The sequence below is a fragment of the Ovis aries genome, chromosome 1 (genome assembly GCF_016772045.2).
Source record: "Ovis aries strain OAR_USU_Benz2616 breed Rambouillet chromosome 1, ARS-UI_Ramb_v3.0, whole genome shotgun sequence".
Taxonomy (NCBI): Eukaryota; Metazoa; Chordata; class Mammalia; order Artiodactyla; family Bovidae; genus Ovis; species Ovis aries.
In genome coordinates, this window is record NC_056054.1 from 111,587,086 (window position 1) to 111,648,415 (window position 61,330).

Consider the following 61,330-nt stretch of genomic DNA (forward strand, 5'->3'; position numbering starts at 1 on the left):
ATGGGACGGATTGAGAAAGTAGCATTGACGTATATACACTATCATATGTAAAAGAGGTAATTAGTGGGAAGTTGCTGTATAACACAGGGATCCCAGTTGGAGCTCCATGATGACCTGGAGGAGTGTGATAGGTAAAGGGGAGGGAGGCTTAAAAGGGAAAGGATGTATATAATTATGACTGACTCATGTTGCTGCGTGGGAGAAACCAAAACAACATTGTAAAGCAATTTTCTACCAGTTAAAATGTAAAGATTCTGTTCCACTGAAAGAATACTTTGATTTTATAGACCTGTTGGTCATAATATAGCTTATGTGGAAAGATGTGAAGGGGAAAATAAGATCACATTCATATTACAGAAGGATAATCTGAGAACTGATTGGGAATGGGTTGAGTAGCTTATGCCTTCATAAATCAGAAGATTCATAGGAAAGAACCAAACACGGTGTTCATGAGTCCCAAAAGTCACTTGAATAATTTCTGTGCACCTAGGTTTGTTCTCCTGGGAAGACCTAAGTGCTGGGGTCCAGCCTCGGTGGATCCAGGGAATTCGAAGTGGGGACGGTGTCAGCGAAGAGAGATTAATTAGAAATTTAAAGAGAGATTAGAAGAGAATAATGTAGTGAAAAAATAGAGGAGAAAAGAGACTGATATTCCTTGGTTTACATGGAAAGCTAATAAAGTCTCAAGACAAGAAACTTGCACCGTCTACATTAGGCCACAGACACCCTCTTGAATAGCGGAGGGTGCCCCGCCTTGGGCTCCCTCTCGCGTGGGTCTTAGAAGCCCGGGCAAATAAGTAGACACAGAGAGCCTCTGCGTTCCAAGGGATCAGCCTGAAAAAGAGAGGGAGGGAGAGGGAGAGAGAGAGAGAGAGAGAGAGAGAGAGAGAGAGAGAGTCAGTCGACACGGGGGAGGCCAAGCTTGTGCAAAAACCCCATAACTTTATTTTCAAAAGGTGCTTATATACCCTAAGTTTTACATAATGGAGGATACAGAGTCATGCAGGGGCAGCAGTCCTGACCCTTATCGATACCAGGCTTTCTTTCTGCATATCTTTCCATATACAAAAGGTCTCAGGTGATTTACATTATCTTCTGGCCAAGAGGCCTGTTAACACTTTATGGCTCTCTTCCTTAATGAATGTTAATCTCATTTTCCCTGAAGTGTTTTTCTTTAATCTGCATCACCATCAAAGCACTAAATAAAGTTACATTCCTGTAGAACAAAGGTGCAATGGGTTATAACAAAGAAGGTACTTAACTCAAAGATCTACATTGCTACTTGTTTTTTCTATATACTAACTATATCAACAAATAAAAGATATGCAAACTTGGCAGCAAGTATTGGCTCAACAATGAAACCCTTAATCAGTCCTATTCTAATGATTTCGACTCCTCAGAAGCCCCTACATTCCTAGGATGTTTTAAGCTTCCTGTGCCTCTCACGTTGGGGAGGCTGTGAGCAATCACATGCGCAGTTGTAAAAGGTCCGGCCAGACCTGTCAGGCAAATTAGAAAGCTACCAGAGGGGTTTGAGCTGAGACACTCCTTTTATATGCAGGAGACTGTTAGCTGGAGCTCTAAGCTAACTTTTTCCAGAAAAAGGTGGTGGGGAATAGCCCCCTGTTAATGTCAGAGGAATTGGTGAAAGGCATAATATAGTAAAGCAGACAGATTTTGGTTCTGGGGGTAGATGCTTGAGAAAATCCGGGGCAGGGGGGCGGGCTGAGGCCTGATCCTGCCTTTGCATTTTGTCAGGCCCCCTTCCTCATGATCTTTGCCATGCGCGGGATTCCCCATGCTGGCTCCTGGCACCTAAGGAACTCTTATTTCTAGTTCTTTCATTTCTTCCTTCCTCCCTTCATCTTTCTTTCTTCCTTTCTTTCCCCTTCATTCCTTCTTTCCTTTCTCCCTCAACCCTTACTTTCTACTGGGGATTTAGAATACTAAGAACATGGCTGAGTAAGCACACCAGGGAGAGGCAGGGGCAGCAGTTACAGAATGAATATGTTCATGAGTGATCTGTCAACTCACATAAAGACGTACTTTTATTTTAGGAAAAATATCTTATTCAGTGTGACTTTGGAACTTCTCCAGCCTTTAGGACTACGTCTCATTTCTTCTTCCATACCCTTCCCTAGGGTGACTGCCTTACACCTGGTTCATTGTTTTACTTGATGTCTTAGAAGATCTGTCTAACTCTGAAAATCTTTTCCCTCCAAATGCCCCTGTACTGGGAATAGCCTCTGATGTTTTCATGCTGATATTTAGTGCTTGCTGTGATTTGATTTCACTATGCTTACTGGTTTCTATCCATCAGTACTTCCAATATATACACTTTTTTCAAGCTAGCTGATCACTTTAAATTCTATTCAACAGCATTTATAGCTCATTAAGTAAGGTACAAGGCACCATGTTGGCAGATGATAGATGCAGAGATGAATAAAGCTAATATGTCTCATGATCACCTCTTCATCATCATGAAGTCGTGGGCCTTGCCTTTAAGTAATGAACAATACATAAAGAAACAAACAATTATCTATATTGTAAGGTAGAATGAAATGAAATGAGTTTTAGTGACAGAAAGACCATAGGGGTGGGGAAAGGAGTGCAAAAGGAACCATAGTTAATTTGACTAGGGAAAGCTTCATAGATAAGGTGATATTTGAGCTGGGTATTGAAGGATGTATAAATGAATAAGGGATGGGGCCATACATTCCAGCTGAGCACTATGCCACACATAGGCAAGGGACTGCAATCATACATGGTGTATCTGGGGAGGTACCCAAAATACATGACACAGATCCTGTTGTTTTCTTTCTCTATGCCTTCCTCACTTGGATGCCTTCTGCCTTCTTCATTCTCTGTCAAATCCCATCCATACCTTGAGGTCCAACTTCAGCTTCATTTCCTCTATGAGGTCTCTTCTGACTGTGTTAGGTGACGCCACCCCCTGTAGCATGTAGTTCAGGATTTAACTGTAGTGTTTCTGCTGTAGTTAGACCAAGTCAGACATCATGTTCATCTTACACTTTGGAGATCTTGAAGCCCCCAATACAGTGATGATGACAGTCAGGGCTAGATGATTCTATGGGCCCATTAATGGGGACTAACACCTTCATTCTGCCTAAAAGCAGTTCCTTTCTGCTATTGAGACTGGGATTGTTCATGGTGGTTTAGGATCTGGCTGGTTATTCTTGTTAATACATGAGGGAAACAATTTTTCAAATGCTTACCTGAAAGTTCCACTTAGGGGAAGAGGGAGGGTCACTAACCATAGCTTGAACTCCACCACTCTCTGGGCTAAGCCTTAGTAACTGGGATGGACACAGTTTCATAATGTATATCATCATCTCCCAAGTTCCCTCTGGAGAATGACTGCTTCCTTCAATGTCTTTTGTTTTGATGTCTGGGTTTCCCTAAAATGCCAGAAATATAGCTGAGTAGTTAGAAGAAGAACTAAAGAACCTCTTGATGAAAGTGAAAGAGAAGAGTGAAAAAGTTGACTTAAAGCTCAACATTCAGAAAACTAAGATCATGGCATCTGGTCCCATTGCTGCTGCTGCTGCTGCTAAGTCGTTTCAGTCGTGTCCAACTCTGTGCGACCCCATAGACGGCAGCCCACCAGGCTCCCCTGTCCCTGGGATTCTCCAGGCAAGAATACTGGAATGGGTTGCCATTTCCTTCTCCAATGCATGAAAGTGAAAAGTGAAAGTGAATTCGCTCAGTCGTGTCTGACTCTTAGCGACCCCATGGACTGCAGCCTACCAGGCTCCTCCATCCATGGGATTTTCCAAGCAAGAGTACCAGAGTGGGGTGCCATTGCCGTCTCTCATTACTTCATGGCAAATAGATGGGGAAACAGTGAAAACAGTGGCTGACTATTTTTCTAGGATCCAAAATCACTGCAGATGGTGATTGCAGCCATGAAATTAAAAGATACTTACTCCTTGGAAGGAAAGTTATGACCAACCTAGACAGCATATTAAAAAGCAGAGACATTACTTTACCAACAAAGGTCCGTCTAGTCAAGGCTATGGTTTTTTCAGTAGTTACGTATGGATGTGAGAGTTGGACTGTGAAGTAGGCTGAGTGCCAAAGACTTGATGCTTTTGAACTGTGGTGTTGGAGAAGACTCTTGAGAGTCCCTTGGACTGCAAGGAGATCCAACCAGTCCATTCTAAAAGAGATTAGCCCTGAGTGTTCTTTGGAAGGAATGATGCTAAAGCTGAAACTCCAGTACTTTGGCCACCTCATGCGAAGAGTTGACTCATTGGAAAAGACTCTGATGCTGGGAGGAATTGGGGGCAGGAGGAGAAGGGGATGACAGAGGATGAGATAGTTGGATGGCATCACCAACTCAGTGGAGATGCATTTGAGTAAACTCTGGAAGTTAGTGATGGACAGGGAGGCCTGGCGCATTGTGGTCCATGGGATTGCGAAGAGTTGGACACGACTGAGTGACTGAACTGAACTGAATTCCTTTTGGAGAATGGCTTTATTGGAGATGCCTTCTTTTTCATGATGAGGCAGTTTGGAGTGTATCTTAGTTTGGTTTTGTAGAGAAACAGAACTATAGGAAATAGCTATAAAGGAATTGACTCATGTGGTTACAGAGATTGAGAAATTCTAAGATCTGTAAGCAAGCTGAAGAGGTCTGAGTTGAAAGGCCTGAGAACCAGGAAAGCTGATGGTGGAAGTTCCAGTCCAAATGCAAGGCAGAAGGCTAATGTCTCAGATCAAAGACAGTCAGGCAGTGAGAGAGAATAGATTCTCCCTTACTCTGCCTTTTTTTATATTCAGATTTTCAATTGATTTGATGATGCCCCCCACGTGGAGGGGAGGATTAATCTGCTTTACAAGGTGTATCAATTCAAATGCTTATCTCATCCTTCACACTCACGTCCTGAATAATGCTTAACCAAATATCTGGGCAACCCATGTCCCAGTTAAGTTGACACACAAAATGAACCATTACAGAGGGATACAGAAGGAAAACTTAGCCATAAAAAAAATATGTGGTTCCTGAAGTGGAGTCTAAAGAAAAATGCCCCAGAAGTCTAGTCCTTACAGAAAGAACATGTTCCAACACTCCATTGGAAGAGTGTGTCTGCACAGCTGAGACCCACGGCTCTGACATCTTTCCATGCCACACAGTGATATAGGGTTGGGCTGGTCCAGCCAGGTATACCCTGAACAAATGTTTGCAGGCAAAGGGACAAACAGAGCCTGAAATGCAGTCCACACTCTATATATCAAGTCATGCACTTGAATGAGAGGCTTATCTGCCCAAGGTGTAGGGGTCTGGGTGAGGCCATGCACCAGGGCTTCTCCCATATATTGAGTGTGAACAGAGGCTCTTAAGTGGTGTGTCATGGCAGGTTACAGGTGTGTAAATATTGATCCTCCACATATGAGGTTGCTGGGAAGAGTCATCTCCTCCAGTCATATACAGCCTCCAGCCATGAGCAATCTTGATTGTTTATTCCATTTTATCATAAAAATTATTTTCTCCATGTGTTGCAGTGTGAAGAAGGATGAGAAGCACTGTGCCAAGGGATCTGCCTTGCTATTTGTTAGGAAGTGAGGCATCTTAGAAAGGGCATGATGCATTTGTCTATTTCAGTACAAGTTATGCCCAGCAACAGAGTGTCTCCTTCTTTGCTTACATTTGGAATCTGGTGATCTGTAATCTCTGGGTAAGATCTGGGCAGAGCAAGTCTAGGTCTGGATCATCTGCCAGTATGTGTGGTTGCAGCTCAGTTTCTGTGGGGAGAATTCCATCTGGAAACCTAGATCACAATTTCATAGCATGAAGTCCCAAGCGGTTTGCTGTTCTGAATGCTGGTTTTCTCCATCTGTACAAAAGGGAGAAGAGGGAAATGCTGACTTAAAGGCACTGCTTGGGATTTCCAGTCCCACAGGGAGCCTTTAGAAAGACATCTTAGATTTCCCTGGTTCTGGGGTACTCTGTGGGTAGCAGGATCTTGCCCTTTGCTGAGTCCCTCACCTCTGTTCCAGTCACTCCATTTGGAAGCGCTCTTAACTCAGAAAAAACCGCAGGTGGGGATGTGGGTATCTCCATTGATTTTGATTATAAGCTTGAAGCGACATTCAGGCTCATGTGACCTGCCTTCCTTGTTCCTAGTTAAGTCTTCATTTCTCCTTTACCCCAATAACTTCACCTTGGCTTATATGTAGTGGTGAGTCACTTTCACTAATTCTAAGTATTTACTTAGAATACTGCAGACAACTCTTCAACTGGCTCAGGGAGTCCTAGGTTTTAAATTACGTACTAACCAAACTAGTAATTGCCAACCAACTTGGGTAGAGAGTTTACTATGAGATGTCTCAATCCAGGAGTCCCTGATTAATCCCTCAAATCTACTACTTTCCAGTGTATTTTCTTCTGTTTCCTCCTACTCTCCTTCTAATCCTGGTGCAGACATGCTGGCGCCCTGCTTTTCACTTGCTTCTCTTTCCCCTCCCACCCCACCCCCCTCTCCCTGCCCTTTCCTCACTCATTTTCTTCCTTTTCTTCTTTCTCCTTCCATCTTTGGTCCTTGAGGAAGTCAAAGTCCTTCTGTCTTATTCTCCAGGGCACTTGGTTTATCTTGACATTCAAACTGACCTGTACATTGAGTTCCCTTATGACCTTCCGACTTGTCTAGCTTACAGATGACTCATAGAATCAACTTTTAATTCTTATTCATGAATTCATTTGCATTCCATTTTGACATCCCAATATTTCATCCCACTCGTTGCTTGTTATCATTATCATCCCTTTCTCCCCAGGAATCTGGGTTCAAATTTATCTTTCATGGTTAGCTTCCTGCCTATTAGCTCAGCTATTCGACAGAAACACTTCCAAAATGTTTGATTCACCCAGAGACCCCAAAGCTGTCCTAATTGTGGTGGAAACAAAGACTTTCAGATAATAACAACACCGAAGCAGGTTCCCCAAGCTGAAAGTCCTGTCAAAGGCCAGGACCTGCCTTCCCTCTTTGCTTATTTGAGAGAAGGATGCTGGGGCACAGGGAACATGAGTATCACTAGAGCACTACAAATGCTTGCACAGGTGGCACAGTGTGAAGGTCTGCTGAGGGAACCAGTGGGAACTGGGATCCAACCTGTGTTCTACCTGCCTATCTGTGCATCTGGTGTGGCCCTGTGTCTGCCTGGGGCATGGCAGACCTGCCTTCCAATTTATACACTGTGAGCTAGCAATGGCCCTGGATGTTATTAGAGGCTGAAGTTTCCCCACTGCAGTTCAGAGACCTAGGTGCTCCTTCATAGAAAAGCTGGGAACAGCAATCAAGGAAGCCAGCTTGTAAATGGCCTTGGACCTGGGAAGCAGAGCTGTGTGCATGTGTGGAAGGAGATCAAGGCTCTCAGCAATTAATCTTGAGAAGCACAGGGTCCCAAGGGAACCAGTTTACTCCTGTTTGGTTAGATAAGATGCCAAAGAAAAGTTGGAACAGACAGGACAACAGTGATAAAAATCAGAAAGACTTTACCTTATCAGAGTACTGCATCATGGAGTAAATTGTGTTCACTGGCTCCTCCTTGGTGGGGAGCACCTGTAAAACACCCATCTTGCCCTCAGTGAGGGAGCCCAGGCAAATCTCTTACTTCTGCCTCTGTCCATCAGCCCTCCCTGCTCTCACTTTCACTAAGTGGTTTCCTCTCCCAGCTTCACCTTTGGTTCCATCCAGGTGGAGAGCATCCGGGTCAAGTTGGGGTGGGTATAGGTAGCAATTGGACAAGAACCTCAGAAGCCAAGAAGAACAGTCTGGTTGTTCAGACTGAGTCTTGCTTAATCAGAATTTTAGCTTTTCATAGGCTCTATGAACCCAGCTGAACTATTGGTCCAAGTACAGGGCTGGATTGACCAGGCAGACCTCAATTTCCCTTTCTCTCCTTGGAGACTTCAGAAGAGCAGGCTGGTAGAAGCACAGAGGAAGGTGATGCCATGAGGAAGCCTGGTTCTGGGTGGAGGTGAGGGAGGGGCAGGCAGGTAAAAGGAAGGTGGGAGGGCAGGCTGTGGGACAGAGTGAATCAGCCTATGGAAAATAAGCTGCTGCTGCAGCCAGACCAAGAAGTCAAGTTCAAGTGGACCTCTCTCAGTTTTGTGTCCTTGAAACTCCCTTAGCAACTTATTTACCGGTCAGTGGCCACATAAAAGCTCTCACCTCATATCAGAGGCTCCCCTGGTATGAGTCCCCTGTGGAATGTGCTTTACTCTTAGTCATGACATCTAACCTGGAACCAGGCCCAATTAGAAGCATGAGGTCTCAAGTCTGGGAGGCTACCAGGGGGTGATACGTGGCCACTTTCTTGTCCTCATAGAGAGGCTCAAAGGATCATTTCCCTGACATGGTATTTCTTGGTTGGATCCCACACCCCCAGCCCCTGGCCTGTGGCTGCTACCCATGACCCCCTGTCTGGGGTGGTGGTGGAGACCAGTGAGTAGCACCACCTTACCTTGGACTGGGGGATCTCATCATAGATCCTGGACTCTGCTGCCTGGGTTTTTCTTGAAACTGTGATGTATGTGTATATTGTTTTCTTTGAGGAAGCATCTGAGTCATAAACAAGCATAGAACCACAGTACATGAAAATGTGGATGAATTTTTAGAGATGATTTACTCTAATGTTCTTTTTTTCAAATGAAGAAATGAAACCCCAAGAGGTTAAATGACTCCTGTCCTCTTGAGATGGATGTTTGAATCCTTGCTTGTCTCTTTCTTAGGGATGCCATGTGGTACAGGAGACACCTGGGTGAGGTCTCACCCAGAGCACAGTGGGAATTCTTTTCAGTCCACATTAGGACAAAGAGATTCTCCCCAATCTCTGTGTGGGCACTGAAGGTAGCTTTTCCACCCAGGGTCTTCCTTAGTGTCTCCAGCATTTAGCACTGACTGCCTTATATGGCTAGTCTTTTCACGTGACAGTCTTAGTTTTTCGATTAGATTGATTCTCTCTAGTTACACACTGTTGGTTTCTTCTGGTACATATCTTTCTTTTACCACCTCAGTGTTAGACATGTAAGAGGTACCCCGCACACATTTGTTACTTGACTGATCGATTCAGAGTCAAACATTTGTTAAACTCTCTACCTGCCAAGCTCTGTGTGAGGAATTTAAGAATTCCTACTTTTAAGAATTCAAGGTTCACCTAGTGACTCAGATAATAAAGAATCTGCCTGCAGTGTGGGAACTGTGCTGGGCTTAGTCATGTCTGACTCTTTGTGACCCCATGAACTGTAGCCTGCCAGGCTCCTGTGTCCTTGGAATTCTCCAGGCAAAAATACTGGAGTGGGTTGCCATGCCCTTGTCCAAAGGATCTTCCAAACCCAGGAATCAAACCCAAGTCTACCACATTGCAAGCAGATTCTTTACCATCTGAGCCACCAGGGAAGCCCAAGAATACTGGAGTGGGTAGCTTATCCCTTCTCCAGGGGATTTTCCCAATCCAGGTATACAACCGGAATCTCCTGCATTTCAGGCGGATTCTTTACCAGCTGAGCTACAAGGGGAGACCAGGGTTCAGTTTCTGGTTTGGGAAGATCCCCTGGAGAAGGGAATGGCTATCCATTCCAGTATTCTAGCCTGAAGAATTCCATGGACAGAAGAATCTGGTGGCTGCAGGCCACAGGATCAAAAAACGTCAGACACAACTGAATGTTTTAAGAATTCATGGACTAATAGATGCATTTCTCCCACTGTACTGCTTTTCTTTGCTCCTAATGCAGAATATTTGAGGGTCAAGTTGAAAACAGATAGCCAGAATTCGGGGCCTTCATATTCCAAAGCACCAACGTATCTGCAGACAACAGGTCTGGGCTGAGTGCTATTATTACAGGGATCCAGTGTTTCCGAGTTTAGTCCTGTCCCAGTCCCTGCCTCAGACTTGGTGAGTGAACCAGATTCAGTGCTCTCTCTTATTTCATTTGCAGATGAAAACTTAGGCCTTCATCCCTCCAACAAGGCTGTGAGGGATTGAGGACAAATACCTCTTTGAGGAGCCCTGAAGATTACCTATGGCCTGAGGAGGTGATGTGACTTCTCCCCATCAAGAGACTATTTGAGCTACAGTTCATGTTACAGACTCTCTTCCCCCGGGATGCCTCCTTCTGTGCCAAGCCCAGGTGTGTCAATTGTAAAGATAGTATCTAACACTAAGTACTCACAATGTACCAGACACTGGGCCAAGTACTTTATATGTGTAATTCATTAAATCTGTTTCATAAGAATATGCTGCACATCCTGGTTTTATGTGTATTTTACAATGGAGAAAACCAAGACAGTGATAAAGTAGTTGGTAGCAGATAAATGGTCAAGCTGGGACCTTCACCCCAGACTGTCTGCAAAGTACAAGCTTAGGCTTCACCACTCTGCTGTGAACTCATCTCTTCCAATTATCATCCAGGGAAACTAGTGTTGAGAACTTACCAGGGTTCTTACTGAAGTTGTTCAAGAAGGAACCTGAGGAATCAGACCCAAAAGAGAGTCAGGAACATGGAATCAGAGGTAGAGCCTCTCTACATCCAGGGTTGCTATTATGATGGGTGGGTAAAGAAGATTTTGAGTGGACACAGAGTTAAGAGGAATGGGAGGGTGGACTCCCCTAGGGCCCAAGATCAGGTTTTCTGAGTTTAGAATGGTTACAATTACAGAATGATCCAGAGGGACCCAAAGGGATCTAGTGACAACTAATACTTGTCCCTCAATGACAAGCTTCAAAGGTCACAGTTTTGGTGGAATTGGAAGTGACCTTGGAAGTGACCTTGGAGACTTAGTCCAAATCTCATTTCATGTGTGAGAACACTGAGTCAGAGAGGTAAATACATGTGCCCCATGGAGCACAGTTTGTTAATGGCAGTGCTAAACTTGAACCCAGGGGCTCTCTTTGACTTGAGGTGTCCAATTCTAGTTTCCCCTACAGGAGACCTGGAGAAGGAAATGGCAACTCACTCCGTTATTCTTGCCTGGAGAATTTCATGGACAGACAAGCCTGGCAGGCTTCATGGGATTGCAAAGAGTCAAACATGACTAAGCAACTAACAGTTACTTACTCACGCAAACTTGGACCCAAGTTCTGGACCCATGGCATCCTGCTGATCCCAGAAACATGTTTGGAAGACCATTCAGAATATAGTAATCGGGGCCGTCTTTCTGGGAGATGGTAAGATGGAGCACTGAGGAGTATAGAAAGACTAAATCCCTGGAACAAAGGACATTTCCACCCCACCTTGGATAACTGACTTCAATCCCAGGAAAAACAAAGGTACATTTCTACATTTACCTCGTGAGAAAATCCTACCTTCTTTCTTGCACAAAAGGAACAAAACCACTGAAAGAATGATTATAAGCAGAGAAAGCACAGCCAGCCCACTCATCAGTCCAGTGCGGTGAATATGGGGGCTCATTGTGATGTCTGAAAACAGAAGATGCAATGAGACTTGACTCTCAGGAAATGGGCCAGAGAAGTTAGGCAAGCTTGTCCACATTCAAGAACACTATCCATACTAGGTGCCCTCCAGAGGAGTGCCAAAGCTACAAGGAAAATTGTACTGGCCGCTATTAAAGGTCAAGATCAGAAACTGAATCAGACAGCTGAGTGGGGACTGCCTCAGAATACCCTGAAATGCCTGGCATCTCCCAGAAGGCTTTGGACTCTTTTCTGGGGCTTACTGGGAGGAGAAGGACATTGGGTCCAGCCATGGCATAAAGAAAGCACCTCCTCTGGAGAACTTGGACCAGATTCAGGCCTTGCAGCAGGTCAGAGTGAATTTTGAGACTTCAGGAGAGATGGACAGAGATGCTTGGTTACCTGTACAGAGCTGCTGGGCAGAGATGGAGTCAGAATTGTTGCTGACAGGATTCCATGCTGTACATGTGTAAGTCTCCTCTTGGTTGTCAGGGGTCTGGAAGATTTGAAGAACATTGCCCGCTTCCCCTCGTGGACTCCAACTGTATGTCACATTCTTTTCTTCTTTATCCACAGAGCACATCAGTGTGGCATTACAGGTGCTGTTCACAGATGTCACGAAACTCTGAGTAATTTTTGGCTTCCCAAGACGACCTGTGAGGAGAAAACACATGAGCCACTGGTAAGCTGGAGATGACCTATATCAGCCTGAGGGAGTCAACTATTAAATTTTCTGTCATTTTCATGAGGGTTGTTAAAAACTTACACTGAAGTACATTTTATTAATAACAAAGCTAGTCAATCCTCAAAACTCATCACTTTCTAATGTTTTTGGAAAATTTACTTTTTTATTTTTTATTTTTATTTTTATTTTTTTTTGGCAGTGCCATGAGGGATCTTAGTGTCCCAGCCAGGGATCAAACCCATGCCCCCTGCGGTAAAAGAGTGGCGTCTTAACTGTTAGACCAATAGGGAAGTCCCAATTTACTCTTATCTATGCTCTAGGAGTTGTTTATACCTATCATATTTATCCCTTGTAATGATGTAAAACGTCTTCCCAACTCTGCATGACTTAAAATCAGCCATAGATGGAGTATTTACATCAAAGGAACTGGCAAATGCTGCAAACTAGGGCTTGATTTATTGCTTTCCCGATTGTCGCTCCAGACTTAAAGCAACGGAGGAGAAGGTTCTAAAGCAGATTAAACAAACAAAATTGAAGACTTTACATTGTGAATAGCACAGAAAAAGTCAGAAATATTCTTCCAGAATTTGAGAACCATTATCCAGTTCAGCAAAGAAGTTGCTCACATCATTGATGAACAAATGAAGTTCCAATACATGTGTCTTTGCTGAATCACTTTTTTCTTATTAGTAAGCTTAAATTAAAATATCAACCAATATTTATGTTGATTGTGTTCATCCATTTTCACGTTGGTTCATTCATCAGTTGCAACCACATGTTGGCTAGGGATATAAATGCTCAGCGAAAACCAGTGAAAGCATATTCTGTGAGAACAACTGGCTATATGGAATTTACAATAAAGACTATTGTATATTATCACTTATACAGTTGTGCGCCACATCTCCTTTATGTCAATACAGTTTATAGTGTGTGCATACAGACACACACATCATTAACAACTAGTTGAAAATTTATCAGCACGCTACTGTATGAAACAATCTTTAAACATTTTTGTTCGGCTCTGTTTTCTGGTGAATGTGTATTTTCTTTTTTTTTCATTTATTTGTTTTAAAGTGCTTATGATGAAAAAGTTCAAACCTCTTTAAAAGTTCATTTCAAAAAATGTTTTTACTAAAGCAATCAAAAGGTAAATGATAAAAGTTTTAGGTGTAAAGGATTATGAAAAAACCAATTATATGTAAGTTGATGCAATAACTAGATCTGGAGCTGGAAGAAGTACAGGAAAGATTCTTTGCCAGGAGATAAGAAAAGGACCATATTCAGAGTTTATAAGTTTAGTTCATTCTTGGCAAATCTGCTGTGATGTCGTTTGTCCCTGCACTATTGCCATGTGAGGGAGGGAATAGAGGAAGGAACTGGCACATAACTTTCTAATTAACGTAGAGTCTGTAAAAGCAATAAATTTGGCAGTGTAGAGACAGAAACCATTTGTTTGTACCTGTGAGGATGTACAAAATGGGAAGTAAGAGCTGTAAAGTCTTTGATTCCAACCTAATCAGAAATTCTGGTTCTAAGAGTCTCTTGTGCATGCTTGTACTCTTTGTGACTCTGAGGACTGTAGCCCAGCAGGTTTCTCTGTCCATGGGACTCTCCAGGCAAGAATACTGGAGTACGTTGCCATGCCTTCTTCCAGGAAGAGTCTCTTAGAGGGGAACATTCCAGATCAGAATTAGTGACGAGGCAAAAAAGCTTCAAATATGTTTGGAGTAAAGACCTTGATTAGCTGTAACAGTGATAGATACAGATATGCATAGAGAAAAAGGAACCAAATTGTGTGTTTCCTTAGAAACTTGATTGACAACAGTGTTTCAAGTCTCTGCTTGTTGTTCACTTGTTTTCAGAAAGACTTTTTTTTTTTTTTTTTTTTAGTGAATGTTAAGGTGGTGGATAGTGGTGAAAATAAGATTCCATCTCATTTTTCTCAGCAGGCAAAGAGATGTTACTGTTAGGTAGTTAGAATAGGAAAAAGAAGTCCAAAATGGCGGTGGCTAAAAGACAAAGAAAGGAAAAAGCCCACAGAAATGGAATAAAAGAAAATCTGAGGACCAGACTGAGAACCTCAGGTGAAACAAACAGCCTTCTGGGCTAGCCCAATTTTCATATGGCAGGCTCAGGGGGAGGAGACAAAACATATAAAAAGAGGAGCCAAGATTGAGACTCTGTCCTTTTGGGTCAGCCTGCCCTCACGCCTCGAGGGTGTACCATCTTTTGTTTGCCAAATAAAACTGAGCTGTAACCGAGCTATAACACTGGTCCACCATTTCAAATCTTTGCTGCAGTAAGAGAATCTAGGAAATTACACACTCCCCTGATGACATATCTGGTGCCATAACTCGGATGTAACCTGGCTGAAACAACCTCAGCTCAGCCCCATGAGGCAGAGACCAAGCACAGAAGAAGCCCAACTTGGCAGAAGCTCATGTGGTGGAAGCTGAATGCCAAGGAAACCCAGCCCAGTGGAAGCGACAAGAAGCCTAGCATGCTGAAAACATGGACAGCAAAAACAAACTCAGCAGAAAGTTCACACGGCTCAGTCTCAGATTCCAGAAGACCTCCAGTTAAGCTAAGAGGTCCTTGCCCCAGTGGCTGGAAGGACATATGGCTAACAAATCTTAATTCCTTTACAATCTCTAGTTTCTTGTTTCCTTGAACACCCTGTGAACAGGTGAGCAGCAGTGGGTGCAGTTGAGGGTCTCTGGCGTGGGCTACTTCCCAGCGTGTCCTGAAGGCTCCACTATCTGCTATGCCTTAGTAGCTGTTGCCCAAGTGGGTAAGGGTTATTCTGTCCTTAATCTTCTTTGTGCCAAGGATCAGGCCAATGAAAACTATGGGTACAGGTCAGGCATTTAGCAGTTTTTCTGACAGGCTATGAAGGCGGTTCCTCGGCATGTGTTTCCCACTGCTTTTTCTCCCATTCTTCAGCTCCTCTCTCCATCTGTGCCACTGTTTACAAAATATTGGGCAGGTCATCATCTTTCCATCTCCAAAAGTTGTGCTTGAAACTGTTTACCTAAATTGGGACTCAAACCCACATGGCAGGACCTAATGAAGCTCAGGTTCTTGATGTCTCATTGCAAAAAAATTCAGTGAGAGACACAGCAATAGGTAAGAGGTAGATTTGTTTGGATTCAGAGAGAAGCACAGGCCTCAGAGTGTGTGCCATCACAGAGGGTAAATGTGTCGGCCATGAACTGTGTGGTTAGTTTTTGTGAGCTGGGTGATGTCATATGCGAATGGGTGGGAGGGTTATTCCAACAATTGGGGAACAATCCACTCCTTGGTCTTTTGATAGTGTTTTGGAACTGTCATGGAGCCTCACAGTGTGTCATTTAGCTTGCAGACTGAGGATCAAGGTCTAGTTGAATTTGACTTGTCTGCCATCTTGGACCCATTTGATTTTAATCAGTTTATGTTAGGCCTATGCCCTTGGGCTGTGTCATTCTTTCAAAAGTTGTGCCTTAGACCCTTCCCTCCTGTTTCATGCTCTTTTTCTGAGCCTTTTTTACAGGCCTACAGTGTTGCCTCTACAGTCTTTTGGAGGGACAACCAGAAAATAGCTGGCTCTTGGGAGGAAGTTCTATATAATATCCAATCCCTCTAGAGATTCAGACCTTCATCTTCCATGTTTCCTACAACATGTGTATCAACAGCACCTCTCAGCGAACCTGCTAGGGCAGGTGACAGGCCCACAGTGCCTGCTAGAGGTCCATCATGTTGGTGGCATCCCTTCAAGAGCAATTGGGCTTCCAGGGACAATGTTTTCCACTTTGGGAGTGAACCCTGCAGCCTGTTTGGGCCCAAACCCTTACCACCCTTCTCCTAAAGTTACAAACATAACCCCGGATCAAATCTCCACTCCACTTTTATGGAACATCTGGTCTGTTGCCTCTTATCGATTTGTTCTTAAGTCATTTACCAACTCCTGCAACCAGGACCCTGCCCCCTTGTAGGCAACATCATTCCACCCAGCTTATTATTAAATACTCTTAATGCTCCTAACAGGACCAGATAACCCTCTCCTTTGCCATTACTTCTGTTGTTACCTAAAGTGGGTCTATGACAATGAAATGTTGATCTCTAGGAGACTGTCAAGCCTCAAACTCCCTGGGGATCTGCACCTTGACCCTTGGCTCTCAGGTTGCAACAGTACTGGGTAGGATAATCTTCAGAAAGACTCACCCCTAAGGAAGTCCACCCATAAAAATAGAAGACAGTCTATTAGTTTTTTCTCCTTTTTTCTTTTCCTCCTTGTCATCACTGTCTTTTAGATGGGAAATAACCAATCAACTTCCTGACAGGTGCCCTTCAGATGCATCCTTGATAACTGAAATTTGTTTGATCCTCTAAGGAAAAGTTGCTTAAAATTCTTTTGTGCCACTGCATGGCCACAGTGTCCTCTGGGGGATAAGGAACACTGGCCTGAGGATAGGAGTTTAAATTACAATACCATCCTGCAGTTAGACATATTCTGCAAAAGATAAGGGAAATGGACAGAGATCCCCTATGTCCAAATTTTCTTCCACCTAAGAGATATGAAGGAGCTCTGTCTTAAATATGGGATTGTCGTATGCCCTAAAAGTGAGCCTACTAGGCAAATGGTGTGAGGCACAGACAACCAAGAGAAGGAAGCCTCCCATGAAGGCTCACCTCCCATGGCTCCCGAGGTGCCTGGTGCTGTCTCCTTGTATCCAAATGTGCCCGCGGGAGCACCCCATCCACAAAAACTAACTCAAGTATGTCCCTTAGTTGAAACTGGAGGAGAATTTGGACCAACCTGGGTCCATAAGTTCTTCTCCCACTTATAACTAAGACAGATAAAACAAGACCTGAAAAGCTATACAGATGACCCAGGCAAATATATAGATACATTCCAACACACTACCTTGGCCTTTGACTTGACATGGAAGGACATAATGGTCATATTGAGTCAAACTTTATCTGACCTTGAGTATGCTAGGGTCATAAAGGAAGCCTGAGGGTATACTACAGGGCTCAACAAGTCAAGCAATAAATATCCAGTGGGGGAAACTGCAGTCCCCTCCTCAGATCCTAACTGAAATTATAATAACCCTGAGCACATCTGGGAAAGGGATCATTTTCTGATCTGTGTAAAGGTAGGACTAAAAGCAGCCCAGCAAAAAATAATCAACTATGCCTGGGTCTTAGCAATAACTCAGCAGTCCAGCGAGACCCTCATTGCCTTTTTGGAAAGACTAAAAGAGGCCCTCCAAAAGTTTACCAATCTGGATTTAGACTCTTACAAGGAACAGGTGATTTTAAAGGAAAAATTCCTGTCCCAGTGTGCATCAGATATTAGGATAAAGTTACAACAGCTATAGCAGCAGGACCCTTCTGCTTCCTTAGATGGGATGGTCCAGACAGCCACCAGTACCTTTTATAACAGAGAACAGGAGAGGAACGCCAAGACCGAGGAAAGGAAGAAAAGGAAAGAGACAAGGCATACCCAGATGCTGGTCGTCCTCCAGGGAAGCACTATGGCAAACCCTGAGTCCTTGAAGGATAAGGCACAAGGCAAATGCCTAATCTGTAGACAGGTGGGACATTGGGCCAAAGAGGGTCCAAACAATGACAAGTCTCCTAAATGGCTTGCTACAAATGCCATCTATTGGGGCACTGGGTGGCTCTCTGCCCTTGGGACCCAAAAGCCTCAAGGTCAAGTGCTAAGCCTTCCGTCACGATGGTTCAACAGGACTGAGGAGGCCAGCTCCAGCCAGCCTGCCTGTCACAGATAATCATCACATGGCTGGAGTCAAGGGTGCAACTGGATGTGGCAGGCAGGTCTGAGAATTTCTTGGTTGACACAGGGGCTAACTACTCTGTCCTGTCCTATTCTGGAGGCTTCTCCTCCCAAACCTGTACTAGAAAATCCCATGGACAGAGAAGCCTGGTAGGCTACAGTCCGTGGGGTCACAAAGAGTTGGGCATGACTGAGCGACTTTCAGCAGTGGCCACAGGACTGGAAAAGGTCAGTTTTCATTCCAGTTCCAAAGAAAGGCAATGCAAAAGAATGCTCAAACTACTGCAAAATTGCACTCATCTCACATGCTAGTAAAGTAATGCTCAAAATTCTCCCAGCCAGGCTTCAGCAATATGTGAACCGTGAACTCCCTGATGTTCAAGCTGGTTTTAGAAAAGGCAGAGTAACCAGAGATCAAATTGCCAACATCCACTGGATCATGGAAAAAGCAAGAGAGTTCCAGAAAAACATCTATTTCTGCTTTATTGACTATGCCAAAGCCTTTGACTGTGTGGATCACAATAAACTGTGGAAAATTCTGGAAGAGATGGGAATACCAGACCACCTGACCTGCCTCTTGAGATATCTGTATGCAGGTCAGGAAGCAACAGTTAGAACTGGACATGGAACAACAGACTGGTTCGAAATAGGAAAAGGAGTACGTCAAGGCTGTATGTTGTCACCCTGCTTATTTAACTTCTATGCAGAGTACATCTTGAGAAACGGAGGGCTGGAAGAAACACAAGCTGGAATCAAGATTGCCAGGAGAAATATCAATAAGCTCCGATATGCAGATGACACCACCCTTATGGCAGAGAGTGAAGAGGAGCTAAAAAGCCTGTTGATGAGAGTGAAAGAGGAGAGCGAAAAAGTTGGCTTAAAGCTCAACATTCAGAAAACGAAGATCATGGCATCTGGTCCTATCACTTCATGGCAACTAGATGGAGAAACAGTAGAAACAGTGTCAGACTTCATTTTTTTTTTTTTTTTTTTGGCTCCAAAATCACTGCAGATGGTGACTGCAGCCATGAAAAGACACTTACTCCTTGGAAGAAAAGTTGTGACCAACCTAGATAGTATATTCAAAAGCAGAGACATTATTTTGCTGACTAAGGTCCATCTAGTCAAGGCTATGGTTTTTCCTATGGTCATGTATGGATGTGAGTTGGACTGTGAAGAAGGCTGAGCACCGAAGAATTGATGCTTTTGAACTGTGGTGTTGGAGAAGACTCTTGAGAGTCCCTAGGCCTGCAAGGAGATCCAACCAGTCCATTCTAAAGGAGATCAACCCTGGGTGTTCTTTGGAAGGAATGATGCTAAAGCTGAAGCTCCAGTACTTTGGCCACCTCTTGAGAAGAGTTGACTCATTGGAAAAGACTCTGATGCTGGGAGGGATTGGGGGCAGGAGGAGAAGGGGATGACCGAGGATGAGATGGCTGGATGGCATCACGGACTTGATGGACGTGAGTCTGAGTGAACTCCGGGAGATGGTGATGGACAGGGAGGCCTGGCGTGCTGCGATTCATGGGGTCGCAAAGAGTCGGACACGACTGAGTGAATGAACTGAACTGAACTGAACTGAACTGAGTGACTTTACTTACTTTACTTAAACTCACTAAACTGGGGACCACCCTTGTGATGGGAAGCTTTTCTACAACTTCTGGTTACTACTGAGGGACCCAGTATACCCTCTCCAATAGGGAGGGACAAAAAAGTATGGGAGGACAAAATTAACCCCCAGGTTTGGGACCAGGGGACTCTTGTACAAGCCCACCAAGTTGAACTGGTCGTCATTGTCCTCTGAGATCCCACTTGGCTTCCAAACTGGAAACAATACCCCCTTATAAGAAAAGCTTGGGAAAGACTACAGTCTCTAATAAAATTCCTTGCCAGTGGGCTATTGGTCCTCACCAATTCACCATGTAACACCCCAATCCTCCCTGTAAAGAAAAAGGATGGGACCTGGTAAATGGTTCAAGATCTCTGGATTATAAATGAAGCTATAGTCCCTCTCCATCCCACAGTTCCCAATCCCTATGCACTCTTGGGAGAAATCCCGCCCAGTGCCAAGTGATTTACAGTCTTGGATCTCAAAGATGCATTCTTTTGCATACCACTGGCTAAATAATACCTTTTGCCTTCGAATGGGAGGCTCCAGGAGAAAAACACCAACAGATGACTTGGACAGTATTACCTCAGGGGTTCAGAGATAGCCCCCACCTGTTTGAGCAGGCTCTTAGCTGGGATCTCCTAGATCTGATTCTGGGACCTTTGGGAAAATATTACAATATGTAGATGACCTACTATCTGCTCTCCAGATGAGAAAAGTGCCCAACAAAATGCAATTCAGATTCTTAACTTTTGGTAGAGAGGGGATATAAAGTCTCCTGTGCTAAGGCACAGATAGTCAAGAGAAAGGTCACTATCTGGGAGTTCAGATTACACATGGGTCTAGGAGGCTGTCCTCTGATCAAGTACAAGGAATCCTCCAGTTGCCCTCCCCCACAACTCGAAAACAACCGTGAGCTTTCCTGGGGCTAACCGGGTATTGTAGAATCTGGATACCCAGTTATGGTCTAATTGCCCAGGCCTTATATGAAAGCTTGAAGGGAGGGGGTGATTTAATCCCATTGATGTGGGGAAGTCCTCAAAAGAAGGCAGAGGATACACTAAAACAAGCCTTAACTCAAGGACAGCCTTGAGATTGCCAGACCCAGAAAAAGCATTCTACCTATACGTGCATGAAAATGAAGGAATAGCTTTGGGAGTGTTAACTCAAAGGTTGGGACCTGAGCTCCAGCCTGTAGCTTACTTATCCAAGAGGCTCAACCCAACTTCCCAAGGCTGGCCTCCCCGCATTCAAAATCTTGCTGCTGTTGCAGTCCTGATAGAAGATTCTTTAAAACTCTCTTTTGGGGGCAAACTACTTTTACCAGCCACCTAGTGAAACAACTCCTGAATGGGGGAGGCCATTTATGGATGTCTGATCAAAGGATCCTCAGATATTAAGTAGTGCTGATGGAAAATCCAGGCCTGACTATATCCCCTTATGAGGTTCTTAATCGAACTACCCTCCTGCCAACCCCCAAGGGCTCTCTCCTGTTTCACTCTTGCCTAGAAACTTTGGATTACTGGACAAAACCCTGAGAGGGCTTGTCAGACGATCTTCTAACCAATCCCGAGGAAATCTGGTACACTGATGGAAACAGCTTTGTCTTGGATGAAAAAAGAAGAGCCGGATATGCAGTAGTTTCCAATTTTGAGACCATAGAGGCTAAACCTTTTCCAACAGGTACTTCAGCCCAATTGGCTAAGCCTATAGCCCTGACTCGAGCTTTAGAGATTGGAAAAGGAAAAAGAGTAGCCATTTACACTGACTCCAAGTATGCCTTTCTGGTGCTATATGCACATGCTGCTATTTGAAAAGAAAGAGGCCATTTGACCACCTGAGGGTCCCCAATCAAATATGGTGATCAAATCCTTAGGCTCGTGGGGGCAGTCCATCGGCCAGAGGAGGTTTCAGTCTCCCATTTAAAGGACACCAAAAAGGGAGCACAGAAGTGGCATGAGGGAACCAAGCAGATGATCAGGCAGCTAAGAGAGCAGCGTTAAAAAACAGTGATGTAATAGTGGTTGCCACCTTAGTTTCACAGGCTAATTTGCCAGAAATTCCTTCATATACTGAAGGTGAGACTCTTAAGGCTAAGATTGAGAGCTTTCAGGAAGATCATATGGGTTAGTTCCAAAAGGAGGGACTCCTTTTTCTGCCTGGGAACCTCCAATGGAAGTTGGTTAACTCTGTACACACCACCACTTACTTAGGGGAGAAGGCCCTCCAAAGATTACTAGAAAGGCCCTTCAGAGGAACAGGCCTCCCAACAGCTTTAAGGTGAGTGGCCTCCTCTTATCCCATTTGCCAATTAAACAATCCCCAAGAAGTTCGAAGACCCCAGCTGGCCCAGCCTGTGCAATGGTGTGGGACCTACCCAGGAAAGGACTAGCAGATGGACTTCACCCAGATGCCAGTTTCTCAAGGGCACAAATATCCTACTAATCATGATAGATAGATTCACAGGATGGATTGAAGGTTTTCCCACCCAGACTGAGAAGGCGACGGAGATAGTAAAAAACTGCTCCATGAAATCGTTCTGAGATTTGGCCTGCCCAGGTCATCACAAAGTAACAATGGGACATCATTTACTTCTAAAGTCACCCAAGGGGTCTCTAAAGTGTTGGGCATTACTTATTATCTCCATTGCGCCTGGAGGCCTCAGTCTTCAGGAAAAGTAGAAAGAGCCAACCAATTCTTAAAATCAGTGATAACAAATATAACCCAGGAGATCTCCCTGGGATGGAAGGAGGCTTTACCAATAGCTCTCCTCCACACCTCTATTGCCCCTAAGGAACAGGTTGGTCTTAGTCCTTAAGATGCTATATGGGAGACCTTTTGTTTATGTCAATGACCTCTTCCTAGATCCAGAGGCTCAGACCCTCCAGAGTTACACCATGGCCATTGGGCAATTCCAACAGGATATATGCTTGTGGGGTGTCAAACAGGACCCAAAAGATTCTAAAGAGCCACCACTATATGCTTCAGGGACTCAGGTCCTAATTAAAGTCTGGAAAGATGGGTCCCCAAAGGCTCAACTCCAGCCCACATGGAAGGGCCCCTACCCTGTAATACTTTCTACCCCCACAGCAGTCAAGTTTTCAGGACACAACTCCTGGATTCACTTCTCATGAGTCAAGCCATGGAAGAAAACAGAAGAGGACACTCAATACACCTGTTAAACCCCTGGGAGATCTCAGATACCTATCAGGACTACAAATGAGTGCCATTCTAATGAACACTCCCAAAATTAATTTCTGGGGGTAAGATTTCTCAGGACAGTTCTTAAGAGCCAACACAGCCTGGCAGGGGTTATACTCCATTTAAATATACTCTATTTAGACAGGAGATAGCTCTCCTGACCCCTGAACAAGGAGGGACTTGAGCCATCTTGAATGAAATGTGTTGTTTCTGGGTAAATACCTCCAGCCAAGTTAAAGAAAGTCTCACAGTCCTCAAGAAAAACATTCGGATCCTATGGAATTTCAAAGAACGAGCTGGAGAGTTCTCAGGGTGGCTACAGTCTCACCTTGGGGATCCTTCTCCTGGCCAGGGAGGATTTGGAGTTGGCCAATATCCCTACTAATCCCTGTTATCACCATTTGATGCTGCTCATGGTTGCTCCATGTATAATTGTCTAACCCATTTTATCTCTGCCCAGGTTAACAAGCTACAACATGCAGTGCCAGTTCAACAAGGATGTATAAAACTACACCTGACTATGGGAAATATCACTCACCCTTGGATGGATACCACTATAAGGACTCTGAGGATTGTGATAAGCAAGAGGGGGAGGCTCAATGCCCCTTGCTGTCCCAGCTCAGCAGGAAGTAGCCAGAGAGACCTTGATGCCCTATTTCCAAAGAATTGGGCCTCCCACCTCTTGAGGGGGAATGTTAGGTAGTTAGAATAGGAAAAAGGAGTCCAAAATGGTGGTGGCTAAAAGACAAAGAAAGGGAAAAGCCCACAGAAATGGAACAGAAGAAAATCTGAGGACTGGAGTAAGAACCTCAGGTGAAACAAGCAGCCTTTCTGGCTAGCCCAATTTACACAAAGCAGGCTCAGGGGGAGGAGACAAAACATTTAAAAAGAGGAGCCAAGATTGAGCCTCTCTCCTTTTGGGTCAGCCCACCTTCATACCTTGAGGGTGTACTATCCTTTGACTGCCAAATAAAACTGAGCTGTAACTGAGCTGTAACATTGGTCTGCCATTTCAAATCTTTGCTGCAGTGAGACAGAACTGAGGAAATGACACACTCCCCTAACATATCTTAAACAAATCTGATGAGCAGTGAAGATCAGAGTTGTGGCCAACAGGCCTTCATCTTTCCAAGTCAAAGAATGGGGAGGCCATTGGAGACCAGCTTCAGAATCCAGGCTCCATTGTTCTCTAACTATGAAATTGTGGAGAAGGTATCCAGTGGTACTGAGCTTCAGCTCCCTCAATTATAACGTGGGGACAACAAATTTCTCTAGCTAGGGTGACTGAAATAAATGAGTTACACAGATAGACCGCTCTGCTGCTGCTGCTATTGCTGCTAAGTCACTTCAGTTGTGTCCGACTCTGTGTGACCCAATAGATGGCAGCCCACCAGGCTCCCCTGTCCCTGGGATTCTCTAGGCAAGAACCCTGGAGTGGGTTGCCATTTCCTTCTCCAATGCATGAATGAAAAGTGAAAGTGAAGTTGCTCAGTTGTGTCCGACTCTTAGCAACCCAATGGATTGCATGGGATCCTACCAGGCTCCTCTATCCATGGGATTTTCCAGGCAAGAGTACTGGAGTGGGGGTGCCATAGCCTTCTCTGATAGACCACTCTACTGTCCATCAATTTGTCTATCTATCATCACTCTGTTTATGCTCATATGTACTTTAATTTTCTATTGAAGAGGCAAAATAAACTGATAACTGTGACTGCCCCTGAGAAGGGAGAGTTGCATTTCACTATGTTATCTTTTGTGCATATGTTGCCTAAATATGTATAATATTTATGTATTTTTAAAAATTAGTAGAATGTTAGTTAAGTACTGTCCAGTAAATGTCAGTTTTTTTCTTTGTCTTCTCAGCTCACTATTCCAAAAGCACAGATTTTGTTGTATGGGAATTTTCTACAATTTTACAGCAGTCTGCCTTAACTACAGATGGTAAAACATCTAAAGACTGAGTGGGTAAAACTAAACATAAAGGGATGAAAACAAATGTCATAAAAATTGAATGCCCTCTTTATTTTCACTAGCAAAAGTCTTGAATGAGTCAGATATTTTCTGAAGTGTCCAACTTATGTATGGTTCTTTCAATTATGCTATATTAATTGAGCACTTACAATCACCAGACATTGTATTAGGACCCAGGACTATTACGCTTAACTCATTCTTTCATTCAACAGATACTTCTGCAGCACCCACTGTATGCCCGGCAAGGTGGGAGCTGGGGATATAGTGATACACATCATATACAAGTTTATGTCTTTATGGAGCTTGAATTTTAGTGGACTAACTATATACCTTAATTGTATTAGCCACACTTCTGTGTTTTTCTACTGTGGGGCAGATGGAGATGGTAAAATCCTTGAGACATGGTTCAAATATTCTCTATGCTAGAAATTAATGCTGAAAAAATGTTACTCACTTATGTTATTTAAGGTAATGGTGAAAATAAACAGGTGACGTAATAATATGTTATTTAACTCAATATATCCAACATGGAACCAATATAAAAATGATTAATGAGATATTTTATGGGTTTCTTTTTTGATGATAAGACTTTGAAATTGAGAGGGTAACAGGCAGGAAGGTTAGTGGTCCCCAAGCAGAGGAAATAGACTTATAAGTGTCAGATGCTTTTTTTTCCACTCTTTTAAGCGGCAGGAAGAAACAAACTACAAGTGTCAGATGTTTTTTTCCATTCTCTATACAAAATTAAAAGGAGGTTTCTTTTAAAATTCTGCGTTGCCATGAGGACACCTGGTTGCCTGAACTTTTCTCAAAACTTGAGCTAGTCAATGCGTTTTTCTTATGGAGATGTTCTCTTAAGCTATGTTAATGAAACTATGTATTTGCTTGGAAATCTGCCTTTTCTCAAGATTCATGTCAATTGTTTTATGACCCAGGATAACTCACCTGGTGCCAATGCTATCTTAAAATGCATGTTGTGGGTGAAGTGCCTGGTGCAACTTTCTCAGTTCTGAGGCATTTCCTTTCTCAAATTAGCAGCTTGCTAATAGGTATAAAACTCCTTGCTAAAAACCAACAAGTGGGCGCTCTTTCTGTCCTCTTCTGATATCTATGTCAGAAGCTTTTTCTATGTCTTTTATACTTTAATAAAACTGTATTACACAAAAAGCTCTGAGCAATCAAGCCTCGTCACTGGCCCTGAATCAAAATTTTCTCCTCCAGAGGCCAGGAACCCCAGTGTCGTTCACGGGTCATAGCAGCAACCTTTCAAAATCTAGTGTGTATTTTACATTTACAGCACATCTTGATTTGTACTCATCATGTTTCAAACACTTAAGAGCTACATGTAGCAACTGACTACCATATTGGACAGGGCAGTTCTAGATGCTGCTGCTAAGTCGCCTCAGTCATGTCTGATTCTTAGTGACCCCATGGACTGCAGCCCACCAGGCTCCTCTGTCCCTGGGATTCTCCAGGCAAGAACCCTGGAGTGGGTTGCCATTTCCTTCTCCAATGCATGAAACTGAAAAGTGAAAGTGAAGTCGCTCAGTCGTGACTGACTCTTAGCGACCCCATGGACTGCAGCCCACCAGGCTCCTTGGTCCATGGGATTTTCCAGGCAAGAGTACTGGAGTGGGATGCCATTGCCTTCTCCGGCAGTTCTAGATGAGCACTTCTCAAACTGTAGCACACATAGGAATAGTCCAGAGAGAATGCTAAAATACAGATTCCTGGGCTTCACCACCAAAGGTAAGGATTGGGGCCTGAGAATTTGCATTTCCAATAAGATGCCGCCACATACAGACCATATCTTGAATAGCACTGCATAACACACCACACACCTGCCAGTGAATTCAATTTTAGTGATAATAACCGCACTAATATTTTACCTCTTAAAGCATTTTGCATTAGCTACTGGTGAAATTAAGATTAAAAACCAAAATGAAATATTACTACACACTCACCAGAATGGCCAAAATAAAATATACTGACAACATTAAATGCTAGAGATACCAAATCATTTATACTTTTTTGATAGGAATGCAAAATAACTTGGCAATACTTTTAACACTAAAAGTGACTCAAAAGTTTTGGAGAGAGTTATCAAGCCATGAAAAGGTATGAAGAGAACTTAAATGTATTTTATTATGTGGAAGAACCCAACCTGAAATGGTTACATACTATGTGATTCCAGCTAGATATTCTGAAAAAGACAAACCCATGGAGACAGTTTCCTTTTTGAAAAAACTCTGATGCAGGGAAAGATTGAAGTAAAAGGGGAAGAGGGTGGCAGAGAATGAGCTGGTTAGATAGCATCACCAACTCAGTGGACATGAATCTGAGCAAACTCTGGGAGACACTGAAGTACAGAGGAGCCTGGCATGCTGCAGTCCATGGGGGTCGCAAAAAGTCAGATACGACTTAGCAACTAAATGACAACAATGGAGACAGTAAAAAGATCAGCGGTTGCCAGGGGTGGTGTGGAGGGGTGAATAAGCAGAACACGGAGTGTTTTCAAGGCAGTGAAACTATTCTGAATGATACTGTAATGGTGGATAAACGTCATTATATTTTACCATTACCCATAGAATGTACAACACTAAGAGCAGACCCTAATGTACACTATGGACTTTGATAATGATGTATCAATATACATTATTAATTGTAATGAATGTGTCACTCTGGTGGGAGATATAGACAATGTAGGAGTCTAGGTATGTTGTCAGTGGCAGGATGCATATGGGAACTCTTGTACTTTTACTCAATTTTTTCATGAACCTTGAACTGCTCTAAAAAATAGAATCTATTTAAAACGGGAAAACAAAGTTCTGAAGAATGTTGATGATTGCACAACAATGTGAATGTATTTAATGCCACTGAGTGTTATACTTAAAAATGATTAACATGTTAAATGTTATATATATTTAATCACAATAAAAAAATTTAAAAAAGAAAAATGGATTTACCATACAATTTCATTCTTGGGCATTTATCTTAAAAGAAACAGAAAGTCATTTTATGTAGAAACTTGTACACAAATATTCATAGCAACTTATTTGTAATTGTCCCCAAACTAGAATGGAGAAGGCAATGGCACCCCACTCCAGTACTCTTGCCTGGAAAATCCCATGGACCGAGTAGCCTGGTGGGCTGCAGTCCATGGGGTCGCTAAGAGTCAGACACGACTGAGCGACTTCACTTTCACTTTTCAGTTTCATGCATTGGAGAAGGAAATGGCAACCCACTCCAGGATTCTTGCCTGGAGAATCCCAGGGACAGAGGAGCCTGGTGGGCTGCCGTCTATGGGGTCACACAGAGTTGGACACGACTGAAGCGACTTAATAGCAGCAGCAGCAGCCGCTTAGGTGATGCCAATGCAGGAGACATAAAGAGATGCAGATTTGATCCCTGGTTTGGGAAGCTTCCTGGAGAAAAAAATAGCAACCCACTCCTGTATTCTTGCCTGGAAAATCCCACAGACAGAGAAGCCTGGTGGGTTACAGTCCATGGGGTTGCAAACAGTCACACATGACTGAAGTGATTTAGCACCAAACTAGAAACAACTAAAATATCCTTCAGTAGGTGAATGGTTACACAGAGTAGCACATCTATACAATGAAATACTATCCAGCAATAAAAATATATAACCTATTGATAGTTGCAATAATTAGGATGACTCAAAGAAATTATGATGAATGAAAAAAGCCAGTCTCAAAAGCATGCATACTGCGTGATTCTATCCATGTAACATTTGTGAAGTAGCATAATTCTAGATATGAAGAGTGGATTAATGTCTTCCAGGAGTTTGGGAGGAGAAATAGGGTAGTAATGACTGGCTGTAAAGGATGAAGGAATTTTGTGACGTTGGTCCACTTTAGTTTATTGATTATGGTAATGGTTACATGAAGCTATTAATGTGAATAAGTTGTATAGAACTTCACACATACACATACATGAGTGCCTATATAACTGCTAAAATCTAAATAAGCGCTATAGGTTGTACCAATGCCAGTTTCCTGGCTTTGATATTGTACTCTAGTTATGTAAGCTGTTACCATCGGGAAGAGATGGGTGAAATGCACACAGGCACTCCCTATACATTTCTTTACACCTTTCTACGCCTCTATAATTATTTCAAAATAAAAAGGGTTTTTTAAAAGTACTTTGCATACTCTATCTTACTTGATCCTTACAGTAACTATGGGAAGTAAATAGTATGATTATTTGCATTTTATAGAAAAGAAAAACAAGGTCCACAGGAAGAGTACATTGCTAAACGCAAGCAAAGCCATACCCTCTCCATAAGCATTAATATATTTATGTAAGTACTTATAAGTATGAAAAGATTTAGGGAACCCAACTGTCAGAAATAAAGGTGTTTTTTCATAGCAAATTGCAAAGTAAAAGTGAAAAAACAAGCCTTCTCTCTTTCTACAACTTACGATAAACTTGAAGGTTGTAGGACCTGGTGGTGGTCGTTTTAGAGGTCTCTACATTTATGTCAGCTTTGTAGATCCCTGAGTCTTCAATCTTCAGATTTCTGAGCTCCAGGTTATAGTTCTGACCTGAGACATTTATTCGTTCATGGTAATTTTGGTGGGTTATGGTAACTATGGGTTCTTCTCCGAAGTTTCCTGGTGTTACAAAAGCAACAGATGTTTTGGAATGCCAAGAAATGAAGGTAACTTTCTGTGATGGTTGGATATTTAAGGGAAAAGTAGCTGACTCCCCCAGAATCCCATTCACTATGAAGATGTCTGTGTCACTTCCAGCTGCTTCCAGACCTGAGAACATAAATAGAAAACCATAAACATTTGACAAAACCATAACCATTTGACGGTTGCTTCTATTAGAATTCTCTGTCTCTCCAGGATTGAATCTCCCTGAGGAGCAGCTGATCGAGGTTCTTGATGATATCTTTTTTTCTCTTTTTTTGGATTTTACTTTAAACATATTTAACGTGTTATGAGGGCTAAATTTTCTAAAAGATTTTCATTCAAAAATTAAGTTTCTCAGTGAATTTTTAAGTAATCCATTTCATTAAAGCATATTTATCTAGACACCTAGCCTCTAACAAGAGTCAGATGGAATTTGAGAGATTAAGGCCATAAATCTCCATATTTAAACCTCTGAGGTCTGAGATATTAAATATTTTCTTTCCCAAGGTCATATGGCCAAGTGGTAGAAGAGCTGGGGACGAGAGCCTGTGATGGCTGCCATGGTCTTTGCAAAAAAAAAAAAAAAGTTACATTTATGCCTCTATTCCTAGAAGATATAGGCATAGAGTGCTTTAGAGGTCCGGAGTAAATATTCCCCAAGTTAGTGATTTTGAGGGCTCTTTTTGCTCACTGTTATAACCCCAGTCTATAGGTGAGCACCTGACACATAGAGGGTGCTTAGCAAATATTTGTGGGATGATTTAGCAAATTAAATTCAGTTATGTGTTGCCTAGGCTCTTTTGGAGCAACTTCTGAAGTAAGCAAAGTTCATTTATTCATTCATACTTTTATGAATGAATGGACGTATTTATTCAAGGACAACTTTGCTCTAGATCTTATAGTGAGTATTTATTAATTTGATTATAATACAAATGCTTGTTGAGCCTCTGCTCTTTAAAGCATGGTGTAAAGAGACTGGAGTACAATGGTGAGTAAAAATAGACATGGTTTCTCTTCCCTGGAACTTAAATGAAGAGAACAAGTTTGATAAGGTAACTACAAATAGGATAAATGTTATGGCACTTTGAGAAAGAATAGGAAATGGACTTTATTCATTCTGGGAATCCAGGAAGAATTTTGGGATTGTAGTATTCAGTATAAAGCTGAAGGATGAAAATCTAACATAGAAAAAAAAAAGAAAAGTTTATTTTGTTCTCTTCTCCTCAATTACCTTATGAAGATAAACGGATTTAATACATAGTTTGTAAAATGAATGGCAATATAATTATCAGGTGTTATTTTCTCCCCTTTCTTCTGTTCTTTCATTACTCAGTTATTCTCATTGAGCTATATGGTGTGAGAGGGTGTAGTGAGCCAGCGTGTATGATATTCAAAACATTTAATAACCAATAGGCACAAGCACTGACCAGTCAAGAAGAGCTTCAGCGATAAACACTAGCAGGGCCATTCTGATGAGTACTGACCGCATATAAGCCCCAAAGAGCAGAACAAAACTTTTCACGTAAATGGGTTCAGCCTGACTCTAAAGTTTATTCAGGGTTTAGCATAAAGAGGATAAGAATAAAGGTCACTGAGAATATAAGTCATTGTGATATGTCAGAAAAGCAAGGGGATTTCTTAAACTGATGGTGCTGTCTCACTATGACCACCCTTGCACTCTAGCCCAGTACTTTCTGGACAAGTCAGGGACTGCTTACATAAACCTCTTTCCTTTCAGAACATCCAAGATTTTCCCTTAGAAGGAATATCCCAGGCAAGGACTGGTGACTTAGTTGGGATGGGCTAAGTAGAGATGGAGATGTAACAAGGTCCTGGGGGGAAGAAGGAGACTAAAGACCCTTATCTACAAACGTTTATTAAGTTCTAGGGCTTCTCAGGTGGCTCAGTGGTAAAGAATCTGCCTGGATTGGGAAGATGCCCTGGAGAAAGAAATGGCAATCCACTCCAGTATTCTTGCCTGGGAAATCTCATGGATAGAGGAGCCTGGTGGGCTACAGTCCACTGGATCGCAAAAGAGTGGGACATGATTAAACAAGCGCCACTCAGGGATGAATAGGACATGGTGGCACCTCTGAGGAACTCAGAGCTCAGAGAATAAGATGCATCTGCATACATGCGAACAGGAATGCAGTATGATGAGTACTGAACAGTAAAAGCAATAGGAACCAAACTACTAAGGGAACAGAAAGAGAGACTAAGTTTGTCTTTGGTGGCAGAAGTCAGAGTTTATCAAAATCCATTCCTTGAAGATTAATTCTCCCCAGACAAGCTCTGCCACTGTGTTGATGAGATCTGGTAGAGAGACACTTGGAGTGTCCCAGCCTGAAGCTTTGAATGTCCCCAGCTAGACATGTGACCTGTGCAGGGTATAGAGTCTTGAGCTCAGAAGGACCTGAACTTGATTTAATGCTGTTGTGTTGTCATGAACTTCTTAATATTACTTATAAAAAGACCCTATATTTTCATATTCTACTGGGTTGTGCAAAGTGTACAGCGGGCCCTGGTGCCAGATCTCACAAGGTTTCTTTCTTTCTTTCTTTCTTTCTTCTTCTTTTTTGTTTTTAATATCAAGTCCTTGTGCCTAATTTCCATTTCACTCTTTGGATTCAGGTTCAGTGTGAGAAGATGGAAAAGGTGGGGGTTCCATAGACTCATAATTCTGGTGGGTTTTATCGTCAAACCCCAGGAAATGGTGGGCAGTTTACTAAGGCTGAGATCTTAGTAGGAGGGCAGTTGTGCAGTCACAGAATGGTTGGCGGGTGGTGTTGCTTTTTGAAGTATATCTTGTCTCCTCTCACAAGTCATTCAGGAAGTGGTGCTTGGGTATCAAAGAGTGAGGCAGTGAGGATGTCAGATAGCTAGGCTAGAGAAAGTCCTTTTAGTATTTTGTGGTGTGGCGCTGTTGGTGAGACTCCTGGGCTTTCTGAGGAAAAGTTTAGGTCTTGCACAAGCATAATATGTACCTTTGAACACCCAATGGAGCTATGAGGCAGCCACAAAACGATAGCATGCAAAGAAGAGATAGAGAGGATGAAGTCATAGGTGCTATGAGTAGCCATAGCTGCTACTTCTACGTATGAGCTGGTCAACCTTAATAAAGTCATGAGTCTTTTATGAGTCTCAGTTTATTCATCTACAGAATGGCAATAGTAACTATAAAATTTGCCTATCTAATTAGTGATCAGAAAAATCATATATGAATGGAAACTCTTTGTTGACCATCAAGGCAAAATAAATACTAGTTGTTTCTGAGATTATTCATGATAACGACTCTCATTCTTATCCTCATCTTAACAATTAGGATATGCCCTTTAGGACTTCTCTAGTCCACCTCTATGATGACCTTGGTAACACCAAGACCATACTGAAGAATGTATGAAGAACCATTATTAAGGGCTAATTCAGGTAAAGCACGGAGGGACAGTTTTCAGTATCACTGCACTTGGTGGTCTCTATTCTTCTGTTAAAGGCTTTGGTGTTTTAAGAATCTCCATATCAACCAATGCTAAAACTTATTTCTCTAGGTGCTGAGGGGACTCAAACAGTATATTAATGTTGGAGGCAACCTTAAGGAAACTTAATTTCATAGAGAATTTGTGGCACAAAAATGTCTTAAGGACTTACTATGAAAAGCTCTATGCAAGTCTATGACCAAGACAAGTTCTCTGTCCTTTTAAAAATTTCATATATGGTTAGGGAAATAAGACACACACACACATACACATTCATAACTCACCTTTGCAATGTGAGCTGGTAAATGATAAATTCAGATGAATGGTAGAGACAGTGATTACAATAGGAATTTGAGGAAGGATAGATCACTTTGATCTGCAGTGGTTAGAAAAAACTTCTTGGAGGAAACAGAATTTGAAGAGGACCTTGAAGAGTGAAAAGAATTTTACTAGACAGAAAGGGAAAGAATTAGTGTCTCGGGTCTTCGGGTTCTGAAGAAAGGTTTAGAAAGAGAAGATGTGTGATGTAGGTTGAATAAGTATAGATTTGCTTAACAAAGTAGAGAGTAATCAGGCTAGAAATATAAATTTAGGTTTAGATTTAGGACAGACCTGAGTTTGAAGTCTGCACCACAGGCAGGAGGAAGCTATTAAAGTTTTTGAGAACAAAGGCTAATAATACTTTAGGGTTAGAGTCATATGGTAACAATGTAGGAAATGGAGGAATAAGAGGAAAGAAGAGCTGGGCTTGAAAGACCATTTCAGAGGCTACTGTTAGCTATCTGGACATGAATCAAGGGGTGGTAATGGGAATGGAAAGGAAGGGATGAATTTGAGAGATAGCACGAAGAAAGGCAAGGAATGAAGAGGCATGTCATAAAATTCAAAAGTATATTGGGTGTCTACTTCATGAGAGTGGAAAACTAATAGCTACTGGAATTTGATTAAGTTTATGCTTGAAAGAAGTCAAAAGGAGAAGACAAGATTAATGTCAGAAACACTGAATGTGAGATGACGGTGCACCACTAAATAAGAAGTTAGAGGAATGGAAGATAAGAAAAGTTAATGTGTTCAAAGTATTGTTTGGGGGCTGTGGGAGAATCTGCTGGTTGTTTTCCAATATTTGTTTTCTGTTTCATTCTTAGTAATAGAATCCCTAATTTTTAGCAAGGTGTATGGTCACCCAGAATAAAGATTACATCGACCAACTTTCTGCAATCTCAGTTTGGTCATGCGACTAAGTTCAGGTCCATGGGATGAAAGTGCAAATATTGTATTGGCTTTTATGTCTTTAAGAAGATGGTGATTGCTTTCTTCATCTCTTCCTTGCTTATTATAGGCTGGAATGCCATGACAGTGGATCTTGGATATTTTGGATCAAGAAGAGGAAGCCAAGTACTGAGAATGATGGAGCAGGAAGATTCAAAAAGTGTGGGTCCCTGATGACCTTGTGAACTATTCTACCAACTGAACTGCCAACTCCAGTCATTTTACACTAACAAGAAATAAATTTCTTTCTTCTTTAAGGAATTCTTATTTTTGAGTCACTGTCACTTGCCATCAAACTGAAATCCAAGTGGTTTAGGAATCTATGGAGAGGAGGTGATTGAAGGAGAGGGTCACTCAGGAAGAGTAGGCTGAAGTCCAAGGCTGAACCTTGTGATAAGTGCTTACAGTTATAGAATAGGCACTATCAAAGAAACTGAATAGATCAAGCGATACAGTGGCAAGAGAGGCACCAATAGCAGACAAAATCATGAAACCCAGGAGGAGAAAGAATCTCAAGAAGGCAACTGTCACTGATGTCTAGTGATCCAGAGTCTTCAAGTGAGTTAAAGGCTGAAAATGACCCCTAGATCTGTCCATTAGGAGGTTACTGATGGCCTTTGAGAATGTAGTTCAAGTTAGGATGATTCAAATGGAGGCCAGAGTGTAGAGGATTGAGGATAGAAAAGGTGGTAAAGAATTGGAGAAGCTTCATAGTGAAAGAGAGGTTATAAAACAGAACAAATAGCTAGCTAGAGAGCCAAACAAAGCTAATTTATTTGATTTTGTTTTGAAATAGAAGATATTGATGGGGGAAGTGTGGTATGGAGGAAAAGAAGATAGAGATTTCCCTGATCTAGGATAGATGTCCCTACGCATGGAGTTCTTTATTTCTCTCTCATAGTACTTGCCATACTGGTTGGTAGTCATGAGCCCACCTGTCTGTTTCTGGACACCAAGTCACTTGAATCCGGGAATCTTGTCTTAAAATCCCAAGCACCAAGCACAGTGAAGTATACACAAGCCACTAAGGCTTGTGTGGAACAAAAAATGGAAGGGAAATGGTGTGCAGAGAAAGGTATATGTTTTCAGTCAGAAGAGGCTCATGCCTTCATCTGAAGTGGAAAGAAAAAAGGAAAGGATGAGTGAAAGGATATTGATATTTTGAGGTCTTGTTGGGAGTAAGGATAGAAGAAAGTTTGCTTGGCAAGATGGAAAAAGCACATAGTTTGAGTCCAATGGGCCTGTGTTCAATTCCTGACAGTTACTGAGGCCCTTATCTTACTTAGCTACAAGATAGGATATAATAATGCCTACCTCATGAAATTGTTGGGAGGGCACATAGATGTTGCTTAATATGTAGTGGACTTTTTGGAACAGAGAAGATAAAATGGTAGCTAGTCACCTTAGGCTGTAAGGAGATCCAACCAGTCCATTCTAAAGGAGATCAGTCCTGGGTGTTCTTTGGAAGGAGTGATGCTAAAGCTGAAACTCCAGTACTTTGGCCACCTCATGTAAAGAGTTGACTCACTGGAAGACTCTGATGCTGGGAGGGATTGAGGGCAGGAGGAGAAGGGGACAACAGAGTATAAGATGTCTGGATGGCATCACTGACTCGATGGACGTGAGTTTGGGTGAACTCTGGGATTTGGTGATGGACAGGGAGGCCTGGCGTGCTGGAATTCATGGGGTTGCAAAGAGTTGGACATGACTGAGCTACAGAACTGAACTGAGCTGAGTCATGCTTGTTGGCCTTCATATCTTCAGTAATGTGGGAAGCAAGAGGAGGCAGGAGAGGGACTACTTAAGATGTGTAAAGTTAGGGGTACAGGTTTTGAATCTAGGGATATTTGAACCTAGATATGTTATTTGGGGGAAACAATTGAAATTCTCTGATTCTTAGGTTCCTTACCTTTAAAATATAGGTAATTATTAAATACAATTATGAAGAAAGAACACTAAGCACAAATTCCTGGCACATAAAAATGATAGTTGCTATTATTATTTTGATGAATGTAAAATTTTTGAGGAAATGCTGCTCTAGGGAATACCCCCAGGGAGTTAACAGGTTGACTGAGGGGATGAAGGGACTGGTGAGCAGGCTTGGGGCCCAACGAAAAAGAGATGACCCATATTTATAATATCTCCTAATGAGTGTGAAGAAAGCAAAGAACTGAAGAGCCTCTTGATGAAAGTGAAAGAGGAGAGTGAAACATTTGGCTTAAAACTCAACATTCAGAAAACTAAGATCATTGCATCTGGTCCCATCACTTCATGGCAAAAATATGGGAAACAATGGCAACAGTGAGAGACTATATTTTCTTGGGCTCCAGAATCACTGTTGATGGTGACTGCAGCCATAAAATTAAAAGATGCTTGCTCCTTGGAAGAAAAGCTATGACGAACCTAGACAGCATATTAAAAAACAGAGACATTACTTTGCCAACTAAGGTCCATATAAGTCAAAGCCATGTACGTGATGTGAGAGCTGGACTATAAAGAAAGCTGAGCACCAAAGAATTGATGCTTTTAAACTGTGGTGCTGGAGAAGACTCTTGAGAGTCACTTGGACTGCAAGGGAATCCGACCCATCAGTCCTAAGGGAAATCAGCCCTGAATATTCATTGGAAGGACTGATGCTGAAGCTGAAACTCCAATACTTTGGCCACCTGATGCAAACTGACTCATTGGAAGAGACCCTGATGCTGGGAAAGATTGAAGGCAGGAGGAGAAGTGGACAACAGAAGATAAGATGGTTGGCTGGCATCACTGACTTGATGGACATGAGTCTGAACAAGCTTCAGGAGCTGGTGATGGACAGGGAAGCCTGGTGTGCTGCAGTCCATCGGGTTGCAAAGAGTCAGACATGACTGAATGACTGAACTGAATGAGTGTGATTTCCTGATTCCCATAGCCAGACCACAGCAGGATAGGGTGGGAGAAAGGCAATACTTCTAGAAGAGAAACAAAGGCAAGAAAAGGCTTGAACTCCATGATGTGGGCTTGGATGGAAAAATGGGTTCCCCGTGACCCCTAGGTAGCTATGGTGAAGAGGTAACTGGAGGGTCAGGATGACACCAGCTTGAATAGAGAACACCATGGGCAGTCTATTCACTAGAGCTGGATTTCTCCTCCTGGAAGGGAAGCTGGACATCTTTCTTAGCCTTATATATCTTTTGTGTTTTAGATGATAACTCCTGTTTCCCTGGATGAACTCATGTGAATGGGTGAACTTTACAAATGTACATTTCATGATAAAGTAGCTGCCCAAAACCACTGATTGAAAGAAGGAAATAGAGACTATGAGAATAATAAATGTGTTTGGGAAAAATGAAGACTCAGAAACTTTATCTGGGTTAGCAATATTGATGGGGTAGGAGGAGGTTAACTGACCAGAGGGAAATTCTTCAGACCTGAGTAAGGGAAATTTACTGAGAAGTAAATTTACTGAGAAGTTGGGTAAAACCCAAATAGATTACAAAACAACAATTGATGGCAACAGAGAGGGCATTTAGACCTAAACTTCATAGTTCTCCTTCAGTTCAGTTCAGTTCAGTCACTCAGTCGTGTCTGACTTTTGCGACCCCATGAATTGCAGCACGCCAGGCCTCCCTGTCCATCACCAACTCCTGGAGTTCACCCAAACTCATGTCCGTCGAGTCAGTGATGCCATCCAGCCATCTCATCCTCTGTCATCCCCTTCTTCTCCTGCCCCTAATCCCTCCCAGCATTAGGGTCCTTTCCAATGAGTCAACTCTTCTCATGAGGTGGCCAGGTATTGGAGTTTCAGCTTCAGCATCAGTCCTTCCAATGAACATCCAGGACTGATCTCCTTCAGAATGGACTGGTTGGATCTCCTTGCAGTCCAAGGGACTCTCAAGAGTCTTCTCCAACACCACAGTTCAAAAGCATCAATTCTTCAGCGCTCAGCCTTCTTCACAGTCCAACTCTCACATCCATACATGATCGTTGGAAAAACCATAGCCTTGACTAGATGGACATTTGTTTGGCAAAGTAATATCTCTGCTTTTCAATATGCTATCTATATTGGTCATAACTTTCCTTCCAAGGATTAAGAGAGTCTATTAAAAAACAAAGACAGTGTGCATTTGGAGTTTCAAGGGACGCCCTAGTCTCCTAGATCCTATCTCTTCCCATCTGATCTCATATCCTTCTCTCCCCTGCCCACTTCAACCACACTGACTTTCTTATTCTTCAAACTGGCTAAGAACACCTTAGAACATTTTCTATTAAATATTTGCTGTCCTCCCCCCCCTTTTTTTTACAACACCCTTTCCAGCGCTCCTTCACTGTGAAACTCTGTTCCAATGTCATATCTTCAGAGAAAGCTTCACCATGTTCAAGTAGCCATCTATTTCCCATCACTCTCTATTGCCTTGCTTTATTTATTTTCTTCACAGCAGTTATGACTACTAAAGCATTGCCTGTGCATGTGTACTTACTGTCTTCCCCACCTTTCACCCCCATGAGAATATAATTGCCATGTAGTCTTTTTCTGTTTTGGTCACTAGTATTTCCTTTACAATTAGTGGATGGTTATTAAATATTTGTCAAAAGAATAAATACTTTTTTGGCAACTGACCTACTTTCCCTTTTCTAGCAATAAAAAGCAAGATAGAAAACTTAGAGTAAGAGAAACAGTGAGGGCAAGAAATAACTCTACATGTCTCTGGCCCTTGGTAAGGAAGGTTCAGAATATAAACTGAGTAATAAGAAAGAGCAGTTGGCTAACAGTAAATTCTTTCCACTCCAATATTCTCATATTGTTAACAAAGATTTGCATATGTCCACAAGCTAGGGATTCATAGGTGAGTAAAAGATCAAGAAACAAGTTTGAGCCAAGGTTCTATTGCCAATTAGCTAAATAACCATGACTAAGCCAATTACCTGCCAAACCACAGGATTCTATTGGTAAATGAAATAAAATTTCTCTACTGCTTTTGAGGAAGTATGAAAATTAGATGACACGACACTGCTCTCAGGTATATAAAGCAATAGAGAAGAAACTAGAGACCCCAAAAGGGAGAGTTGCCATGAGGGGCACCCTCTTTCTGCCCCTGTGTCAGGCACCATGACTTAGTGATGAAAATCCAGACTGCCTGAGCTTGAGTCCTGCTCCTGCCAGGTTCTAGCCATGAGACCTTCGGAAAGTTAACCTCTCTGTGCCTCGGTTTTATCAGCTTCTAAATAGACTAACAGGAGCATTTCATAAAAGTGTTATATTAAATGAGTTAATATTTGTAAACCTATTAGAAAAGTACTTGGCATATACTAGGCACCATAAGTGCTTGTTATGTAAAATAAGAAAACATTTTTACAGAGATTAAAATAATACCCCCAGACAACTCTTATGGAAAAAAAAGGAGAACTGGAGTATTACAGAGATGTTACAAAAAGCCAGCATGAAGGTTTTCATGGGCATGGAAATAAGGAAGGGCGTATTGTTGCTTAATAGCTACCCAAACCCCCTTGCTTCTTTAGGACCCTTCAAATCAGCATTTCTTTATATTTCTTCAGCCATAGATAACTTTCCCCTTGTCTCCCCCCATCCACTGCTTCCCTGAGTACTGCAGGTCTGGAAGAGCTACCAGAGGCAGCAGCACCCAGAAGAGAGATGGTTGTAACTGGTTACTCTGAGTGAAGGGAGAGAAGGACAAAGAGGAAGCAAAGGGTTAGTGGAGAGAAGCTTTGTGTCATTCTCCATGAGAATGGAAACTCCTTGCTTATGAGGGTTTTAAAACAAGGAACCTACCACCTCCATACAGTTCAGTTCAGTTCAGTTGCTCAGTCATGTCCGACTCTTTGAGATCCCATGAACCGCAGCACGCCAGGCCTCCCTGTCCATCACCAACTCCCGGAGTTCACCCAAACCCATGTCCATCGAGTCAGTGATGCCATCTAACCACCTCATCCTCTGTCGTCCGCTTCTCCTCCTGCCCTCAATCCTTCCCAGCATCAGGGTCTTTTCCAATGAGTCAGCTCTTTGCATCAGGGCCAAAGTATTGGAGTTTCAGCTTCAACATCAGTCCTTCCAATAGTATACTATTTTCTGCTGGCTTTTTTTTTTCCCTTTACTTTATATAATCTTTATTGAGATTTAGGGTGAGATGAATCCTCTTCTGCCAAATAAATACACACACACACACACACACACACACACACACAGATTCTTAAAGATGAGATCCTGTCACTCATCATTTTATCATTACTCAGCACTCTATGGACATGAATCTGAGCAAACTCTGGGAGACAGTGAAGGACAGGGAAGCCTGGTGTGCTGCAGTCCTTGGGATCAGAGTCAGACACAACTTAGTGACTGAACAATAACCACAGCACTCTAAGCATATAATAAAAAATTGAGTATAGTGAAGGAAACGGTGTAGTGGGTATGTACCTCCACTAACATCAGTCACCCAATTGACTGCTCAGACCTCTTTCTTCTCTTCCACGTAGCTGAGTCTAGTTACCCCCAAATTTACAGATTTATCCTTCTCTTAAGTTCAAGAGAACAAAAGTCTGGCTTGGGAATTATTCGAGGAGCCCAAGTGACCTAGCATTGACTTTTGGGCTCCTGTTGTGGAAGCACTCTGGCTGCTCTGGGGTCACACACTGATCTTCAGGGCTGCTTTGGCATATTGGATTGATGAGGGGGGTCACTACCCCCTCTATTGGAGTCTCACGTTGTTATAAGGATGCAGCCTCAAGCATCTTGGAGACTGGATTTTAAAGCTAATGTCTTGATACCTACTCTTCCCCATACATAATATATTCTTCCATTTCTGTAATTTGGCTTTTGTTTTTAAGCCCTTTTGGAAGGTCTATGGCAGTTGTCTGCTCAAATCTCTTTCTAGAACAGAGGCTTTGTCTTTATTTTGAAAGTGAATGTCACTCAGTTGTGTCTGACTTTTTGCAACCCCATGAACTATACAGTCCATGGCATTCTCCAGGCCAGAATACTGGAGTGGGTAGCCTTTCCCTTCTCCAGGAGATCTTCTCAACCCAGGGATCAAACCCAGGTGTCCCACATTGCATATGGATTCTTTACCAGCTGAGCCACCAGGGAAGCCCAAGAATACTGGAGTGGGTAACCTATCCCTTCTCCAGTGGATCTTCCTGACCCAGGAATCGAACTGGGGTCTCCTGCATTGCAGGTGGATTCTTTATCAACTGAGCTATGAGGGAAGCTGAAGGCCCCTCTCTAATAGGACTTTGGACTAATGGCAAATTGACACTTGCCAGACTCTTCTCCAGGCGTGAAATCTTGTCTCCAACTCCTAGGATGATGGTTGGGGCCTACTTATCCATAAACAGATATCTAGAGGAACCCACTCACCTTTCCTGGATTTATTTACTTTTTCATTCTTTTTTTCTCCCCTAGTTTTTGCGTCAGCTGCTGGATTGCCTCATGACTGTGCTCTACATTCAGCAGAACATTGAGATCTTATTGATACTGGATCTTTGTTTGTTTTAAAAAAGCAAATTCAAATCATTCTATAACTATGCTCATGTGAATGGTACTTGAGCCGTGTCTCGATATAGTCATTTCTTTGGATATTCTACCTTGCTGGCCTGCCCAAAATTCTGTTGTTGGCAAAGGCCTGCCCACCAGACTCTAGCCTCCTCTGTAGGTGGATACAGAGATGGGCTCAGTCTCTGCTGAATAATCACCACTCATGATAAATCCCAAAGTGTGATAACCATCAGCCTCAGAGATAATATGCTATTCTATTTCAGCATCAAAGTGGTGAAGGCAGCACTGACTCAGTGGTTAAGTCTATAGACAGGAGTTCAAATCCTACTTCCTCCACTTTTTGGCTAAATGACCTCTATTTCCTTCTGTAATATTAACAGTACCAATCTCAAAGGGTGTTATGAGGATTAGACAAAATAACATATGCAGACTACTTAAAGTAATGACAGATATGTAGTGACTGCTCCATAAGTGGTTAATTATTACTATCATTGATGAGAGAGGAGAAGGCAGCAAGGGGAGAGGTTGAAGAAAGAAGCAAGAAAGGTACAGAGAAAAGGAAAAATTAAAGGAGTGTGAGGGAGAATATGTAGAAGGAAGTGAGTATGGAGCAAAAGCGGTGGGCTCTTGTTTTTTTATAACAAACAGTTGGCAGCTAGCAGAATACTTGGAAGGACAGTCAGAGTCACAGTATTCACAGGTCATGATGAGGAAGCTGAGATCACAAACATAAGACTGTGAGTCTTGGCTCTTCAAGAAAACTTTTCCAACATGGAATGGTCATGAGCTTGCACACTCAGACTCCTCTTATTTCAGTGCTTTCCAGGGAAAAAGGGGATTTCCAATTCCCTTTTCCCATTGCATCTCAGCTGCTTAAATTGTTCAGAATTCATTCCAGGGAAGTAAGTACAGTCAGTGTTGACATCTAAGCTCAATGCTAAATATCAGGGACCTTCTTTGTTAGGAATAGCAGCAAGAGGGATATGGGGTACATTTTTGCACTCAGGAAATGTTGGTAGAATAATTTTAAGGGGCAAACATATCCATTCAACAAAGCCAAATGGTACATGAAAGTACTTCTGGTTTTACTGCTATAAAAACAGACTCCCACCTCTCATTAATGGGCCCTTGACAAAGGGAATATTTCATCCCTGGTTTTCTCTTCAGGAACTTCAAAAGCCCACACCTAAGTTCAAATTCGTACCATCTTTTCACTGGCTCATGTTCCTTGGATCATCCTAAACAGAGGAATCTTGGCCAGGATCTCTGTATAAGAAAGCCCTGGCCCTTTCCTAATACCATATGAAAAGCAGGTGTGAAAAACAACAGCATTAGCTAGTATTTGGTAAGCACCTACTATATTCAGACACTGTGCTAACTGTCATACCTGGGTTATCATTTTGATTCTCAAAACAATCTTATTGTACTAAGAGCTCTCCCATTTTGAAGTCTATATAACAATGTTGGGTTGGCTGAACCCAACACAGCCCAGGATGGATTGCCCCCAAATATGCCACAATGACATATGATATTTTCTTTTTCTCTCTCTCTTTTTTTTTTTTGGCTGCATCATTTGTGGGAATCTCAGTTCCTGGACTAGGGATTGAACCTAGGCCACGGCAATGAAAGCCCAGAATCATAACCACTTGGCCACCAGGAGACTCTCCATATTGATTGTTTTGAATAAAAGTTGATTGAGAAGAAGCCAGTACAAGAAGAAAACTCCGATTCTTCTCTGTCCCCTTGAAAGCAGAAAATAAACCTCACAGCATCTGGAGGTATAAGGACATCCTTATCAACAAAGACAGCGAATTTGGGGGCAGGAAGTTTATACAAACCAACCGTGTTATTTTAATCTACCACTTCAAGCCCCAAGTCTGTTTACATTCTTCACTAACTTTTGGTGCTCACACCAAAAGCCTGAGATTCTTTGTCCTGTTAATTCTTCACAAATTTGTTTCTTTGTCTAAAAAGTAAAAGCTGTTTGTTTTGGCCACTTCTTAGTTTCCATTTCTATGAGACCTCTGCATGCACAAATTAAAATTTGTTTCTCAGTCTCATGAACTTAGAGAATGAACTTATGGTTGCCAGGAGGGAAGGATGGGGGGACAGGATAGTTAGGGAGTTTGGGATGGACATGTACACACTACTGTATTTAAAATGGATAACCAACGAAGACCTACTGTATAGCCCAGGGATGTTACGTGGCAGCCTGGATGGGAAGGGAATTTGGAGGAGAATGGATACATGTATACATATGGCTGGGTCCCTTTGCTGTTCACCTGAAACTATCACAACATTGTTAATTGGCTCTGTGTGTGTGTGTGTGTGTGTGTGTGTGTGTGTGCTTGAGTGCATGTGTGCACACATGCTCAGTCATGTCTGACTCTTTGCGACCCCATGGACTGCAACCTGCCAGGCTCCTCTGTCCACAGAATTTTCCAGGCAAGAAAGGGTTGTCATTGCCTATTCCAGGGGATCTTCCCATTCAGGGATCGAAACCATGTCTCTGGCGATGCCTGCATTGTCAGGCCGACTCTTTTACCACTGAGCCTCCAGGTAAGCCCCTAATCAGCTATACTCCAATATAAAATAAAAGGTTGAAAAAATTGAAAAAAAAATTGTTTCTTTTCTCCTGCAATCTATCCCATGTCAGTTTTTTTAAAAAAATTATTTATTTTTAATTGAAGGATAATTGCTTTACAGAATTTTGTTGTTGTCAGTTTTATTAGTAGTCCAGCCACAGAACTCAAGAGGCGGAAGAGGGAAATATTCCCTTCTGACAACAGGTGGATTTTATATAACTTTCCCAAAGTTCTAAAGCTAATGGATGAATGATTCATTGCTAGCTGATTCAATAACTTTGATTTCCATTTCAGTAGATGAGGCAAGTGTATCTTAGAGCTGCCTTTCATGTCGTGTACAGTAGCCCTTTGAAGAGCATCAGGGACTTGAAAACTGAATGAGTGAAAAGTCAGAAAAGTGTGGAACAGAAAGAACTACAGCCTTGGGATTAACAGAACAAATGTCCATTTTCAGCTCTACCAATTTCAGGCTGTGAAATTTTAGGTGAATTGTTTAATTCAAGTCTTAGATTCTACTTTTTTTTTTTTGTAATGAAATTAAGAACATCTATCTTGCTTATTTCAATGATCTTAGTATGTATCACATAAGAGTGTGTACATAAAAATTGTGAATGCTTTGCTAGTTCAGTTCAGTTCAGTTCAGTTCAGTTCAGTTCAGTTCACTTCAGTCACTCAGTCGTGTCTGACTCTTCGCAACCCCATGAATTGTAGCATGCCAGGCTTCCCTGTCCACCACCAACTCCCGGAGTTCACTCAAACTCACTTCCACTGAGTTTTGCTAGTTAAGTGGTATCAAATGCCTCCCTGTCTAGCCCTTCTTTAAAAGACTGGGGATATCCCTAGATTTCCACTTAGGTTCTATCCAATATTTTACCCTATCTACTTGCATTTTCTGCTTGTCTGTCAGGGTGACTACCACAGGTTCAAAAATTTGACCTGCCCAGTGGATACAATCTCAAGGAAGCTCACATTGAAGGAGTCACAGCTTTAAGTGGTCAAGGGAATCAGAGACATCCCAGTGCACTAATTCTACCTTTTCCAGAAATCCTAACCCACTAGAGTCTCTGTGTTCTAACTCATGCCAGGAATTTGCTAGTGCATTTCCAAAGCTGATAAGAGACACTGTAAGTATTTTTAGAAATGATAGTTTTTACATAAACAAGGCAATTGTTCGGAATCAGTGAGATAATATATGCAATGACAAAACACTCCCAAAGCTATGTTAATGTTACATAGTTTACTTTGTACTAACAACAAGCAATATTCATTTGACCATTATACTTTACTGTTAAGCCTTAAGTAACAAAAACAGGATTTTTAGTTCAACTTCTTCATTTCTTTTCTGAGAACTAATTTATTTATAAAACAGGGATAATACTCTCTTCTTCATTAATTTTAGAGTTTTTGGAGGACATAAGCAGAGTAATAGCTCTGAATGTGCTTTGAAAATAAAGGGAACTTAAAGAGGTGAAGTTTTTACAGTGATAATTATAGTCATGTGTCACTCTAATCTGCAGGAGCAATGAAATAATTAAGTCATATCTCTGTTAAATTTTATATAACACATTCTAACGTCCCAAAAAATTGCTTCTAAGTTTTTCAAAGTTTTGGACTATCTATTCCTTTGTTGGTTTTCTGGGCAGGTCTACCATAAGCTGACGGTTCTGAGCAGAAGAGTTTTTCTCAGATGTTTAGAGGCTGAGTACAGATAAAATTCAGATATATAAACTCTAAAGCTGAAAAACAGATAGGTTTGGATCTTAAGTCTCTTCCCAGTCAGGAGGATCCCTTTTGAGACCCAGGGTGTTTCTATTAAAGCAGGCCAAATTTCAATAGCCTCCTTAAGATCAATTTCCAAAACTTAATAGAAAATTAGGAGGTATCAGCAAGGGTCAGAACTCACAGGTTTGTAGGCAAAAGAGCAAGATCCATAGGTGGTGATGAGCCATCTTTTTCACTATAAACTTCTGGACACAGCATGACATTCTTTCAGTGGAGAATAAGTTTCACTTCTGTGTGCCTTTTTATAGCCATATTGAAGAAAAGGAAGTTGGTTTACTGACAAGGGACATACTATTTTTTTTGTTGTATAAAGTGCCTAGCAACAAATATTAATCGAATGCCTATTCTGTACCAGACACTGTACTGGCACAGGCAATATAAAGAGCAACAAAGCAATTTGATTTCTCTCTTTTCATGGAGCTCATATTCTTGTTACAGAAATCAACATTAGCAGGCAGTGTAGTGTGATGTGTATTTCAAAAGAGAAAATAAGGGGAACTAGGAGGGCAGTGGGGACATCTAATCTAGGCTAGGACAGCGCTGGGGAGGCTTCCTGAAGGAACTGATGACCAAGCTGAGCCAGATCTGAAGAGTAAGTTAGCATTATTAGGAGAAAGGTGATAAGGATCAGGCAATGGGAAGAATGTGTTAACACTATAAGAGCTTAATAAGTGATAGCAATTAATATTGCATAATTATTAATAATAACATATGGAATAATAATCATGTATAATTATATTATACAATTGTATATAACTGTATAATTATTTGTACTATATGATAATTATAATCATATATGTAATAATAATATAATGTATATTATCAGATATACAGGTATTATCTGATAATATATAGTTATATATATATATAAGTTTAATATATAAGTTTAATTATATATACAACTATATATAATATATAGAATTATCAGATATCAGATATTATCTGATAATGTATATTATCAGATATAATATGGTTATATATAATTTTAAAATTGTTATAAATTGTAGTGTATTGTATTACTATATACATATATATAATGTATATAATATATAATATAATTTGTATAATTATGATTGACCTAGACATGACTCAGGACCATTCCTTTATGAAGCCTGTCCAGTCCCTGTTAGAAGTATAACAAGGGCCTTATCTGGGTAGGGGGTGATGGAGAGTGGTAATGGGAGTAAAATTTAGGAGCAGATATGAAGCAGTTTGAACTAGGACCCAGCTATTTTGGGGAGAGCTATTTAGGTGGTGGTGGTGGTCCAGTTGCTCAGTTGTGTCCAACTCTTTGTGGCCCCATGGATGGAGCCCATAAGGCTCTTCTGCCCATGGAGTTTTCCAGGCAAGAATATTGGAGTGGGTTGTCATTTCCTACTCCAGGGGATCTTTCCTACTCAGAAATTAAACCCAAGTCTCTTTTGTGTTTCCTGCATTGGCAGATAGATTCTTTACCATTAGCACCACCTGGGAAGCACAGTGAAGTGCTGAGAAAACTGAGAAAATAGGCCCTGAGACCTGGAGAAGTAAGATTGTATGTAGCCTTTCCCATTAAAAGGACTCCTCAACCAGCTAGCTCATTTCTAGGGATTCTGAGCATTTGGAGTCATTCACTGAGCAATCCTTCTCATCATTCCCCATATATATTTATTCAGTGTTGAACAGTTGAGTGCCTTTTTGAGATATAGTGAATTGGGAAGCTGGGACCAAAGACTGATTAAAATAAAATTTTCCAAATTATGTCCTTTCACAAAATTAAACCATATTACTTTCACAGTTTTAACAAGCATATCTCCCTGAAATATGTAATTAGTACATTTGCACAACCACACATCTATCTTGTGTTAGTTGTACAGAGAAGGGAGAAAGACTATGAAGTTGCCAAGAGCTGCTGAAAACCTAACTTTGTATATTCTTTATTCCTTCTTTATTCCCTGAAGGAATGTTCCTTCTTCTCTTGCATTTAAAACTCTTGCTTGGTCTCATGTGTATGTCTTTAGAACTTCTGTATTGGTATCTTGCATGTGCGTGCTAAGAAGCTTCAGTCATGCTTGACTCTTTGTGATGCTATGGACCGTAGCCTGACAGGCATCTTTTTCCATGGGATTCTCCAGGCAAGAATACTGGAATGAGTTGTCATGCCCTCCTCCAAGGGATCTTCTCAACCCAGGGATCCAACTCGCGTCTCCTGCAGCTCCTGCATTGTAGGCGGATTCTTTGCTGCAGCCAGGTAAGACCATGTTGGTGTTTTATTCAAGGACTTATCTCTTCTTATGCTTGGACCAGTGTCTTTTCTCTGTATTTCAGCCTTAAGCCGTCAAACAAACAGTGTAGTATTATTATTATTTATTTATTGAGAATGTACTAGCTTTTGTTGTGGAGAAGGCAATGGCAACCCACTCCAGTACTCTTACCTGAAAAATCCCATGGACGGAGGATCCTGGTAGGCTGCAGTCCATGAGGTTGCTAAGAGTCGGACATGGCTGAGCAACTTCACTTTCACGTGTTGGAGAAGGAAATGGCAACCCACTCCAGTGTTCTTGCCTGGAGAATCCCAGGGATGGGGGAGCCTGGTGGGCTGCTGTCTATGGGGTTGTACAGAGTAGGACACGACTGAAGTGACTCAGCAGCAGCAGCAGCTTTTGTTGAGGATCTTTTCATGTGTTTATTAGCTATCTGTATGCCTTCTTCACAGAAAAGTCTGTTTAGGCCTTTTCTCCACTTTTGATTGGGTTGTTTGTTTTTCTGGTATTGACTTGTATGAGCTGGTGCTTTTATATTTTGAAAATTAACCCTTTGTCAGTTGTTTCATTTGCCATTATTTTCTCCCATTCTGAAGGTTGTCTTTTCACATTGTTTATAGTTTCCTTTGCTGTGCAAAATCTTTTAAGTTTAATTAGGTCCCACATGTTTATTTTTGTTTTTATTTCCATCACTCTAGGAGGTGTGTCATAGAGGATCTTGCTGTGATTTATGTCACTGAGTGTTCTCTCTCTGTTTTCCTCTAAGAGTTTTATAGTTTCTGGCCTTACATTTAGGTCTTTAATCCATTTGGAGTTTATCGTTGTGGTGTTAGGAAATGTTCTAATTTCACTCTTTTACACTAAGCTGTCCAATTTTTCCAGCACCACTTATTGAAGTGACTGTCTTTGTCCTGTTGTATATTCTTGCCCCCTTTGTCAAAAATAAGGTACCCATAGGTGTATGGGTTTATCTCTGGACTGTCTATCTTGTTCCATTAGTCTATATTTCTGTTTTTGTGCCAGTACCATACTTTCTTGATGATTGTAGCTTTGTAGTATGGTCTGAAGTCAGGAAGGTTGATTCCTGCAGCTCCACTCTTCTTTCTCAAGACTGTTTTGACAAAGAAGGACTTTACATAGTGATCAAAGGATCAATCCAAGAAGAAGATATAACAATTATAAATATATATGCACCCAACATAGGAGCACTGCAATATGTAAGACAAATGCTAACAAGTATGAAAGGGGAAATTAACAATAACACAATAATAGTGGGAGACTTTAATACCCCACTCACAGCTATGGATAGATCAACTAAACAGAAAATTAATAAGGAAACACAAACTGTAAATGATACAATAGACCAGTTAGGCCTACTTGATATCTATAGTGCTCTTCACCCCAAAACAATGAATTTCACCTTTTTCTGAAGTGCACACAGAACCTTCTCCAGGATAGATCACATCCTGGGCCATAAATCTAGCCTTGGTAAATTCAAAAATTGAAATCATTCCAAGCATCTTTTCTGACCACAATGCAGTAAGATTAGATCTCAATTACAGGAGAAAAACTATTAAAAATTCCAGCATATGGAGGCTAAACAACATGCTGCTGAATAACCAAAAAATCACAGAAGAAATCAAAAAGAAATCAAAATATGCATAGAAACGAATGAAAATGAAAACAAAATGACCCAAAACCTATGCGACACTGTAAAAGCAGTGCTAAGGGGAAGGTTCATAGCAATACAGGCATACCTCAAGAAACAAGAAAAAATGTCAAATAAATAACCTAACTCTACATCTAAAGCAACTAGAAAAGGAAGAAATGAAGAACCCAAGGGTTAGTAGAAGGAAAGAAATCTTAAAAATTAGGGCAGAAATAAATGCAAAAGGAAAAAAAGAGACCATAGCAAAAACCAACAAAGCCAAAAGCTGGTTCTTTGAGAAGATAAATAAAATTGACAAACCATTAGCCAGACTCATTAAGAAACAAGGAGAAAAATCAAATCAATAAAATTAGAAATGAAAATGGAGAGATCACAACAGACAACACAGAAATACAAAGGATCATAAGAGATTACTATCAGCAATTATCTGCTAATAAAATGGACAACGTGGAAGAAATGGACAAATTCTTAGAAAAGTACAACTTTCCAAAACTGAACCAGAAAGAAATAGAAAATCTTAACAGATGCATCACAAGCATGGAAATCGAAACTGTAATCAGAAATTTTCCTACAAACAAAAGCCCAGGACCAGAAGGCTTCACAGCTGAACTCTACCAAAAATTTCGAGAAGAGCTAACACCTATCCTACTCAAACTCTTCCAGAAAATTGCAGAGGAAGGTAAACTTCCAAACTCATTCTATGAGGCTACCATCACCCTAATACCAAAACCTGACAAAGACGCCATAAAAAAAGAAAACTACAGGCAAATATTACTGATGAACATATGTGCAAAAATCCTTAACAAAATTCTAGCAATCAGAATCCAACAGCACATTATAAAGATCATACATCGTGACCAAGTGGGCTTTATCCCAGGGATGCAAAGATTCTTCAATATCCACAAATTAATCAATGTAATATACCACATTAACAAATTGAAAAATAAAAGCCATATGATTATCTCAATAGATGCACAGAAAGCTTTTGGCAAAATTCAACATCCATTTATGATAAAAACTCTCCAGAAAGCAGGAATAGAAGAGACATACCTGAACATAATAAAAGCTGTATATGACAAACCCACAGCAAACATTATCCTCAATGGTGAAAAATGGAAAGCATTTACCCTAAAGTCAGGAACAAGACAAGGGTGCCCACTTTCACCACTACTATTCAACATAGTTTTGGCCACAGCAATCAGAGCAGAAAAAGAAATAAAAGGAATCCAAATTGGAAAAGAAGAAGTCAAATCTCTCACTGTTTGCAGATGACATGATCCTCTACATAAAAAACCCTAAAGACTCCACCAGAAAATTACTAGAGCTAATCAATGAATATAGTAAAGTTGCAGGATATAAAATCAACACACAGAAATCCCTTGCATTCCTATACACTAATAATGAGAAAATAGAAAGAGAAATTAAGGAAACAACTCCATTCACCATTGCAACAAAAAGAATAAAATACTTGGGAATATATCCACCTAAAGAAACTAAAGACCTATATATAGAAAACTACAAAACACTGGTGAAAGAAATCAAAGAGGATATCATGTTCATGGATCGGAAGAATCAATCTAGTGAAAATGAGTATACTACCCAAAGCAATCTATAGATTCAATGCAACCCCTATCAAGCTACCAATGGTATTTTTCACAGAGGTAGAACAAATGATTTCACAATTTGTATCAAACTACAAAAAACCTTGAATAGCCAAAGCAATCTTGAGAAAGAAGAATGGAAGTAGAGGAATCAACCTGCCTGACTTCAGGCTCTACTACAAAGCCACAGTCATCAAGACAGTATGGTACTGGCACAAAGACAGACATATAGATCAATGGAACAAAATAGCCCTGAGATAAATCCATGCACCTATGGACATCTTATCTTTGATAAAGGAGGCAAGAATATGCAGTGGAGAAAAGACAATCTCTTTAACAAGTGGTGCTGGGAAAACTGGTCAGCCACTTGTAAAAGAATGAAAATAGAACACTTTCTAACACCATACACAAAAATAAACTCAAAATGGATTAAAGATCTAAATGTAAGACCAGAAAATATAAAACTCCTAGAGGAGAACATAGGCAAAACACTCTCTGACATACATCACAGCAGCATCCTCTTGACCTACCTCCCAGCATATTGGAAATAAAAACAGAAATAAACAAAAGGGATCTAATTAAAATTAAAAGCTTTTGCACAACAAAGGAAACTATAAGCAAGGTGAAAAGACAGCCTTCAGAATGGGAGAAAATAATAGCAAATGAAGCAACTAACAATGAATTAATCTCAAAAATATACAAGCAACTTATGCAGCTCAATTCCAGAAAAATAAATGACTCAATCAAAAAAAGGGCCAAAGAACTAAATAGACATTTCTCCAAAGAAGACATACAGATGGCTAACAAACACATGAAAAGATGCTCAACATCACTCATTATCAGAGAAATGGAAATCAAAACCACAATGAAGTACCATTTCATACCAGTCAGAATAGCTGCTATCCAAAAGTCTACAAGCAATAAATGCTGAAGAGGGTGTGGAGAAAAGGGAACCCTCTTACACTGTTGGTGGGAATGCAAACTAGTACAGCCACTATGGAGAACAGTGTGGAGATTCCTTAAGAAACTGGAAATAGAACTGCCATATGACCTGGCAATCCCACTGCTGGGCATACACACTGAGGAAACCAGAATTGAAAGAGACACGTGTACCCCAATGTTCATTGCAGCACTGTTTATAATAGCCAGGACATGGAAGCAACCTAGATGTCCATCAGCAGATGAATGGATAAGAAAGCTGTGGTACATATACACAATGGAATATTACTCAGCCATTAAAAAGAATACATTTGAATCAGTTCTAATGAGGTGGATGAAACTGGAGCCAATTTTACAGAGTGAAGTAAGCCAGAATGAAAAACACCAATACAGTATACTAAGACATATATGTGGAATTTAGAAAGATGGTAACGATAACCCTGTATGCAAGACAGCAAAAGAGACACAGATGTATAGAACAGTCTTTTGGACTCTGTGGGAGAGGGCGAGGGTGGGATGATTTGGGAAAATGGCATTGAAACATGTATAATATCATATGTGAAATGAATCGCCAGTCCAGGTTCGATGCATGATACAGGATGCTCAGGGCTGGTGCACTGGGATGACCCAGAGGATGGTATGGGGAGGGAGGAGGGAGGGGGGTTCAGGATGGGGAACACGTGTACACCAGTGGTGGATTCATGTCAATGTATGGCAAAACAAATAAAATACTGTAAAGTAATTATCCTCCAATTAAAATAAATAAATTTATATTGAAAAAGAAAGACTGCTTTGTATGTTTGGGTCTTTTGCATTTCCATATCAATTGTGAAATTTTTTATTCTAGTTCTGTGGAAAATGTCATTGGTAATTTGATAGGGATTGTATGAATCTGTAGGTTGCATTTGATGGTATAGTCGTTTTCACAATATTTAGTCTTCCAACCAAGGAATATGGAATATCTCTCCATCTGTTTATGTTGTCTTCAATTTCTTTCTTCAGTGTCTTAATTAGAGAAATGCAAATCAAAACTATAATGAGATACCACCTCACACCACTCAGAATGACCATCATCAAAAAAAAGTCTACAAACAATAAAAGCTGGGGAGGGTGTGGAGAAAAGGAAACCTTCTTGCACTGTTAGTAGGAATCTAAATTGATACAGCCAATATAGAAGATAGTATGGAGATTCTTTTAAAACCTAGAAACAAAACACCGTATGACCCAGCAATCTGGCATAAACCCTGAGGAAACCAAAACTGAAAAAGACACATGTACACCAGTGTTCACTGCAGCACCATTGACAAGATCTAGGACATGGAATCAACGTAGATGTCCATCAACAGATGAATGGATAAAGAAGCTGTGGTACATATATACAATGAATAATACTCAGCCATATAAAAGAAACAGTTCAGTCAGTTCTAATGAGGTGGATGAACCTAGAGCCTATATACAGACTGCAGTAAGTCAGAAAAAAACAAATATTGTATACTAATATGTGTGTGTGGAGATATATATATATGAGAAGGAAATGCCAACCCACTCTAGTACTCTTGCCTGGAAAATCCCATGGATGGAGGAGCCTGGCAGGCTACAGTCCATGGGGTCACAACGAGTCAGACACAACTGAGTGACTATAGTATAGTGATAGTCACTCAGTCATGTCCAACTCTTTGTGACTCCATGGATTATAGTCTGTCAGACTCTTCTGTTCATGGAATTCTCCAGGCAAGAATACTGGAGTGGGTTGCCATTTCTTTCATATATATATATATATATATATATATATATATGGAATTTAGAAAGATGATACTGATGAAATTATTTGCAGGACAGCAATGGTTACACAGACATAGAGAACAGACTTTTGAACATGGAGGTGGTGGTGAGGAGGAAGGAGAGGATGGGAGATATGGAGAGAATAACATGGAAACATACATTACCATATATAAAATAGATAGCTAATGGGAATTTGCTATATGACTCAGGGAACTCAAACCAGGGCTCTGTAACAACTTAGAGGGGTGGGATGGGAGGGAGGTGGGTGGGAGTTTCAAAAAGGAAGGGACATATTATACCTATGGCCGATTCAACATACAATACTGTTAAGCAATTATCCTTCAATTAAAGATAAATAAATTGAAAAAAGAAGATACTAGCTTTTGTTGATTTTTAAAACACCTCCAGCAGGAACAAGAAGCACATTTCAGACTAATCACTATGTGGTGGTTTTGGGCAATTAAACAGCCCAGAATGAGGAAAATGTTGAATGGCTGCCAGTCATCAAGTTTCATCTAATAGTTAATGAGATTCCAAGAGTGAAGAATCAGTAAGAGACCTGCCTTTTCTGATTTCAGTTCACAGTGCACTTTTTCTTCTTTCAGGCTTCTTAAATTCTATAACAAATATTCATCTTAAGAGCATATTTTTATCTTCTTGTTAAAATACAGACAAAGAATTTTAGAAATGGTATTTATTAGTCACTACACTATACGGACAGGGAGGCCTGGAGTGCTGCAATTCATGGGGTCGCAAAGAGTTGGACACGACTGAGTGACTGAACTGAACTGAACTGAACTGCACACTATATGGCAACTCAACCATCAACCCCCCCAACTTTTTTTTTGCTTTTTCTTCAAAAGGCAGTCACCTATGTATTTCTCTTTCTTCCAGTACCTCCTCTTGATTACCTGGAACAAAGGAAATAGAAGGAAAATTCACTAGATAATGTAACAGTGACAATTATTTGATTACTCTTTCTGCCATGTGACAATTTCTACTGCCTTGAAACTAATTTCAACATGCTTAAACCTTACTTTTTATTATGCCCTAAAACACTGAAGTAAAATTAAAAAGACTGATTCTTTTTGGGGAAAAAAAAAAGATTCTAGCTTTTCAGACTTCTCTTGATGTGCCCTTTGTAATTGAGCAGAGTGCCAAAGAACTTGAGATCTGGGACATGAGGCTGGTCTGGGGTACAGGCCAATAGAAGAGACTGCTATAGATGGAAACTTTGAGAAGAAGGACAAATTATATAAAATCAGGTGACACTGTGGGTTGGCAGGATAGGCTGGAATCTGGAAAAGCCTCCAATGCTAAAACTTTTTTTTTTTTTTTCGGTCCAACAATTCTCATGCCCTCCAGAATTTTTCTGGGAAAGTGGCATTGTCAAGGATCTGGAAAACAAAGGCAGATTGTATGACCTATATAGTTGGAATTTTAATATAAAAGTGAACCAAAAATAATAAAGCTACAGCCCAACCCCTTTTCCACTTCAAATATGATATGATCTAAGAGGCATGGATGGGGAAGGATGTTGGGGATTAGGCTGATTGTAAGCAAACTCAATCTAACTAAAGCTATGACACTATCCCAGCTCAATTTAATTCTAAGGAAAATATTAATAATCAGATTCTCACTCAAAATGCCAGGCAGAGGGAAGGGATTGCATTTCTATGAAAACAAAGTGAAACAAAACAAAAAGTATTATACTTAAAAATATACTATTTTTTAATACAACTGTTAGAATGCAATCAAAATTATGAGAATATTTAAGGAGCAAGAAAACATGATACATAATCAAGAGAAAGCTCAGTTAATAGAACCAAACTACAGATGAGCAGTTTTTGGAAATAGATAAAGACTACAACAACAACTGTAAATATTTTTAAGAATTTATAGGAAAAGTTGTTGAAAATTTGAAAAAATGGGCTCGTTCTAGAGAGAAACGAAAACTCAAATGAAGAACCAACTAAAATTCTAAAATGTAAAAATATAATATGTGAAACAAAAGTTAATTTGATGGACTTAATAAATATCAGAATAGACACTGATGAAGAAAGGGTCAGTGAATGTCAAGATAATAAAAACTCTTCAAACTGAAGTAAAGAGGGAATCAAAAACATGAAATATTCACAGATATATCTGATGAAAGTGTAAGGATAAATCTGACAAAGGCACTGGAGACTAGAAATAAATGGGAAGGAATGCCTATTGATGTGTTGGAATATTCAATATTGTTAAGATGTTAGTTCTCAAGATGGCAGAGGAGTAGGTGGATGTGGAGATATCTGTCTCCGTGGATACATCACGAATTCACCTTCAGACACAGAAGATTTTGCAGAACACCAACTGAGAGCAGGCAGGAGTACCTGACCACTGGAAAAGAATACATAGAATCATGCAAAATTCAGTAGGATGAAGGAAGTAGGGGGAAAAAGAGGAGAGTAAGCAGGATTGGACCTTGCCTTGGTGGGTTCAGTTCAGTTCAGTTCAGTCGCTCAGTCGTGTCTGACTCTTTGCGACCCCATAAGTCGCAGCACGCCAGGCCTCCCTGTTCATCACCATCTCCCGGAGTTCACTCAGACTCACGTCCATTGAGTCCATGATGCCATCCAGCCATCTCATCCTCTGTCGTCCCCTTCTCCTCCTGCCCCCAATCCCTCCCAGCATCAGAGTTTTTTCCAATGAGTCAACTCTTTGCATGAGGTGGCCAAAGTACTGGAGTTTCAGCTTTAGCATCATTCTTTCCAAAGAAATCCCAGGATTGATCTCCTTCAGAATGGACCGGTTGGATCTCCTTGCAGTCCAAGGGACTCCCAAGAGTCTTCTCCAACACCACAGTTCAAAAGCATCAATTCTTCGGTGCTCAGCCTTCTTCACAGTCCAACTCTCACATCCATACATGACCACAGGAAAAACCATAGCCTTGACTAGACGGACCTTAGTTGGCACCCTTGGTGGGTGGGGGAACTGAAAGTGAAAGTGAAGTTGCTCAGTCATGTCCAACACTTTGTGACCCCATGGACTGTAGCCCACCAGGCTCCTCTGTCCAGGGGATTTTCCAGGCAAGAATACTGGAGTGGGTTGCCATTTCCTTCTCCAAGGGATCTTCCCAACCCAGGGATTGAACCCAGGTCTCCCACATCGCAGGCAGATGCTTTAACCTCTGAGAAGCAGGGGTCTAATCTCCACATCAAGGCAATTGTTTGGGACAGAGGAGAAACATTTGAGGCTGAGAGTGAAGCATCTGATCTGTGACAGTCTAAATGGAATGAGAATCACACAGACAATCCTTACTGCAGCCAATACATACCCCAGACAGGGATGCGAGTCCCCTAGAAAGCACAATAGCTGGGAGCTGAAGCATAGGGTTTGGAGTGCAGCAGGCTTTTGACAGCAGGGATACAGCGCAAGGGGACATGAGGGAGGACATCAGCATGGAAAATGCCTGTGGAAGAAAACCAGGCAACCATGGAGGCAAGGTGATACTGTTGAGTCACAAGTAGGATGTGCAGCCATCACTGTTGCTCTCTCTCCCCACACACTAGCACTGACAGTTGAACAACAGAGAAAGATCCCAGAGAGACTGGCCTTTTAAGCTCCCAACATGCCAAACAACAGAGAAGGACCAGCCAAAGAGGCCTTTTGATCACCAGTTTCCAGAGGCTAGAAAGACCCTTATAGGGCCATATTTCCTGTGACTGAGGCAGTTGGTGTCCAGCACACTTGGGTCCCCACAATCCAAACAGCTGTGCCACATTCACACTCAGTTTTCACTGGGGCAGAGTTGCCAGGGGCTAAAACAAGCCCTAATAGTGCCATGTCTTCTGGGACAGTAGCTGCAAGCACCCTTGTGTAGCTGATATTGTCAGGGTCCCTGTGATCCAAGCAACAGTGCCACCTCCATGCTCAAACCCCATTGGGACAGAGTTGTCAGAGGGTAGAAAAATCCTTAAGAATACCATATTTCCTGCTGCCCTAGCTGCCAGCTTCCCTGAGTACCTGATGCTGTCAAGTTCCCTGCAATCCAAACAGCTGTGCCACCCCCACACTTGCTCTTCATTGGGTCAGACCCAAGTCTTCCAGGGCAGCCTCAGCAGCAAACCCCTGTGGATATCTTATATGGAGAGATGGAGATAAAACCACAGTTGAAACCCAGGGGCTGTGTGGCTAAGGAAGAGGACCTAAAACCTTCCCACCAGCTGTACAAGCTTCAGATTAAATCCACATGATCAACTAAGCAGACTCTCTCTCTGCCTAGAATATATAAAAGGACAGTGAGAGTTCTCACAAAAGAAAATGCACTAGTTCTGACAACTGTGGACATTGGAGGCAAGAACACACAGGATGAGGACCAGATTAGAGTCTACACAGACCAACCCAGTATTGAAGGGTACCTTATGCAGGTAAAGTGGACTGTGACTTACAGCCAGGGAAAGCATGCTGAGAGCAGAAATTCAAGAAAAACATTTATTATTCTTATATTTTGATTTGTTCTGTAGTTGCTTCTGTATTTTTTCTTTTTCTTTTTTTAGTCCCCCCCCCCATTGCCATAGTTGTTGATTTAACTAGTACTATTAAAACTATTTAAATTTTTCATAATTTTTTAAAAATCACAATTTATATTTCTTTTATATACATATGCCTCTACATTGGTCTTTTGTGGTTCTGTGGGGTTTTCCTTATTTTAACTTCTAAAATTTATTATTTTTTCAACACTTATTCTTTTGTTTGCTTTTCCTATTGTTCTCATTCTTTTGTTTGCTTTTCCTATTGTTCTTTTCTCATTGTAGTCATTCTTTTTAATACATATAAATCTTCTTTATTTAACTTTGCATTTCTATTTCTCTTCTTCCTCTTATTTCTTTTTCTCACAATGTTTGTTTGTTTTGTTTTCATTGCTTTGTTCCACAATTGGGACCTTGATTTGGTTTTAATTCCCAGTTTGTGCTTTAGTTAGTTTTGTTTTTAACTGGTTGGTATTTTTTTGCTTACTTTCAGTTCAGTTCAGTTCAGTCACTCAGTCGTGTCTGACTCTTTGCGACCACATGAATCGCAGCACGCCAGGCCTCCTTGTCTATCACCAATTCCCAGAGTTCACTCAAACTCACGTCCGTCGAGTCGGTGATGCCATCCAGCCATCTCATCCTCTGTAGTCCCCTTTTCCTCCTGCCCCCAATCCCTCCAAGCATCAGAGTCTTTTCCAATGAGTCAACTCTTTGCATGAGGTGGCCAAAGTACTGGAGTTTCAGCTTTAGCATTATTCCTTTCAGAGAACACCCAGGGCTGACCTCCTTTAGAATGGACTGGTTGGATCTCCTTGCAGTCCAAGGGACTCTCAAGAGTTTTCTCCAACACCACAGTTCAAAAACATCAGTTCTTCAGCGCTCAACATTCTTTACAGTTCAACTCTTGCATCCATACATGACCACTGGAAAAACCACCTTTGTGGGAAAGTAATGTCTCTGCTTTTCAATATGCCGTCTAGGTTGGTCATAACTTTCCTTCCAAGGAGTAAGCGTCTTTTAATTTCATGGCTGCAATCACCATCTGCAGTGATTTTGGAGCCCCCCAAAATGATGTCTGACACTGTTTCCACTGTTTCTCCATCTATTTCCCATGAAGTGATGGGACCAGATGCCATGATCTTCGTTTTATGAATGTTGAGCTTTAAGCCAACATTTTCACTCTCCTCTTTCACTTTCATCAAGAAGATTTTGAGTTACTCTTCACTTTCTGCCATAAGGGTGGTGTCATATGCATATCTGAGCTTACTGATATTTCTCCTGGCAATCTTGATTCCAGCTTGTGCTTCTTCCAGCCCTGCATTTCTCATGATGTACTCTGCATAAAAGTTAAATAAGCAGGGTGACAATATACAGCCTTGACGTACTCCTTTTCCTATTTGGAACCAGTCTGTTGTGCCATGTCCAGTTCTAACTGTTGCTTCCTGACCTGCATATAGGTTTCTCAAGAGGCAGGTCAAGTGGTCTGATATTCCCATCTCTTGAAGAATTTTCCATAGTTTATTGTGATCCACACTGTCAAAGGCTTTGGCATAGTCAATAAAGCAGAAATAGATATTTTTCCGGAACTCTCTTGCTTTTTCAGTGATCCAGCAGATGTTGGCAATTTGATCTCTGGTTCCTCTGGCTTTTCCAAAACCAGCTTGAACATCAGGAAGTTCACGGCTCATGTATTGCTGAAGCCTGGCTTGGAGAATTTTGAGCATTACTTTACTAGCGTGTGAGATGAGTGCAATTTTGCAGTAGTTTGAGCATTCTTTGGCATTGCCTTTCTTTGGGATTGGGATGAAAACTAACCTTTTCCAGTCCTGTGGCCACTGCTGACTTTTCCAAATTTGCTGACATTTTGAGTGCAACACTTTCACAGCATCATCTTTGAGGATTTGAAATAGTTCAACTGGAATTCCATCACCTCCACTAGCTTTGTTCATAGTGATGCTTTCTAAGGCCCACTTGACTTCACATTCCAGGATGTCTGGCCCTAGGTGAGTGATCACACCATCGTGATTATCTGGGTCATGAATATCTTTTTTGTATAGTTCTTCTGTGTATTCTTGCCACCTTTTCTTAATATCTTCTGCTTCTGTTAGGTCCATACCATTTCTGTCCTTTATCGAGCCCATCTTTGCATGAAATGTTCCTTGGTATCTCTAATTTTCTTGAAAAGATTTCTAGTCTTTCCCATTCTATTGTTTTCCTCTATTTCTTTGCATTGATGGCTAAGGAAGGCTTTCTTATCTCTCCTTGCTATTCTTTGGAACTCTGCATTCAGATGCTTATATCTTTCCTTTCCTCCTTTGCTTTTTACTTCTCTTCTTTTCACAGCTATTTGTAAGGCCTCCCCAGACAGCCATTTTGCTTTTTTGCATCTCTTTTCCATGGGGATGGTCTTGATCCCTGTCTCCTGTACAATGTCACGAACCTCTGTCCATAGTTCATCAGGCACTCTATCTATCAGATCTAATCCCTTAAATCTATTTCTCACTTCCACTGTATAATCATAAGGAATATGTTTACTTTGCTCACTGGGAAATCTACTGTACTTTTTTTTTTTTTTTTTTTTTTACTATTTTGTTTTTGTTTACAGGTGTTTTGTGTGTGTATTCCATTATTTTTGTTATTGTTTGCCTGAT

The 61,330-nt window shown here is 41.3% G+C and overlaps 1 protein-coding gene and 1 long non-coding RNA gene across 15 annotated transcripts; one reads left to right on the forward strand and one right to left on the reverse strand.

The window, feature by feature from the left end:
* Window positions 1–922: 922 nt before the first annotated feature.
* CD84 (CD84 molecule) lies at window positions 923–46,150 on the reverse strand. Of its 14 annotated transcripts, none has more exons than XM_012184467.4 (9): window positions 46,056–46,150; window positions 29,121–29,462; window positions 11,836–12,087; window positions 11,326–11,439; window positions 11,078–11,200; window positions 10,455–10,487; window positions 8,485–8,582; window positions 7,518–7,580; window positions 923–5,858 (listed from the first exon to the last, which is right to left on the reverse strand). In XM_012184467.4, exons 1-9 carry the CDS (start codon window positions 46,135–46,137, stop codon window positions 5,793–5,795), a joined length of 1,173 nt encoding a protein of 390 aa, XP_012039857.3. In that variant the 5' UTR covers window positions 46,138–46,150; the 3' UTR covers window positions 923–5,792. The 14 variants fall into 14 exon arrangements, with proteins under 14 accessions (XP_012039857.3, XP_060271193.1, XP_042112471.1 ...); XM_060415210.1 differs by having other exon boundaries at window positions 923–1,216; window positions 11,308–11,439; XM_042256537.2 differs by having other exon boundaries at window positions 11,308–11,439.
* LOC132659786 (uncharacterized) lies at window positions 8,577–24,448 on the forward strand. Its single transcript, XR_009600593.1, has 3 exons — window positions 8,577–10,150; window positions 10,936–12,115; window positions 23,168–24,448. It is a non-coding gene; the product is annotated as an uncharacterized LOC132659786 (long non-coding RNA).
* Window positions 46,151–61,330: the final 15,180 nt, after the last annotated feature.

Bases quoted from the DNA above. Each gene is read 5' to 3' on its own strand.
- CD84 (XM_042256537.2), bottom strand. From the start codon at position 46,137: ATGTCATGCTGTGTCCAGAAGTTTATAGTGAAAAAGATGGCTCATCAC. The intron at 12,088-29,120 runs GTAAGTTGTAGA...TTCTCCTCACAG, and splicing joins CTACAACCTTCAAGTTTATC to GTCGTCTTGGGAAGCCAAAA. The intron at 10,488-11,077 runs GTAAGTAACTGT...CTGATTCCTCAG, and splicing joins TTGGGTCCAAGTTTGCGTGA to GTTCCTTCTTGAACAACTTC.